This window comes from Schistocerca americana, chromosome 5 (assembly GCF_021461395.2).
Source record: "Schistocerca americana isolate TAMUIC-IGC-003095 chromosome 5, iqSchAmer2.1, whole genome shotgun sequence".
NCBI lineage: Eukaryota > Metazoa > Arthropoda > Insecta > Orthoptera > Acrididae > Schistocerca > Schistocerca americana.
The window spans coordinates 675,461,489-675,533,577 of record NC_060123.1 but is presented as its reverse complement, the minus strand read 5'-3'; positions in this window follow the sequence as shown (position 1 = coordinate 675,533,577).

Here is a 72,089-nt window from a genome sequence, read left to right as displayed (position 1 = left end):
TTGGTTCCTGTAATTCAGACGCTCTTGCTAACGTTTCGAAACATGCATTTCTATCCTAAATTTGTTCCTCAAGTCACCCTCAACAACTCCTCGAAGTCTGTCGGTATCGTCTTCTTGCGTCGTCTTTAGTGCGAACCTTCTATAATACATTCATCTCAGAGAATTATATTAGCAACTTTTTTAAGTTGCTACTAATTTAGTAACCAATAAATGTTTTTACACATTAATAGATCGTATTTCAATACAGAACCTCTGAAAGCAACTATATTATATCAGCACACGAGAGTAACGAAGTCAACGGCTGCAAAATATCCGGAAAACCAATATGTAATGTGCCATTTTCCAGTGTTAAGCTGTACGTTGCTCAAAAACATGAACTCAATTTATGTAAAAACCAATAAATAAAAATAAATTTTTATTACCCCTGCATTCACCGAAATTGCCCAGAAACAATAAAAAGGAATTCCATTTGTAAGTGATAAAATGTCATGTCTGCGATAACGCTATTTGATTCATACTACGGGCGCTTTTTACTGAAATTACAAATAATTTTGTTTGTTGCAATACCACTGCACTAAATAGTAATGTATTGTTGTTTTGCTGTTGAGAGAAGAAATAATGGAAACCTGTTTATTATTTTTCAACTTGTTTCATATGAAAGAACCGAACAATTGAGTTCGTACAAATTGCAACAGAGCCACATTAACTGTCATACAACGTTCTGAGACATTTAGTTGTCGGTACGTAGTGTTCATTCATGTCAATGAAAATGTAAAATATTTATGCGTACATCTTCACAACTTAAAGTTCGGATAGATAGTTATTCCCATAAAACTCATACCGTATTTACTAACAGACTTAAGTGCTGTCTGCGTGTACTGTTGCCACGTTGCACAATAGAAATGTTTACGGATGATCCTGCACTGCGTGTGTGGCTCTTTTATGCAGCAGGAGAAAGCTAAGACGGGCCCCTACAAATACGCTCGTGTACAAAACCTAAAGTTTCGAGTGATGTTTCGTTACTAAGCAACACAACCTGATGAAACATGGACCGTACGTAGAAAGAACTGCAATAGTATAGTATAGTATAGTATAGTACAGTACAGTACAATACAGAACGTAACTGAAAGAAAGATGTAAAGAGACGAACAGGAATGAGACTTTTATTCAAACTCACTAGTGACACCGAAGCCATCGCGAATCGTGATGGTCTCTAGGACATTAGAAATGCGAGACATGGTTCTGAAAGGAGTGTGTGCTCACCACGAACGGAGATGCTCTCCAACGTGGTCTATTGCTAGTCACAATATTGCTATGGAGTTATTGTGATAGAGCTACGGTTGCCATCCGTCACCGTTACGGACCTTCGTGTCCAGACACGCCGAAAAGACCCATTTTTGTCCCGATTTTGCAAAATACTATTACGAGCTTAGCTCAAAAGCTGAAATAGTGCCATCTAAAAGCGAAACTTGTAAATACAGCCTCAGTTAGTTTTATTTATGTCTTAAAGTTTATCTTGACGAGGTCGTCTCACGCATGGCGTTGTATGTTGCGTATCCTGTATTGCCGATGCAAGCAAATTATAGATTTAGTGCTATCATTCGACAAAATACCAGACTTCTCCAGCAAAAATGGCTCTGAGCACTATGGGACTCAACTTCTGAGGTCTTTAGTCCCCTAGAACTTAGAACTAGTTAAACCTAACTAACCTAAGAACATCACACACACCCATGCCCGAGGCAGGATTCGAACCTGCGACCGTAGCGGTCTCGCGGTTCCAGACTGCAGCGCCAAGAACCGCACGGCCACTTCGGCCGGCACTTCTCCAGCAGGACGGGTCTGCAACTATTTAAGCAGTGCCACGCTGAAGAATCAGGTAAGTCTGATTTGAATAGCAATTTGATACGACGACGCTTTCTAAAGCACAATAAGAACAAAGAGTGCGAATTAGTAATGTTTGAAGTGTTTACTGCGGACATGTAGAGAGCAAAGTATGTAACGAAGCGTATTTCGATGACTAAACTGGTATTGTCGACGGTTTTCTGTCTAATTAACTTAGCTGATCACAGCTTGCGAAAATACTTCAGTATGGAAAAAGAAAGCGTAAAAAAAGAGTGGTCTTTCGACGGGAAAGGACTTACGGGTCAGGAAGCGTAGTGTGAAGTTTGTAGCTGTTTCATCTCAGTAATTCACTGAGGAAGGCAGACGTGCGACATCACATTTCCACGAAGAATCAAACAGATTCGCGGTAGCACTGACATCAAAGTCTGTTTATACATTCATGATTAAAGAAGATGCGAAGTAACAATTGCTCGTTGCTGCTGCAGAACTAACAACAGTTTATCAATTCGTCAAGCATCATCAGTCCTTCAGTTCTCTTGACTGTAGCCTAAAACGGAATTCCGCAATGTATCCTGAGTGCAAACCCGCCGCAAAGCAGTCTACAGCCAGGACCAAAGCTAATTAATTGTTAAAAATATTATCGCATCACACTCAATGTCCGAAAGCATAAAACAATCGCAAGAAGTTTCGTTTTACGGCATAGGCATCAACGCTTCGAACCACAAGTTTGATTCACTGAATAAAAAAGCATCAGAGACAACTGCAAAGTTTTGTCTAGACCCTTTAAGAGAACTGCAAATTCCATTAAATAATTTATACGCTTTTTATGGAGACTATACCAATACCAACTTCGGAGGGCTTCATCGACGCGGCCAACGAAATGTGTTTCACCAAACTGAAGAAGAACTAGGGTAAAATGTAGAAGGAATTGGACGCCCTGCCCATATTCTCCACAATACTGTATCAAACGCTGCTGTAGACATTGAAATAATCGTCGTGAAAATACTTAATTATTATATACACTGTAACGACAGAAAAGAAGAAAGAGTTCTGTTTATGTTGATGTCAAACATCAGACTTTTCTCTCTCACTCAAAAGCAAGATAGCTGTCGTTAATACCCGCACTTGAGAGAATTCTTAAACTTTATATCCCGTGAAAACAAGTTTTGACGCTGAAGACAGGCCACCTAAAATAATGTCATATTTTTTCACTAGTGCGATCAGCGAAATTTACTTCATGTTTCTGCAGTCAAACTTGGGTCTGTTTGAAAAATATACAGGGTGTTAAAAATAACTATCCAATATTTCAGGGGATGTGAAACGTCCCCTTAGAAAAATTTGTGAATTACTGTGCTGATAAACCTCTTACATTATTTGCTTTTCAAATAGCTGAGCAAAACTAAATGTCCTCAGACATTACTCTCTTTACTTATCCTAATCAACACTAAACTGACACACAAAATTTTTAGCGCAACGCAATCAGACTTTTAATAATCCCTACACAAGACCGCGCGACCGCTACGGTCGCAGGTTCGAATCCTGCCTCGGAAATGTATGTGTGTGACGTCCTTAGGTTAGTTAGGTTTAAGTAGTTCTAAGTTCTAGGGGACTGATGACCTTAGAAGTTAAGTCCCATAGTGCTCAGAGCCATTTGAACCATCTGAACCTACACAAGACTGGCCCTGACTAACAATGACCTATACCTTTCATGAATCACTTACCTCACAAAAATCTTCGTTACTCAAACTACTACAATACTGCGAGCACCAATACTGCCAGTTAAATAAAAGATTCTAACTACTGAAGTCACTAACTACTGATAGGCATAGTTAGCAAATGTTCAAAAGTCATTATATATATATATATATATATATATATATATATATATATATATATATATATATATATATCAGTTCATTACATCCAATCTTACAAATTTACTGTCTCTGATGGACACACGTCCAGATCATCCGCTCTCAAAACTCCGCCATCTCTCTCCCCACATCCACCACTGCTGGTGGCTCACCTCCAACTGCGCAACGCTAAGCGCTGTTCACATCCAACTGCCCAACACTACAATAGCGAATATTACAACAACGCTAACCAGCCAGAGACTGCACAGAGCACAGCCAGTGATTTTCATTCAGAGCGCTACGTGGCGTTACCAATATAAAAACCTAAACAGCCTACTTACAGATGACTGTACACATCAAACCAAAAGAAAAAAAATTTCTCATAACAATGGGTCCTACAAATCGTATATTATTACATCTGTCCTGTTTTACAGAGGATGTGCTCAACATGATGTCCATTCATCATCTCAACGCACAACTCTGTCATTGGGTGTAAGGTCTCACGCACTATTTGAAAACGCCCTGCTTGGTTCCTAATGTGCTGGGATGCACGGAAGACATGATTGTGTAGTATCTGCACATCGTTTATTGGAGTGGCATAGACCAGTTCCTTCATGTGTCTCCATAAGCAGAAGTCTAGTGAATTTAAATTCGGGGAACGAGTAGGCCAAGGTATTGGACTTCCTCGGCCAATTCGCCGAAATACCCTTGTCAGGTGCCGAGGCACAATGCAGTGAAAATGTGCTCGTGCGCCATCATGAATGAATCACATCTGTAGTCCGTCCCGACATTACACATCCTCCAACAAGATAAGCAATAAGTTTTTCAGAAAGCGGTGATTATGGGCCCCAGTTAATCTCTATGGTAACGCAGATGGCCATAATAATCTATCGCCAAGAGCGCCTACCCATACATTGGTTGACAATCGATCCTGATGCCTTGTTTCTTGAACAACATGGAGATTTTCAGCGGCCCATAGATGCTGATTATGGAATTTTATGATGCCATCTCGTGTAAACCCTGCTTCATCAGTAAAAAAAATTCGGAATGGCAAAATGTGGATCTGTACCACACTGCCGCGAGAACCACTGGCAGGACTGCACTCTGGCCCCTGAGGGCATGGGCTACCTGAACATGGCTCGGATATTATAATTACTCATGAAGTGCTGCCCAGACCAAAGGATAACTAACACCTTCAGCTGCTGCTATTCGTCTCACACTGGTTCCAGGGTTGCCGTCCACTGCATCTAGAACACGCTCCTCTATTTCAGGAGTGCGAACTGAACGAGCCTTTTACTTTCTGCTTTATTGATTGCTACGGAGCCTGTTTCCCAAAGACGCTGGAACAATCGGCTGAACAGCTTCACAGATGGTACCCTGCATCCTGGAAACCGTTCAGTGTACGTTCAGTTACGGTCTCTCAGGCTAACTCTATCGGCTAAACCATAGCAGTAAATCATGTCTGCCATTTCCTTTGTGGAATAAAAGACCTCCATTGCTAGGTTTTGTCAGAGTATCCGCAAGAGAGAAAACACGTTGTACTGCACCACAAACATGCCAATTACATGTAGTTGAAACGTGACCTGGAAGTAGGTCAAACATCACGATACGCACCCAGATTTAGGACAAATGTACGCGAACGTAAGCAGATGTAACAGATCCACAGCACAATCACACAATGTAAAAGGAACAACTCACCGCAGACCACTGAGCCAGCTAATGTTTACATCGATACTGCACGGCACTGTCCCACCACACTGTTGGCTCTGGTATGACACGGAGCGCCAATCCAACAATGTTGCTTATATTCGCAGTCACATGTTTGCGGTACCTTCCTTGCTCCACACCAAGAGCTGCAATTTACATTAATTATCGTATAGTCCACCTGGAAAAAGAATTCAAGAATGTAAAATGGTGCAAGATGTTCGAAATTCTGAAAAAATAGGGGTAAGCTATAGGAAGAGACTGGTAATATGTAACATGAACAAGAGGTAAGATGAAATAATAAGAGTGGACGACCAAGAACGAAGTGCTCGGATTAAGAAGGCCGTAAGACAGGGATATAGCCTTCCTCCCGTAGTGGTCAATCTGTACATCGAAGAAGCAATTATGGAAACAAAAGGAAGGTTCAGGAGTGGGATTAAAATTCAAGGTGAAGGCGTATCATTGATACGATTCGTTGATGACATTGCTATCGTGAGTGATGGTGAAGAAGAATTACCTGACCTGCTGAATGGAGTGAACAATCTAATGAGTACAAAATGGACTGAGAGTTAATCGAAGAAAGACGAAAGCAATGAGAAGTAGCAGAAATGAGAAAAGCAAGAAACGTAACATCAGGATTGATGGTCACGAAGTGGATGAAGTTCAGGAAGTCTACTACCAAGTTTGTAAAATAACCAATGACGGATGGAGCAAGGAGAACATCGAAAGCAGACTAGCAATGGCAAAAAAGGGCATACCTTGCCAAAAGAAGTCTACTAGTATCAACCATAGGCCTTGATTTGAGGAAGAAATTTCTGAGAATGTACGCCTGGAGTACAGCATTGTATGGTAGTGAAACATGGACTGTGGGAAAACGGAACAGATGCGAATCGAAGCATTTAAGATACTGTGCTACAAACGAAAATTAGATGGACTGATAAGGAGAGTAAAGGAGTATATGGAAAACACTGATAGGGAGAAGGGGCTGGATGATAGGACATCTGTTAAGACATGAGAGAATGACTTTCATGGTACTAAAGGGAGCAGTAGAGGGCAAAAACTGTAGAGGAAGACAGAGATTGGAATAAATCCATCAAATAATTGAGGACGTAGGTTTCAAGTGCTACTCTGAGATGAAGAAGTTGGCACAGGGTAATACTGATGACCCCCCCCCCCCCAAAAAAAAAGTCGTCTGTAGTAGGATGCATTGCTATGGATGCCATCACAAGAGCACGTCCTATAAACACGTGTTCATACGTCACATGCCAGAACGTATGCTTTGTAGGACACATGACCATGTGTCTTTTTTGTCTTGTTTTGATGCATACTATCATGCCCAGAAATACTGGATAGTTATTTTTAACATCCTGTATAAAAAGCGTGGAGAAGAATAAAGTGTCGACAGTTAAAATTAGAAATATATTGATTGGTACTGAAAATGTGTGAATAAAAGGAAGACAGACTGATTTATTGGCATGAAAACCAAGATGAATGTCAAAAAATTAAAGAATGCGAACCCCACCCAAGAAATAATTAATTTGATTTTGAAATCTGAGGAAGAGACTGTGGCTTTCTACACCAGAGCATTCTATTAATTAGAAAAATAGGATATTTCTTTTAGCAAATATCAAGTATTGGGCGACGCTATCTGAAATCCCAGTTTGGGTGGAGATTGAAAACACTATTATATACCTGACTAAAACTAGTGTGAAGATTTCATCTGACAATCGCTTTCAGGAATATATGTAACTAAATAGCTTTTTAGAAAGTAAGCTTGACTCGAAAGAATGGAAGTATAAAATTGGAGAAAGAAAGGTGGATTTACTTTTTTAAGAAAACAGAGAATTCTGAACGCAAATACTAGCTGCTAAAATTATGCAAGCATTTGTTTTCTATTTCCAAACAGAACGCCACTTGAAAAGACTACTTTCGTCGATGTCGGCCCAGTTGACTGACGAAAGAAATCGACTGCTTCCAGGGACTGAGGTATCAGTGTTAAATTGCCAGTTTAACTTCAAACTGACTTGCAAGGAGTTATATAAACAGATAAAAAGGGAAAAAAAAGACTTACTGAAAAAGCTGTAATCTTCTGGAAAATACGGTGTACCAACTACTTCTCCAGCAACAAGTTCCATGGAATTATATTTGAAATATAAAGTAATTACATCAAATAAAATTTTTACCCAATTTCTACATCCCCCATCTCAGGGTGTTCCAGCGAGATCCGTGCTAGATGTGGCAATCCGCGGTAGACCGTTCCTTCCCCCACCACCACTGTCTCACTTAGCAGATGATGTTTTTCCGATTTCCCTGTATGCAGTGTAAATCTTCGTTATAGTGCCTCTTGAAACCCCAAACACTTCGTCTATCTTGTGTATTGAATACGTGCATTCCCTTCACGTGTTTAAACCAAGTATTACGCACATTTATGCTATCGGGAATGCTCGGTAGCAGCCTGCTATATTTACATTTGACAATTAACCATCAGCAAGCAGCATTAGTAATGAAATCATAGGAGCCAAAGTTGTGCAACCTTAGTAGGGACAAGATACGACTATTCGGGAGTAGGATCTTACAATCTGAGACAGTGTTCCGAGACAAATTTCGGTCACAATGTCCGCCAACGTGACGTCAGATCCGCCTGGCAACAGCGATCTAAACGCCCATTGGCATATATATATATATATATATATATATATATATATATATATATATATATATATATATGTGTGTGTGTGTGTGTGTGTGTGTGTGTGTGTGTGTGTGTGTGAGTGTGTGTGTGTGCGTGCGTGTGTGTGTGCGTGTGCGTGTGCGTGTGTGGGAAACGAGTGAAGTGTCCTTATCGGCTGGGGGAGAAAGGTGGGGTCTCTCTTCTCCTTCTGGAAGACAGGGCGAGTTGGTAGCGAGGCGCCACTGAAAACGCACGGCCGAGTAAACGGGGGCGGCACCAAAAGAATGGTCGCGAGTAGATATTCCAGCTGTTAAACATGAGATATAAAGTGGAGGCTAATTATCAGTGAAAGCCACGTGTCGTAGGCAATATACAGGGTGTCCCAGCTATCTTGTCCACCCAAAATATCTCTGGAACAATAACAGCTATTGGAAAACGACTTTCACCGGTATCAATGTAGGGCTGGGGCCCATGAATGTACATATTTGGAAACATTCTAAAACGAAAGCGTATGTGTTTTTTAACACAAACGTATGTTTTTTTTTTTTTTTTTTTTAAATGGACCTCCTATATTTTTTCTTCAGCAATCCATAGCATGACAAAGCACATACACAATGGCGTTGATTGCATCGCAATATTCCCATTACATCCCGAGATATTAAGACGCGAAGTTGAAGCTTGAAACACCCGACATGCGCTGCTAGCGCACGTCCTGAGGCTCAGTCGTGAACCCCATGCTGCCCGTAATCGCGATGTGATTGACATGCGTAATCACACTTCCATACTTTTCAAGAGGTCCGAAACGAATAATACGGTCTGATGCCATCCTGCATTAACGTCGTACATTCCAGCAGGTATTTATCCCATAGGCTAGGGGTGATGCGGTTCTGTAACATATCTGTGTACCGCAACGTTAGTCACAAAGTTAACTTCGCTTATCGTTAATCCGTTACTAAAAAGGTAATGCCGTTCAACGTTAAAACTTTACTTTACTGTAGATCTAGCACAAGTGACAGTTAATCACTCACTCATAATAGTAAAATTCATGTTGATGGTTTTAGTGAAACGAGCAAGTAGACTAAAGGTTTTACCGTTGTTTAGGTAAAAATGTTTTGATTTGGGAAGTTCAGTAGGACATAGAAGATGAATGTAAACATGTTTAACCAATTAGTTTTATTATCGCATAATTATCAATGTTATGTTTATCTAATGCATTAAATGACAAATTGTTGCAAACAAATGTTTCTTAACATCACTGGATAAAATGACCCTTTGTAGAAACTTCCACTGTGATACCAGCACTACATATTAAACATAGCGTTCACATCTCATGCTCAAAGTGATGCCCATTGGCTTGCATACATAGGGTCACTCTGCGGATGAAGGATGCCCTACTTCGTGCTACTGTTTCCTCTTTGATGGCTGTACAAGCATCAATAATGCGTTGCTTCATGTCCTCTGGTGTTGTTGGTTCATGTTGGTAAACAGTATCATTCACTGCTCCCCAAAGGAAATAATCCAGCGGTATAAGGTCCGGAGATCGGGCAGGCCACCTAACTGGGCCACCTCATCCAATCCACCTACCAGGGAACTTACGGTTCAGAAGTCGTCATGCTCGTAAGGCGTTATGTGCAGGGCATCCGTCATGCTGATACCTCATGACCTTTCTCCGGTTTAGAGGTACGGTGTCCAAGAGAACAGGAAGATTGTGTCGTATAAATCTGGAGTATTGTCTGCCATTTTGGATGCCATTTATAAAGAAAGGTCCGACAATGGTATCTCCAATAATCCCACACCAAACATTAACTTTCCACGGACGTTGATGCTCTACCTGACGGAGCCATTTTGGATTGTCTGCGGAACAATAATGCATATTCCTCATATTGACAATTCCTTTGTTGGAGAATGATACCTCGTCGGTAAAGAGAACATCTGCAAAAAAATTTGGATTAGATGTTTTTGCTGAGCCTACCGACAAAATGTTACCCTATTGCGGAAGTCATTTCCATGAAGATCCTGGTGTAAATGAACATGGTAATGATGAAATTTATGACGTTTAAGAATACGCTGTGCACTTGATTGCGACACACAAACTTCACGTTCAATTTGACGTGTGCTGATTTGAGGATTCACAGCTATGGTAGCGAGCACAGCAACTTCAGCACGTTCATCTATGCGTGTTCTAGGACGATGTCGAGGTCTTGGATTTAAGCTTCCCGTTTCACGTAGACGAGATGTGAGACGACCAAACATCCGGCGCGAAGGCGATGGCTTGTCAGGGAATCGTCTTCTGTACAGTCGTTCTGCCTGAACAGCATTTCGTCCACCTACAACAGGGTACAGTACAGGTATGTAGAGTAGGGTAGAAAACAGACATATTAACTTAATATTCATAATGTTCGCTAACAGTACTATCAACAAACAAGCAATCTCATAACGTATTTCCCGTCAACGCACATTCTCCATAGATCAGCAGCATTTCTACCATATCTTCATGTGTCTACATTATACTGTACAGTATAAGTCCCACAACACAACGTTTATTCACAATGTGTACTACCTCCGTGCCGTCACTAGATTACTCTGATGCACGACTACACTGGCAAGCGGTGTACGGCACGCGAAAGCAACAACAAATGGGATGCTCGGAAGGTGGCGGAGTACAGGAGTTTGCATGGGTCGCAAATCATAAACAAAGTGAAGTGGTCACTGTGACAGTAGTGGGGACTACGTTGGACACTTGACTAGGTAGAGCCAGGCCCTGCGCGACAGGCACAATGGGTCATATAACGCATTAGATAAACGTTATTTTGGGTGTGCATGATAAATAGGGCAACCTGACGAGTGTACAGCGATCGGTACTGGTTCATATTGTGTACGTAGATACGTAAAACGTGCTAGAGGGAAACCATTATGTGCTTGTAAGATTTGATGGCAGCAGACCGTATTATTCGTTTCGGACCTCTTGATAAGTATGGAGGTGTGATTACACATGTCAATCACATCGCGATTACGGGCAGCATGGGGTTCACGCCTGAGCCTCAGGATGTGCGCTAGCAGCGCATGTCGGGTGTTTCAAGCGTCAACTTCGCGTCTCAGTATCTCGGGATGTGATGGAAATATTGCGACGCAATCAACGCCATTGTGTATGTGCTTTGTCATGCTATGGATTGCTGAAGAAAAAATATAGGAGGTCCATTTAAAAAAACATAAGTTTGTGTTAAAAAACACATATGCTTTCGTTTTAGAATGTTTCCAAATATGTACATTCATGGGCCCCAGCCCTACATTGATACCGGTGAACGTCGTTTTCCAATAGCTGTTATTGTTCCAGAGATATTTTGGGTGGACAAGATAGCTGGGACACCTTGTATATCACGAGTATGCGAAGTGAGAAATGTGTTAATGTGTTGTAAAGGGTTGAATAACGGCGTAGCCAAGAGCCGCCATATTGGAAATTCCGTGAAGTGTGTTTCAAAGTATTTTCTTTATTAAAACGAGTATAGTACAAAACGTTGTTGACATTTAACAACTGGCATCCCGAAACGCTCCCCTTCCACAAGATCACAACCTACATGGAATCTGGCGCCTGAGCGCTACTACTGTGCGACGAGGGACCACCGAAGCAGCAAGACACCAGGTTAGTGATAAAGCGACCAGACTAGTACTTCCTTGTCGCTGCAATGCCACTGAGGACATTGTACTTGGTTATGGAAGAATCCGTCATATGAGCAGCAACAGACTGCCCAGCTTCGAATTCGTTTAGCTCAGACATGACGCACTCACAAGCACAAAGACACTGTTCTGACCACGACAGACACTTGTCATGTATTGAGGTCGTTGCACAAGTTCTGTTTGTGGTCAAACATAACGGCACAACCTTCAAGCTTGACTAGTGTCTGCATTTATGTTCAAGCATGCATTTCTCACAGTGTTTCCATATTCTTGTGCAGCCCTCGTACGTCATGGCTGATATGCTTTGGATGTAGAACCTAAGATGATACAAGAGTGTGCAAACCGTGCCTAGCAATAAGAACGACACGGTATGTCAACTGCTGTGGCTTACCAACAAAAGTACAAGGATAGCGTACCAATAGGGACAAGAAAGGAGGCATGAAGGGCGCCAAAAACAGAAATAACCATCATCCCTTTTATTGCACCATTACACACGCACATCATGATATATGAGACATTATAATTGCCATACTCAAATCTATTATGACAAACAATATGTATCACGAAGGGCATAAACAATGGAGTTTAAGAAATTACAATGGCACATCAACTCTGCTATGACAAACAGTGTGCATAATGAAGGCCGCACAATTTTACCAATGTAAGAAATTAAAATAATACTGTCATAAAATTAACTAAAATGCCTTGAAGGAAATGTTTATGAGAAGAACACAACGGGGCCGCAAGGGAGGAGTCAACACAATACTCAACTCAGGTGCACCAAAACAAACAACGGACACCAGGCCGCGCCAACAACGGACACGTAAGGCACGCAGCTACTTTCTCCGTCGCGGTTCCGCGCGTTCCACCCAAGTAATAGCTACCTGAAACATTTTAATACTTGGAACAGTACACCAGTGATCAGCAAATTAAAAAAAAACCAATAACATAACATAAAAATACAATAACTTAAGAAAATCACATCATATGACTATGAGCTTAAGGTCTTTCGGTAATTAACAGATTACGAAACAGGTAAAGGGCATGTGCCACTATTAAACCTTCCGTAATTACACTACTAAATTTCTCAGTACCCAAGTTGCAATTAACGCAACAAGAATTAAATCATTCAAGTGATAATGTTACTTTAAAATGATAATAAAATCATTTCATACAGCAGAGGACCAAGAATTGCCCGATCAGTACTCCCCAGTGAAGTAGTTCACACGAATGGTACTCCACGGCTCCGAGCACACAGCCCCATACAAAATGCAACACAACCACAGCGACCCGGCGTACTAGCAGAACCACCAGGCAGTAAACCAAAATCGTACTAAACCAAAACAAGGACTGACTTTTAAATTAACGAGACCTAGCCCGGGCTGGACAACAGACCAGGAAATCCATAAGAAACCTTAGCTAACTTAATACCAGTTGTGTACATAGTTCCGCATAGTCAGCCCATACACAACTTCCCCACTAAGCATAACAGCGCAGGCGCAGCACTCGTCCGTCTCCGCACTACTAGATGGCGCTGCCATAGAGACGGACCAAATTCTGCTTCCGCCGATGCACGTATTAATATGTAACGCAGCGAATGAGATTGCTGCTAACGTAGAACTTTTTCTCCTCGCGGATCACACTCCCGCAGTGATACATGACCGCGCGAGATATTATAACGAGTGTACAGACCTCCGATTAGTCAGTCTGCATTTGTCTGCACCAGTCTGTACCAGTCTGCATTAGTCTGTACCAGTCTGTACGAGTTCTACATTTGTATGTACCAGACTATAGTCAAGTTTCAGTCTGCGCCTAATAAGATTACCATATTCCTGTACATAGCCATTAAGATAAACGTATAGACACTTTTGTCAAGTATCAGAGATATATGTGAGAATAAGATTAACGTACCAATACCACAGGACTTCAGATTGTCAATTGTAAATAGCATCCAGAACCAAGTTAAGTAATTTTTATGCTTGTTATTATTTTAATAAATGTGTGTGAAAATTAATCAAGTTCTGTTTAAAGTTGGTCACCGTCAATCTGTTACTCTAAGCGTGCAAGTCGCACTTCTATAGTCTGACCTAACGGCAGAAGATAAACACGCCACTATAAGACCACGAGACGTATTGCCTACCTCGTTAGAGCGTCAAGTCAAAGAATCTGATGGTGTGTGTACTGAAGGTCTTACAGTACGCTCACCACAATACCAAAACAACAATTTATGAACAATATGCAAAACACAAGACCTCTCAGTCCAAAGGCTTCCGTTTAGTCCCGAAGGTGGCTCCGACCCGCCTGCTGAGGTGCCAAGCGTCGTACGGAGACAGGAGGACGAAATGGCATCCCGCCGCACATAGAAGGTATTTGGAACTCAGGTTCGACAAACTCCAACAGACGAGATTTTGCTCCCCTTGCGAATCAAGTTAAACGGCACACCACCCCGCTGTCCACACTATTAACCATAATATCACGGTCCGGTCTTCCCATCGGGCCCCACTCGGCGTCCAGACGCAAACAACCCCAGCCGAGCCGAACTGTCTCCACGCCGAGGCAGCCCTCTTTCCTCCTCACACGCCTCCAGCTAAGCACACGGAAACAACCGCCTAACGCCAAAGCGCCGTCTGAGTGAGAACTCGGCACTAAGGTCGATACGGACTTGGAAGTAAACGAGCACCGTAACACCGACCTCTTTTGCTCGGGTTGCGTGTAAAGAAAAGTATAACGCACAGAACAACATCTCTTATAAGGTGGTATGGCACGTTTCCTTTAACGGAAGGGAGACGGGAGCTGGTACACAGTGAAATTCACGTTGCTTATATTTTATTTGGGGACGGGAGTGCCGGCGAGCAGCGACACTTAGCCGGAGGCTGCCCGCGCCGCGCTGCTATGCTCGCTGGTCACGTCCCAGTCGGGGCGCTGTCGGGAATAAAACAGGCGAGCGCCGGCCTCAGACACTGTGCGGGGACGTAGCTGCAGCTGCGGCAGCAGTGGCAGGCGTAGCCAGCAGCTGAGGGCGCCGCTTACTGACACTCTGAGAGGCCATCCGACTACCGCCAGTCCGCATTCACAGGGCTCAGTACGTAAACTGAGGGGACCAAAGTCATAGGATAGCGACATGCACATATACAGACAGCGGTAGTATAATGTACACTCAAGATTCAAGGAAACTGGTAAACCTGCCTAATATCGTGTAGGGCCACGGCGAGCACGCAGAAGTGCCCCAACACGACGTGGTATGGACTCGACTGATGGCTGAAGTAGTGCTGGAGGGAAGTAACTCGAAGAATCCTGTAGGGGCTGTCCGTAAATCCGTAACAGTACGAGCGGGTGGAGATCTCTTCTGAACAGCACGCTGCAAGGCATCCCAGATGTGGTCAATAACGTTCATGTCTGAGGAGTCTGGTGGTCAGCGGAAGTATTTAAACTCAGAAGAGTGTTCCTGGAGCCACTCTGTAGCAATTCCGGACGTGTGGGTTGTTGTATTGTCCTGCTGGAATTGCTCAAGTCCGTCGGAATGCATGATGGACAGAAATGGATGCAGGTGATCAGACAGGATACTTACGTACATGTCACCTGTCAGACCCGTATCTAGATGTATCAGGGGTCATATATCACGCCAGCTCCACACACTCCACACCATTACACAGTCTCCACCAACTTGAACTGTCCCCTGATGACATGCAGGTTCCATGTATTCATAGGGTTATCACCATACCCATTCACGACCATCCGCGCGATACAAGTTCAAACGAGACTCATCCGACCAGTCAATGTGTTAGCAGTCATCAACAGTCCAATATAAAGGCGTAAAGATTTGTGGTGTACAGCCATCAAGGGTACACGAGAGGGCCTTCGTCTCCGAAAGCCCATCCGCAGCTCGTGGTCGTGCGGCAGCGTTCTCGCTTCCCACGCCCGGGTTCCCGGGTTCGAATCCTGGCGGGGTCAGGGATTTTCTCTGCCTTGTGATGCCTGAGTGTTGTGTGATGTCCTTAGTTAGGTTTAAGTAGTTCTAGGGGACTGATGACCATCGATGTTAAGTCCCATAGTGCTCAGAGCCATTTGAACCGAAAGCCCATATCGATGATGATTCGTTGAATGTAAATAATAGATTTCAGCTATCACTCGTTTTTTTAAATTTTATTGGCAGATCCAGATTTCAGCTCGAAACTAGCCATTCTCAATGCACTATCATTTTTGATCAATGCATGTAATGCCTGATCCATAACAATCAGTACGCCGGGAAAGCTTTAAACATGTAATGCCTGTTGGCCGGGCTTCATCCACAGTTCCTTGAATACTGTGAATGAACTGTGGGTGAAGTACGACCAACAGGCATTACATGCATTGATCAGAAATGATAGTGCATTGAGAATGGCTAGTTTCGAGCTGAAATCTGGATCTGCCCATAAAAATAAAAAGGGTGACTGCTAGCTGAAATCTATTATTAACAAGTCAGTATAACAGTCACTGAGTGCAACAGCCTTATGAATGGAAGGTAACCTGATTTCGTTGAATGGTCCGCACGTTGACACTTGCTGATGGCGAAACATTGAAATATGAGCCAATTAGCGGAATGGTTGCACTTCTGTCACGTTAATCGATTCTATTCAGTCATCGTTCGTCCCGTTCTCTCAGGGTCTTTTTCCGGCCCCAGCGATATCGGAAATTTTTGATGTTTTACCAGATTCCTGATATTCGCGGTACATGGTGAAATGGTCGTATGGGTAAATACCCACTTCATGGCTACCTCGGAGATTCTGTGTACCATCGCTCGTGCGCCGGCTATAACACCACGTTCAAACTCACTTAAATCTTGACAACCTGTCATTGTAGCAGCAGTAACCGATCAATCAACTGTGCCAGACACTTTGTGTCTTACATAGGCGTTGCCCAGCGCAGTGCCGTATTCTGCCTGTTTACATATCTCTCTATTTGTATATGTGTGCCTATACCAGTTTTATTTGGCGCTTCACTGTGTATGAGTCCATATTTGGTGCTGTTTTTAGTATTCGGGTGATTCATGTGAAAAGGTTTCCTACGTGATAATTGCCGCACGACTGGAACAGACTTTGAACGCGGAATAGCAGTTAGAACTAGACGCATGGGGCATATAATTTGTGTAATAATTAAGGAATTCAATATTCCGAGATCCACAGTGTCAAGAGTGAGCCGAACACACCCACTTCAAAGCCTTACCTCTTACCACGATAAGGAACTGCTTGAAATAACCGAAGAAATCAATGTGCGTCGTACGAAGAACATATCTGTTAGACAGTGCGGTGAAATATAGCATCAATGAGGTATGGCGGCAGACGGCCGACACACGTGCCCTTGCTAACAGCACGACAGCGTCTGCAGCGTCTCTGCTGGGCTCGTGACCATATCGATTCCACCTTACACGACTAGACCACAGTGGACTAGCCAGATGAGCCCCGATTTCACTTGGTAAGAGCCGATGGTAGGTCTCGAGTATGGTGCTTGTCAACAAGGCACTGTGCAAACTGTTGGTGGCTCCATAATGGTGTGGGCTATGTTTATGTGGACTGGATTGAGTCCTCGGTTATGTTTGGCTACTTGGAGTCCATTAGCAGCCATTCAGGGACTTCATGTTCCCAAAAACGATCAAATTTTTATGGATGGCAATGTTCCATGTCACCGGGCCATAATTGTTCGCCATTTGTTTCAAGAACATTCTGGACGATTCGAGCGAATGATTTGGCCACCAGATTGTCCGACATAAATCCGATTGAACAGTGAAGAAGCATAATCAAGAGGTCAGTTAATGCACAAAATCTTGCACCGGCAACACTTCCTCAATTATGGGCGCCGATAGAGGCAACACGGCGCAGTATTTCTGCAGGGATTGTCAGGAGGTATCCCATGACTTTTGAGCTTCAGTGTAAACTCACCTCCATACTTCGTGCGCAGACAGGAAAATTGTGTAGTTTGTACCTACAGTAGGACCAAGTTTAACCGAACTTTATGCCTGCAAATAAATTTACGAAGGTCTGTCAGAAAAGGATGCCCACTGCCTGCAATATTATAGTGGTTCAAATGGCTCTCAGCACTATGGGACTTAACATCTGAGGTCATCAGTCCCCTGGAACTTAGAACTACTTAAACCTAACCAACCTAAGGACATCACACACATGCATGCCCGAGGCAGGATTCGAACCTGTGACCGTAGCGGTCGCGCGGTTCCAGAATGAAGCGCCTAGAACCGCTCGGCCACTGCGGCCGCCTGCAATATTATATCTTTATTGTATTTTTACCAGTATAATTTTTAGAATGTTAAATACTATGAATATGCCTATCCAGATAACATATGCGTATTGGTAGATAACCAACAGAATTGAAACTTCTAAGTGAAATCACTAGAGATTACGAAATGGATAATGAGACAAAACTTCATTTAGGCAAATCTGTAATCATGTCTTTCCGAGCAACGACTACGAGATCAACTTGATCAACCTGTGCTGGATAGCTCGGAAAACGGAAAGAATTGGTCTCATAATCTAAACCAAATTTGATGTACTTAACGAATTTGAGAAAGAGAACAAGTTCATTCCGAAAAGTAGTGAAATCGAACAGAAAAAGGCCCTTGTAAAACAATCGGGTGACCCACTTTGTTACTCCCTACACGATTTGTCCTCTAATGATAGAGGAAATTGCCCCCTAAAGTAGATCCCTGGTCATCAGGCTTTGCAGTCTTCTTAACCTTAGTGATGTGGTGTCACCGCCAGACACCACACTTGCTAGGTGGTAGCCTTTAAATCGGCCGCGGTCCGTTAGTATACGTCGGACCCGCGTGTCGCCACTATCAGTGATTGCAGACCGAGCGCTGCCACACGGCAGGTCTAGAGAGACTTCCTAGCACTCGCCCCAGTTGTACAACCGACTATGCTAGCGATGGTTCACTGACAAAATACGTTCTCATTTGCCGAGACGATAGTTTAGCATAGCCTTCAGCTACGTCATTTGCTACGATCTAGCAAGGCGCCATTATCAGTTACTATTGATATTGTGAAACATGTACTGTCAAAACCGACGTTCGTCATTAATGGATTGAAGTTAAGTATTCCACCAGCTACGTCCGTTATTCTAAATTCTAATTTCCTTGTCCTGTTCCAGACCTCACGCCAGCCTGCATGAGCTAAAACGCGTGCCTTTCGGCCTCCTCTAGTAACACGGTGTTGGCTCTCCTGCCAACCACAACATTGGCGACGAGGATGGTATCGCGTTCTTATCGATATTGCCCTGATTTACTTGTGTAATGGGTTCGCCACAATCTCCAGATGTACTGTCCGAATTTTATCGCTTACAGAATCAGCAGACGCAGGTATTACTGGATGCCCTTTGACAGCTCGTCCAGGGTCAACGTGCAATGTAAAACGATGCGCCAGCCGCTGCTCCACCGCTAACGCAGCCACAACACGCTGTTGCATCAACTTTTCGACGTTTTGATGCTGCACTGTATAGCTAGCCGGAGTGGTCACGCCAATTTGGATTCCATCTCGCCGCCTACAGATTTCAAGGTAACGAGCGGCAGCCGTATCTCTTATCATCGGTCGGCGTACAAACTTACCGTGCGATAGTCAAATTATTTCCCCGACGCGACGTAGCAACTCTGTCCTACAAAGAAATTTTGTCTGCATTTGATGCATATTTCAAAGAATCAGTCAATGTAGTTGCGAAAAGGTATACCTTCTTTCGTACAAAACGTACGGCAGGTCAGACTAATCGGAAGTGGGTTGCAACCTTGCAAGGCCTTACTAGGGATTGTGCTTTTGAGTGTCAATGTGGACTCCCTTATTCAGATACTATGGCACATGATGCAATTGCACAGAACGTTTCTGATGTTCGTATAAGGGAACAGATTTTGAAACTAGTCAGTCCCTCCCTTCAACAAGTGATGGACATATTGGATCGCCTGGACACACTTGACTTTGCTCAGGAATCATTTGAAACTTCGCCACCTGTGTGACAGGTTAACTGGCACGCCGGGCGAGCTGCACGGAACAGTAAGCAGTCCTTGCACCCGTCCGCGCCGCTGCCGCCAGGCTCTCAGCCACGTGTGCCACGCCGGCAAGCAAATGCAGTGCTAAAATCGTGCCCGCGGTGCGCTACTAGACATTCGCGTGAGAACTGCCCAACACGCCAAGCTATTTGCTTTTTCTGTAATAAAAAAGGACATGTTCAGAGTGTTTGCCAGAAAAAGCTCAGATTGGAAACTCACAACCATTCCAGGCCCTTTGCTTCGCGCCAGATTCGAACCAAGGATACTCAGGCTCGTAAAACTTCGCCTATGGAAATTCTTGTGGTTCATTCCACTCCTCTCAGTGCCACTCACTCTAATAGTGACTGTGTTCGTCTCACATATAGTGTTCGTCAACATCGCCGGAAATCCCATCAAGTCGCAAGTGATTATGTACCAGTGTCTGTTCACGTTGCACGAGACAGTCGCTCTTGTCGTCAGCAGGACAATAAACTTTTTGTGGACTTGGACATTAATGGCAAAGGGATACCATTCCAGCTCGATACCGGGGCTGCAGTTTCACTGATCAATCAAGACACTTACAAACAGTTGGGCACACCTCCGTTGCGTGCCGCAAATGTTAAGTTAACTACTTATTCAGGTAAAGATATCCCTGTATTAGGACAGTGCAGCCTTCTTGCAACATACAAAGGACAAACAAAACTTGTGTCGTTTTACGTCCTTCGTTCTTCTTCTGCAGTGATCTTGTTTGGTTTCGATTTATTTCAGTTGTTTAACTTGACTATTGTAAATCAGGTCCTATCAGTGAACCAGACTGTGCCTTCCGACTGTGTTTCTCGTCTATGTGAAGAATTTGCAGACATTTTTGCACTGGGCCTCGGTTGCGCTAAGAACTATAAAGCACATTTGGAACTGAAAGTAAACGCGCAACCGAAATTTTTCAGAGCGCACAATGTTCCCCTCGCATTGCGTGATGAGGTCGCAAAAACATTACATGATTTGGAATCACAAGGTGTAATTGAACGTGTGCAGGCTTCTCTCTGGGCATCACCCTTAGTAATTTTGCCAAAACCTTTGGGAAAATTGAGACTTTGTGTGGACTTCAAGGCAACAGTGAATCCACAACTGGTGATTGCAACTTTTCCCCTTATCCCGCCCGGAAGATCTTTTTGACAAACTGTGCCCTGGTAAATATTTTTCGAAGTTGGACCTCGAAGATGCGTACTTGCAAATATCGGTGGACGAAGAATCCCAGCGCGTTTTGGTGGCTAACACGCATCTTGGTTTGTATCGATTCAAACGACTGCCATTCGGGTGTGCATCCGCCCCTGCATTGTTTCAGCAATATCTACAAACTATTTGTGCGTCGGTCCCTACTGTAGCAAACTATCTGGACGATATTGTGATCTCTGGAAAGACAGAAGAAGTAGATTTGGCCAATCTCAGAACATTATTTCAGGTCTTGCGACAAAATGGTCTTCGCTTGCGGAAGGACAAATGTGTGTTTTTTGCTCGTGATTTTCCATACCTGGGACATGTACTCAATGTCCAAGCCATACATCCCAGTCCCACGCACCTTCGTGCCATACAAGAAGAATTTGAAGCAGCTACAGAGTGTGCTGGGAAAAATCTACTACTATCACCGATATGTTCCACACGCCTCTTCCATTTCAGCTCCGCTTCATCGCTTACGCCGTAAAGATGTTCCGTTCGTCTGGACGACGGAATGCGAACGGGCCTTTCGCCAGTTGAAATCGGCGTTGCTTTCCAATACATGCCTTACGCCATTTGATCCCCAGAAGCCCCTTTTGTTGATGGTGGATGCATCGGATTTCGGGGTCGGTGCTGTGCTTGCGCACACAGATGGATCGCACGATCGCCCTATTGCCTTTGCGTCCAAATTGCTCCCGTCTGCGCCGAGAAATTATTCACAGATCGATATAGAAGCATTGGCTCTCGTATTTGGTGTTACAAAGTTTCATGATTTTTTGTATGGTCGTCACTTTACCATCATCACGGACTACAAACCTTTGACATCGCTTTTTCATCCGAACAAGCCTGTACCTCCACGTACAGCGCAGAAATTCATTCGCTGGTCTATTTTCCTCTCGCAGTACCGCTACTATATATTGTATCGGCCCACTGCTAAGCACGGAAACGCCGATGCGTTGTCCCACTTGCCTGTTGCTGAGGATAGGGCATTCGATTCCTCCGAACTTGCTTGCATGTTCATTGATGCGAAAACCGATGACGTGGTCGAATCGTTTCCGATTGATTTTCGTCGTGTACCTACAGCCACAGCTGCCGACCCTGTCCTTGCTACCGCTCTGCGTTTTGTTGCTACGCAATGGCCCTTGTCCAAGTCACGGATCGGGGACCCGTTGGTTCGCCGATTTTTTGCTCGCAGGGAGAGACTTTTCGTTCGACGTGGTGTTTTGCTGATACGTCCTGATAATGATCAGTCCAGGGTCGTGGTCTCACGTTCGTTACAGTCCTCTGTCTTACAGCTTCTCCACCAAGGACATTGGGGTATAGTGAGAACGAAACAACTTGCTCGTCAGCATTGTACTTGGTTCGGAATCGATGCCGCGATTACGAATATGTGCTCCTCTTGCATGGTGTGTGCCGAACAACAATGAGCACCACTGCGAAAATTCTTTGCGTGGCCAAAAGCCACTTCCCCTAGGCAACGCGCACACATCGATTTTGCTGGTCCATTCTGGAATGCTCGATGGTTGGTTGTGGTAGATTCATTCAGTAATTTTCCTTTTGTTGTCCAGATGTCTTCCACGACGTCATCTGCCACCATCCAAGCGTTATCTGCTATGTTTTGCATTGAAGGTCTTCCACAGGCTATTGTTTCCGACAATGGCCCACAATCCATGTACGCAGAATTTCAGTCATTCTGCAAGGCCAGTGTTATTCAACATCTGACGACCGCGCCGTCTTCGCCACAGTCAAACGGTGCCGCTGAACGATTGGTCAGGACTTTCAAGTCCCAGCTGTTGAAGTTAAAAGAGTCGCATTCTCGGGAGGACGCGTTATTGCTCTTTTTGTCCTCGTATCGCTCTCAGCCCCGAGATGGTCGCTCGCCGGCTGAGTTGCTCCACGGTCGTCATCATCGAACCTTTATGTCTTTGCTACATTCACCGCATCAGGTTCCTGTGCAGCGGCAGACACCTGCTTTTGTTCCAGGCGACGTTGTCTACTACCACCACTACCGAGGTTCATGGCGTTGGCTCGAAGGGCGCATTCTTCGCTGCCTCGGCCGTGCTATGTATCTGGTTTTGGGGGCCTCTGGTGAGGTGCGTCGGCATCTCAATCAGCTGCGTCTCTGTAGTCGCACGGGTTCTGCCGCTCCCCGTCTGCTTTCAGCGACGGTGCCGTCCGGTCAGCGCCCTGGGGACCCATCTACTGGCTCGCCTCAGCCCCAGGTGTTACCGACGCTGCCTTCCATTTTGCCCCGTAGCTACGCGCCGCCGACGCCGCCTGTTCTCCCGCCGGTGACGCCCGCAGTGGACGCTTCGCTGCAGCCGGTGGGCGCCTCCCTTGGTCACGCGCCGCCGATCGCTTCCCGGGACCAGCTGTAATCCGACATGGAACTCTTGCCCGCTCCGGACCATGTGTCGTCTTCGCCCGTCGGGTGCCCCGGCCCGATGGAGGTGGACCCTTTGGCCCCTCCTATCTCTCTACGGGCGCATACACCGCATGTTGGTGTGCACCCTGGAGCAGGTTTTCAGGCGTTTCCTAGCTCCCCGCGGTCCGAATGACAGAGTGCGGGTGGCACAGCCTCGCCTGTTGTTAGGCTCCCACCTCCTCGCATACGTCAACATGGGGTCCTCCCCACGCCGGGCGGAAGCCTTATACCACAACCGTACGCCGATTTGCGGGGGAGGAACGTGGTGTCACCGCCAGACGCCACACTTGCTAGGTGGTAGCCTTTAAATCGGCCGCGGTCCGTTAGTATACGTCGGACCCGCGTGTCGCCACTATCAGTGATTGCAGACCGAGCGCCGCCACAAGGCAGGTCTAGAGAGACTTCCTAGCACTCGCCCCAGTTGTACAGCCGACTTTGCTAGCGATGGTTCACTGACAAATTACACTCTCAATTGCCGAGACGATAGTTAGCATAGCCTTCAGCTACGTCATTTGCTACGACCTAGCAAGGCGCCATTATCAATTGCTATTTATCTTGTGATGCATGTACCGTCAGACCAATGTTCACCAATTATGGATTAAAGTTAAGTATTCCAACAGCTACGTGCTATTTTTGCTACTATAAAGACCTTGTCCTGTTCCAGACCTCACGCCATCCTGCGTGAGCTTAAAAGCGTGCCCTTCGGCCTCCCGTCCTAGTGGATTGGCTGCCTTGCCAGTCCACAAAAGTATCCTCTAGGTTAATTTTCATGATTAATCAGTTTCATTCAGATATTCGATAAAAAATTATTCTGCTAGCAAAATGAGGACATTCGTAACGTTCAGTTGCTTATACCAGACACCTCAACTTTCTTGTTTAGTCTTCAGTTATTAGTACGTTCTCTTATTCTCTTGGAATTACTTTCCAGATTCTAAGACGGTAACGGTTAATGTTGATCGAAGAAAGTGGAGCCCATCTAAATTACTGAAGATGCTGATGCACTTTAGAAAAGGAAGTTCGATTGGAAAGAGGCCAGTAAACAGCTTACTGTTTTAAAACCAACAGACATGAAGTTGTCCACTGTGAAGTACATTAAACCCGAGGAATCCGAAAAAATAAATAGAGGCAGACCTACGGTTTTTGGAAGAGATCTTGAAGAAGAGCGCGTTTAGTATGGTCTCTCTGTAAAGCTATTTTCTTTGGGCTTACTTGTAGTAGTGACTAGTGAATAAAGGCCGTATAATCGAGAGAAAGAAATAACAAAGGACACCCGTTCAAAAACTAGATTTCTGGAAAATGTAGGTAAGTCTTTTTCTTAAATGCCACCAAACCAAACTATCTGAAATACAGCCTGCTGAGACATCCTACAGCAGCGTTCTTGGAATCAACAAGATAACAAAGAAAAATTATGTGAACTTTTGAAAAATGATTTTTTACAGGTACACAGTTGATTACGTTTCTTCTTTTCTAATTATGTTTAGTGTTATTTTATAATTTTTACAAATGGTCCGATTTTGGCAACTATTTTCCAAACTCGCTAAGTGCAAGGTTTTCGAAAATAATGGTTTTTATGATATATTTTCGTTATATTATCTAAGAGTATAATGTAAGCGGTGCTTAACATCGTAAAATAAATGGTACATGCTTTTAAAATATAATTGTTTACAATTTTCCATTTTTTTAAAATAAAAAACTAAACTGGGGAGGGGGGGGGGGGGGAGCAGTTTAGGGCCGTTTCCTGTATGCTTAGAGATATTTGTGCAACGATAACGTGCCAAATATGGAACGGAAATATCTTCAAGGGGTGCCCTTCGAAAATACTGTGACATTATTAATAAGGATCTAGCAACACAGCTGCACGTTATAATGCAGATTCGTGCGTAAAACTAGCAAGAGTCGAACAGGAGATACAAAATTACTGTTCATAACGCTGCACCCAGTAAGTCTGAAGACTCCAGTGGACATATTGAGTATCGTTACGAGGTTCGGTTACGCATGCTAGTATATATAATAACTTTTGGAAAGAGTGCTTAAAGCTATCTGCTACAGACATCTATAACGATGTCATAGTGAGGGCGCCAGTAAATCATCAGAGCTTCAAACACTCGAATAAAAATTAGGAGCAAGTACGGTAGAACATCCAAAGTCGAGTACTCCCCAAGAACAAACGAATCAGTTGGTGAAAGGCAAAATACGCTCACAGGAAAAAGTTTTAACATGAATTTGGCCTATTCTTCGTTGAATGAATAAACTGACGTCATAGCATCAAGGGAGTATTTATTCCTTTATCACGTGAAATACCACATTTCGAAATGAACGAGGAAAATTTGGCTCTTATAGAACGGTCTGCATGCGTGTCTACAACATTCGAAACAGTTCCGATCCCACAATGAAAATTCTTCCCAACAAAGAAAAATAATGGTTACACATGGATTCCTGAACACTTCATGTGTTGGGCTTTACAAGCCATTTCTACAGTCGTTAGAGAACTGAGGGTATACTTTAGTTACCAGCATCGGATAGTGCACAATAGGACAGGAATCAGTTTTAAGAAACACTTTCAAAGATTTATTAGAGGGATGCTTGAGCCTTAGTATATCCGAAGAATAATTCTTAGTTTCGTCTTCCTCCAAAGAAATTTTTCAAAGACGAGAAAATAGTGTTGCTCAGAACAAAGCTCAGTTGTTTTTAACTGGAGTCATGAGTTAAGTTGTTTTGCAGCATAACAAAGAACTGTCAGGAAATATGAAGCCCCGTAAGAGGAAGCAAGAGAGGTGGAGAGAGGAAGAAAGAGAGAGAGAAAGAGAGAGAGAGGGAGAGAGAGAGACGGAATCGCTAACGCACACCCGCTCAATTCCTGGGCGTGCAAGAAATTCTCTTTAAAACTCTTTCGCCAGTCTGGGAGATGGATGATGTGAAGTTTCTGACACCGGTCTTTACGCAGATGTCCTATCGCGCATTTCAAATCTCTCCATAGTGACTCATGGAGTGAGAGCATGTGGCGTTGTTAATGATGAACTGGCCGTCGAATGGATCGGCGGCCCTCTTGGTGCTATTCGAGTGGAGTAAGCAGAAAGAAACGGAAAGTACAATTGTTATTTTTACGGACGGCATGAAGTCCTACTGTGTTGCTTGATGATGATAGTACAGTCTCGAATAAAACATTGTAGAGGTAAAATAGTGTCCCATAAGAATCTCAGGAGAGGGACTACTCTGGATGCTGTCATTGGGAAGCTGTTGTTCTATGGGTTAGAGTGTGGGTTGTTAAATCCCTTAATTGGGTAGGCAGATTATGTTATTTAGAACGAGAACTGGATAAGTAGGAATTAGTGAGAATCTGTGGAATGTGATGGTAGGATTAACAGGGCTTCTGATCAGATGAGTGCAGGGTTATAAATACAAAATCAAATACGGGTAATACAGTAATATGTGTAACAACGAACAAGTGAGCAGGAGATCATGTAAGCTACTGCTAACAACGTAGTGAACGCATTTCGTTGTCAAGATGGACACAAAGCCAGCACCCACCGCAGTAGTACAAATTTGCAAGCCACCTAACCTCCGCAGGTGTTACTAAGTTCCTTGAGGAAATCAACCATGATAAATGTATTCCACATGGTATGCCAGGTATATGAGACAGTTAAAATACCTTAAACTTCAAGAAGAATGTAATAATTCCAGTTCGAAGAATGACACGTGCTGTATTCTATGATACTCAGTCTGTATACTTAGAAAGCAGCAAAACCAAGCTGAAATGTGGAAAAGACTCTAAAGTTTGAGAAGCAGAAATAAAATCTTTGAAGTTTCCTGACGATTTTATAATTCCGTCACAGATGGTGAAAGGGTTCGGAGAACAACTGAAGGCAATGGATAGTGTCCTGAAAGCAAGTTGTCAGAAGAACATCTACCAAAATAAAGCAAAACTAATGGTATATAGTTGAATTAAATCAGGAGATGCTGAGAAAGTTAGATTAGGAAATGAGACACTAAATATTTTGCTATTGAGGCAGTTAAATAACTTTTACGGTTGAAGTAAAGAGGATTAAAAACTGATACCTGTAATAGCAAGAAAAGTATTTAAGAAAAACAGAGAATTATTGACATCATATACACATTTAAATGTTACGATGTCTCTGCTGAAAGTATTTGTCTATTTGTCTAGAGTGCATCCACGTAAGGAAGTGAAATGTGGTGGACAGGCAATTCACACAGCTAGAAAATAGCACGTTTTCAAACTCAGTGCTACAGAAAATGTTAAAGATTAGATGTGTAGATCGAATAACTTATAACAAATTACTGAAACGAATTGGGGGAAAATAGAAATTTGTGGCGCATCTTGATAGATGCATGACATATCTGGAGGCGTCAAGGAAGCATTAAATTGGTAATGCTGGGGATTGTTTGTATTTATGTGTGTGGGTTGGAGGGGGGAGGAGGAAGTGGAAAAATTATAGAGGTAGACCAGGGCTAGAATACAGTAAGCGGGTTCCAATGTATATAGGCTGCAACAGTTATGTGGAGTTAAAGAGTCTTGCAGAAGGTAGCCTCACATCAAGAGCTGCACCAGATCAGTCTTCGGACTGAAGACCGCAAGACAGCGCATGTGCTGGCTCTGGGTTTGACCATCTCTCATCTATCGTCACTGACACATTCACCTGTACTCCACAGACACACCTATGACTCTCATACACCGCGTGGAAAGGGGACATGTTGTGTGGAAGATGCAAACATTTTTCCATTAGGTGCGTGGATAACCCCTCGCGGTGTCATTCCAGACAGACGCAATACATTATTTTGTGCATACAGAAACGTACGCTGACATTTGTGAACAATGTGACACCCAGAAAACGTGGCCAAACGGAGCTTAGCGCGGAGAATATGTAGAACCTTGTAGCAGCAATAAGAAGAAATTGCAGTTATACCTATCGCCAACGGCGTCTCCCTTGTGTGTGACCAGGAAGGCCGGTGGGACCCCAAATTCAACCACGTGAAACCGTCAAGCAAGGTGGAAACACGTCACAATTAATCAAATGTTCCGGTCTATTATACCGTGGTCGAATGGATTTCACCCTAAAACCCAACGTTTCGTCCCCATCTGCGGCAGAAATTTTCAAGGGGGATCGCAGCTTTTTATAATGTCCGATTCACTCCCTGGCATGCTACTGACTACAGCAAAATTCCGTTTCCGTGAGCTTCCGCGCAGTGGCGTGACGTCACATGTTTCGAACACGCGAGCGCAACTGGCCGTTGTCGACTGCGTCGTCATCTGTTGCTATCGTCCCATGGTGGAAGACTGGTACAAATCTTCTTCAGCTCCGGAATCCAAATATCATTCAGTTTCACGCCCTACTCCTTCCTAATGAAATTCCTGTCGTGTTTTAGAATCTCTATGGCCTCTCTGTATAGCCTTTCATGGTATACTTTTGTGACTGCCACACTACAACTAAACGGAATCCTATAAATTCCAGCTCTTTCCAGCGGTTGGCGAGCATCCTTGGACTATTTTAGGCAATCTTGTATCTTCCGTGTGGGTGAGTAGATTACTTCCAAATTCCGCTTTTTCAAAATTTTTGCTATGCCGTCAGTCACAGCCTTAATTAATGGCACGAAAACTTTAGATTTCACCGGTGCTTCAGCATCGTTATGACTTATACGCGGTGCTCTTAACACCCTTTCTTCCTCAGTGAACGAATAACCGTTCTTGAGTAATGCGTTAGTTAGATGTTTTAACTCTGCGTCAAGCAGCTCTGATTCGCAAATTTTCCGACTGACCGCACAGGAAAAATCTTGAAAAAGCGGAACATCACGGTAATCTACACACCCACAAATAAGATACAAAATCATCTAAAATCTGACAACGATGCGCGCCAACTTCTGGAAAGAGCTGAAATTTATAGGATTCCGTGTAGTTGTGGGGGGGGTGTACGTCAGTCCTAGGAAAAGAACTGTCATAAAACGACTAGAAGAGCACCAGGGCCATTGCAGAAGAGGGGTGATTGAAAAATCAGCTCTTACGGAACGTGCTTTACAGCCAGGAGACCACTACATTCATTTTGATAGGACTCAAGTACTGGCAGCCACAAGCGGATACCATGAAAGGCTATACAGAGAGGCCACAGAGACTGCAAAACACCCCAGGAATTTCGATAGGAAGGTGGAGGGCGTGAAATTGAATAACATTTGTACTTCGGTGCTGAAGAAGATGTGTGCGAGTCTTCCACCGCGGGATGATAGTAACAGCGGACGGCGGCAATCGACCGCGGCCAATTGCGCTCGCGTATTCAAAACATGGGATGTCAAGCCACTGTTTGGAAGCGTAATTTTGCTGTAGTCAGTAGCGAGCCAGGGAGTGAATCGGACATTCAAAAAGCTACGTTCCTTCTTGGAAATATTCTCCGCAGAGGGGACGAAACGATGAGTTTTAAGGTCAAATCCATTCGACCACGGCATAATGGGCCGCAACATTTGATTAGTTGTGACATTTCCGGGCGTGAAAGCTTACATTTTGCAACGGCAACACGTCAGCCGGTACAACCCTTTTTTCTGCCGTGGAAACGCTCAGGTAAACATCCATCCATACGTGATGAAAACAGACTAATACTTCCGTATTTTTTTAAATATAATGATGTCATTTGATCCTAAATTGAAATACATTTAAAAACTGTATAAGCCAATCAGTGGATTACAATTATTCGTCTTTAAAACATAGACACCTCATCTCGTGTAAATCCTCAACTGATTAATAACTGCAAGAAAACATACGAAGCACCAGCACACATTTTAGGACACACAGCACAGCACGATATACAGGGTGATCCAAAATTCCGCTAGCATTTGAAAATTCAATACTTCACGCAATAATGCTGGGAGGTAGGTAAAAATTAACATACATATTTGAAATGACATGGGGTTTTGTTGAAACCGAAACAAGTGCGCAAAATAATAAACAGATGGCGCTTCATATATGCAAAAGCAATACGTAGCATAACAGTTGGTTTTTAGCGAAGAAAATGTTCTGTATGACAAATGCCCAGCATGTCAGCAGGCATTCGTCCACAATAGCTGTAATCGACGGACAACGTTGTAAACATCACAGAGCAGCTTAATTGTAGGTAAGGTGAGAAATTACCGTCCAGAGTTGTCTTATACAATCCCTAATGAGATCAGACGACCGCGGTGGACTTGCGACTTCACGTAACCATACCACCAATAATCGCACGGACTGAGGCTTTGGAGACCTGGCAGGCCAAGCGTGACGGAAGTGGCGACTCAGCACGTGACCATCACCAGCCTATGAGCGCAAGGGAAGAGTTACACGTGTAGGAGTATTAGGGTGGAGCGCCATACCGCATAAAATTAGTATATACACTGCTGGCCACCGTAAATGCAACACCCTGAAGGAAGCATCCGAATCAAGTGAAATTTACACCATGGGTTTGCAGCGATGAGATATGCAACTGATTAGAATTTCAGCGCAGACGCACATCACGCGCGCCTGTGGCGCCAACTCATAGCGCCATTTAAGGCTTGGCGATTTCGACGAGTGTACGTTCGGCACGTGTGTTTACCTTGTGGTTGTTTCACAAGACGATCAGTTATGCCTCGTAGACAACAGCGAACATCGTTTGATCAAGTATTCGAGTTCGACAGAGGAAGGATAGTGGCTTACCGAGATTGTGGATTATCATACAGAGAAATCGCTTGTCGGGTTGGACGAAACCAAACAACTGTAACGCGGATATGTGACCGTTGGATGCAGGAGGGTACGACGGACCGACGTGGTCGATCGCATTCACCTCGGTGCACCACTGCACGTGCTGATAGGCAAATTGTGCGCATGGCAGTGACGGATCGCTCAGTGACATCCCGAACCATAGCACAGCACATTGCGTCTGTAACGCATCATCCAGTGTCAGCGCGTACCATTCGACGCCGTTTACAGCAGAGTGGTCTGTCCGCAAGACGTCCATTGCTTCATCTACCATTGACGCAGAACCACAGACGTCTCCGTCGCCAATGGTGTGATGACAGACGGATGTGGACGGCAGAATGGAATGACGTTGTCTTTACTGACGAGGCACGCTTCTGTCTGCAGCACCACGATGGTCGAATTCGAGTGTGGAGACATCGTGGAGATAGGATGCTGGACAGCTGCATTATGCAGCGTCACACTGGTCTTGCACCGGGTATTATAGAATGGGGCGGTATTCGATATTACTCTCGCACGCCTCTAGTACGCATTGCCGGTACTTAAAATAGCCGGCGCTACATATCCGAGGTGCTGGAGCCAGTTGTCCTTCCTTACCTTCAGGGCTCGGCCACAGCCATATTTCAACAGGATAATGCGCGACCACACGTGGCACGCATTGTTTAAAGGTTCTTCGACAATAACCAGATTGAAGTGCTTCCCTGGCCGGCTCGCTCTCCGGATCTTTCGCCGATAGAAAACATGTGGTCCATGGTTGCTCAACGAGTGATCCAGATTACATCCCCAGCTGCCACACCAGATGATCTTTGGCAACGTGTGGAAGCTGCTTGGGCTGCTGTACCCCAGGAACACATCCAACGTCTCTTTGACTCAATGCCGAGACGTGTGGCAGCGGTGATCTCCAACAATGGCGGCTACTCTGGCTACTGATTCTGGCAGGAACCACATGTCACAGACGTCTGTAAACGTAATCATTTGATACTTGGTCAACATGTTATCTATGAAATAAATTTTGTTGTGCTACCTCTTGTCGTTCTTGGTGTTGCATTTACGGTGGCCAGCAGTGTATATATTTATATTTTTTTTTTTGCTTTATTGAATTTCGATTCCCCCCGAAGGGGGCGGGCTGGCAGCAGCTTAGTACGCTGCTCTGCAGCCTATAGACTTTTTAAAAACGTAAGAAGAAAAGAGACAATAAAAGCAGGCGATAAAACGGTGACGTAAATTGTAACGGCGGAAAATTGTGGAAAGTTAAAACATAAAGCAAAGGGTTTGGCAATGCTAGTAAAATACACAGGAATCAGACAAGTAACATAGTAGACACACAATTAAAAAAAAAACATGGCGACAGTCTGCTTTCTGTTAGCAAGAGATAAAAAATCACACCCAGTGACAGTATGATGTCCGTTCGCAACACTTCCCAATACACACACAACACTGAACACTCACTGTAAAACACTGCACGAAAGTGTCGGCACGAAGATGACACTCCCTAGCCAAGGGCAGATGGGGGTGGGGGGCGGGGGGAAATTAGTACCTTGTAGCAAGCTATTATCAGTCAGACTAGGGACGACGAGATTCTGTAACATATAGGCGTACCTCACACCCGTCTCGCCGACATTTTGAAAAGCAGCAACCCGCTGCTGCGATCACACTAATGTGGTAAAGTGATTTTCTCGTCATGCAGTAGGGTTTCCACGACAGTCCAAGGATTTTGGGTAGCCCTTTTGAAGTTTCGAACGTTCTCATTTGGTTTCACTCTCATTTTACTGTCCAGCGGCATCTGTTGGCCGGTTTTTGCACCCGTTTTTGGTTTCAATAAAACCCTGTGTCATTTCAGGTATGTGCGTCAAGTTTTTCCTCTCTACCTGCATTATTCCGCGAATTACTGCATTTTCAAGTGTTAAGGGACTTTTGCGCGTACTATGCATTCGAGTAATGCATTTCCAAATTGAAGGGACTGATATATTCCACATGGCGGAACGTCGAAACACTAGTATTTCGAAACAAAGTATACGTTTCTATGCAGTAGTCGGTGGAACACGATGGTGTCAATTAGCAACATGATGGACAAATGGGCTACAAAGAGAATCCCACGCAACCCATGCAGTAGCAAACATTTTTGTCTTACTTTTTATATTAGTTGGTTTCAGGTTGCCCAACACCATTTTCCTGTTTAGCGCTTTGATAAGAACAAGCCACCGGTGATAACTGAAGTGATAATAATAGGAACAGGCTTAGAGCAGATCGTGGGCGACGGTGAGAACTGTGTGCTCAGTGGCAGATCGCCCCATCAGCAGATGTGTCCATCTAGAGTAGTGCATTCCCCCACTCCTCCCCCGTCCACTACCCCCACCACTCTGGAGTAATAGCCTAATCGCAGCGGGTGCTCTAGAGCAGCCATTGTCCCACGGTGTCTCCTGCGTACACACGGCTTCACTGAGACGAGGCGGCGCTAATCTTATTACAGCAAGCTGCTGAATTTAAATTCGGAAGATTTAGACGGACCGAATCAAAACTTTGTCGGAGGGAGCCTCAGCTGGAGATTATACACCAACCATCCTCGGATCCGTTCCCCTTCTCTTCCCCTCCGGCCTGTATCTGTTCACTGCCATCGCTTTGACATCAGTGCAGCGCCAGGACGCTTGCTGTCGGTTCTCAGCCCTCCAGGTGTTAGACATCTGCTACCTGAATTATCAGAAATTTGCAGTTGAATCACGATTACCCCCGAAACGAAGTGAGGAATAAGCACTGCCAGTATCACTACATTTAATTATTGCTATCCCTTGACCTGACGAAAGGAGAGAAGATAAAAAAGAGCAAAGGGAAACGGCAGTAACTGTAGACGAGAAGGAAAAAGCTATTCTGCGAGAAAATTTGACAGATCACTGACAGACTTAATTCGAAAAAAAGCGTCTGGAACAGACTACATTCCCTCAGAAGTATTAACATTCGTGGAATAGTATACGATGACAAAACTATTCCACTGGCGTGCAAGATATTTCCGACAGGAGAAACACCCTAATGCTTCAAGAACATAGGTCAACGGCCTTGCCGCAGTTGCAGCACCAGTTCCTGTCAGATCACAGAAGTTAAGCTCTATCGGGACGGGCTAGCACTTGGATGGGTGACCATCCGGTTTGCCGAGCGCTGTTGGCAAGTGGGCTGCACTCAGCCATTATGAGGTAAACTGAGGAGCTACTTGATTGAGAAGTAGCGGCTCCGGTCTCGTAAACTGATATACGCCCGGGAGAGCGGTGTGCTGACCACATGCCCCTCCATATCCGCATCCAATAACGCCTGTGGGCTGAGGATAACACGGCGGCCGGTAGGTACCTTAGAGCCTTCCAAGGCCTGTTCGGACGGAGATTAGTTTAGTTCAAGAGCTTAGGAACTGACAGATGTGAATATAACTGGATCATCTCTTTAATGAACCGTGGCTGCAAAGAGTGACCCGAATTACAGAAGAATGGCAAAATGGTAGAAGGCGATCTCGAATAAGATCCGTTCGGTTTCTGGAATCATGTAGCAGCCCACGAGGCAGCAGTGACCTTACGAGTGTTCATGAAAACTCCCTTGAAAAAAGACAGAAGCTACGTTCGTTGTGGTGTCTGCTCTTTCGGACATGAACGAAAGGACAGACACATTTTGATACTGCAGCCATTACTAATCAAAAAATAAAGGAATTAAGTATATTAGCTGCTAGTGAGCACTGAATAAATCAATTGGGAGAGTTGAAAATTTGTGTCAGCAAGATTCGAACCCGGGTCTAATGATTACTATTCAGATGCGCTGATCACTGCGCCACCCGGAAACAGCGGCCACCGCAACTGCATTGATTACCTCAGCACATCTGTCGTTAGTGAGATAAGTTGAGAATTTGGGTCTGACAGGAGGCGTGCTAGGGTAGCCTCTGCAGTTGCGATGACCAGTGTGTCAGGATAGCGCTGTGATCGGCGCAGCTGCAGAGTTAGCAGGGGACTAGGTTCGAATCTTGGGCTGGCACAAATTACCAAGTTTCCCCACGGATTAAAATCAGTGCCCAGTAGCAGCTAATGATTAATTCCTTGGTGACTTGAAACCCAAGTTTACAGATTTATAAATTTGGAGAAAACTTTTGGCAGTGATCTGGAACACACTATTTCAAATTCTGAAGCTAGCGGATATAAAGCTTACCTACAACGCACAGAAAATATACTGCAGTCGAAGGACATGAAAGGGAAGCAGTACTTGAGAAGAGAGTGAGGAATGCTCGTGATTCCCCATGGCGTTCAGTCCATGAACTGAACAAGCAGTAAAAGTAAACTACGGTGACGTGTAGAAAGAAAGCTAAAGTTCAGGGAGAAGAAGTAAAAATTTTGAAGTAGGCTGATTACATTGTAATTCTATCAGAGACGGCAAAAGACTATTAAGACTAGTTTAAAGGAGTCGATATTGTCTTCAATGAAATTTGAAGATGATTATCAGTCCCAAAGAAGACGCAAAAAGTAGTAGAGTGTGCTATTTGAGCAGCATAAATAGTGACGACCGCCGAAATACAGGGCATATGAAATGCAGACTGACAATAAAGAGATAAGCTTTCCTAAGAAAGAAGAGTTTGTTAACGATGAACATGAAATTGTGTTAGGAAGTCTTTTCTGAAGGTATTAATCAATGTTGTAGCTTTGTAAGGAAGTGAAACATGGGAGATAAACAAAGAAAGAGCATAGGAATTTGAAGTGCTGTGGCACAAGAGGATGCTGAAGATCAGATGAATGGGTTGGATAACTAGTGAAAAGGGTAGCAAGTCGAATTAGGAAAAATTGAAAATTATGCCACAACTTAACTAAAAGAAAGGATTGGTTGATAGGACGCATCCTGAGGTATCGGAGTATCGTAAATGTTATTATGGAAGTGTGTAGCGAGAGACCAATGCTTGAGTACAGTACGCAGGTTCAGATCGATGCAGATTGCAGTAGCCATACTGAGATGAGGAGAGTGGCAAAGAATACAAGCTAAACGTTATGGGGTACCTCCCAGTACCGTTTCGGCACTCCTTGTTCCCGGGTTAGTGACACAGCTCGACTCAGCATGGACTAAACAAGTCGTTGGAAGCCCCTGCAGAAATATTGAGCCATGCTGCCCCTATAGCCATCCATAACTGCAAAAGTGTTGCCGATGTAGGAGTTTGTGCACGAGCTAACTTCTCAAATATGTGCTATAAATGACCGATGGTATTCGTGTGGGGCGATCTGAGTGGCCAAATCATTTGCTCGTATTGTCCAAAATGTTCTTCAAACCAGTATCGAAAAATAGTGTGTGTGTGTGAAATCTTATGGGACTTAACTGCTGAGGTCATCAGTCCCTAAGCTTACACACTACTTAACCTAAATTATCCTAAGGACAAACACACACACCCATGCCTGAGAGAGGACTCGAACCTCCGCCGGGACCAGCCGCACAGTCGAAGCACGGCGCATTATCATACGTAAGAATGAAGCCCATGAATCGCTGCAAATCGGTTGCAAGTAGCCAAGCATAACCACTTCCAGTCAATGATCGGTTTAGTTGGATCAGATGATCCAGTCCATTCCATACAAACGCAGCCCATACCATTAAGGAGCCACCAACAGCTGCACAGAGCCTTGTTGACAACTCGGTTCCACGGCTTCATGGGGTCTGCGCCGCACTCGAACGCTCCCATCAGCTCTTACCAACTGAAATCGGCACTCATCTGACGAGGCCACGGTTTTCCAGTCGTCTACGGTCCAATTGATATGGTCACGAATCCAGTAGAGGTGCTGCAGGCGATGACACGCTGTTAGCATAGGCACTCATGTCTGACTTCTGCTGCCATAGCCCATTAACGCCAAATTTCGCAGCACTGTGCTAACAGATACGTTTGTAGTACGTTATACATTGATTTCTGCGCTTATTTCATGCAGTATTGCTTGTCTGTCAGCACTGACAACTCTACGCATACGCCGCTGTTGTCGGTTGTTAGGTTGGACACTACCTTGTGAGAGCTAATGCCTGAAATTTTATATTCCTGGCACACTCTTGACACTGTAGATTTGATAATACTGAATTCCGTAACAATTTCCGAGATGGAAGGCGACATGTGTCTAGCTCCAATTGCCACTCCACGTTCAAAATACGTTACTTCCCGGCCACAATCACATCAGAAACCTTTTCACATGAATCACCCATTTACAAACGACAGCTCCGGCAATGTACTGCCGTTTCATACCTTATATACGCGATACTACCGCCATGTGCACATCGCTATCCCACGAGCTATGTCACCTCAGTGTAGGTTAGCATGGGGAGCTAAAGCGAACCAATCTTCTGACTGATGACTACAAAAGGAACGACAACGAACTTGCGGCCTGTATGTCTGATGCTTCAAGTCTTATAATGCACATAGGGAATGATGACAGATATTTGATGTATTGAGGACACCAATGGCGTAAAAACAAATGCAGAAAACACGGCTTGCGAGAATCTGATAAGATCTACATTAACTGAACATGGAAAGGACAAACGTGTTTAAACCACTGACAGGTACACATACCTTGTAACAGTAATATCTCATATTTTCCGTACGTTGCTTATAATTTTGTATAACTAATGTTTTACCTGTGTATTGTGCATATTTCTTCACTATTTACGTTTTTTATCATTTTGTACTGCAAGTCAAAATTTTATATATTTGTATGTTACTTAAAAAATACAGGGATACTGTAAGTGATTCATTTGTTTGCATGGTTCAACATTTTCCAACGTATTGCACGTACAAACATGATTGATCTATGAACAGGACTGTAAAGTGGCCAAGTACGAGTGCAGTGCCTTGACAAAGGAAGATACGAGGTTTTGTGTGTTGGAATATACGAAAGCTTATTTGTTACAACAGTGCATCGTGCATTAAAAAAGAATTAAGGGGGAAAAACACCATGCGAATGTGGATCTTTGGAATTGATATCGGCAGTTTAGGAACACTTGTTGTCTACGTAAACAGCAAAGTAACGGTCGGTCAAATATGCCAGATGCAACCATGGAGAGGGTGAGGGGAATTTCTGTACGCAATCAAAAATTTAAAAAAATCAACGGTCCGCACGAGCCATCAATTTGCCATACCGCAGAAAACAGTGAGGTAGATTTTATGACGGCGGTTACATTTCATACCGTACCGTCTGAAGCTCGGGTAGCAATTAAAGCCGGGAGATTACGGCGGTCGTCTTTAATTTTGCATCACAATCTAGCAAGCGCCTGAAGATGTACATTTAGCCTCCAAGCTAACATTCTGTGACGAAGCTACCATCCGTTTATATGGACAAGCTATTTGGCATAACGTGAGTGTGTAGGGTCACATGAACTTGTCGCACATGAACGAGATTCGCTGAAGGTTAGTGTTTTCTCTGCAGTGTTATGGACAAATCTGTATACTCCATTTCTTTTTTGTGGGAAGACTCTGAAGGGTGCCTCTTAGCTAGACATGGTGCAGTTTTGGTTGTTTCCACAAAGTGAATGCTAATTCCGACAATTTCATCTTCCTACAGGACGGGGCAACTTCCACATTGGAGCATTGATGTTCATCGCTACCTAAACACGAACCTCTGGATCGGTGGAGTGGGCGAAGTGGTAAAGATGTTGTAGCTCTGTTCACTCAGCCCCTTCAGGTCACCTAACACCTTACGACTTTTTCCTTTGGGGGTACATTAGGGACAGTGGTCACGTACCCGCCCTGCGAAGAACACTGCAACAGCACAGAGAACGCATCAATGCTACCGTGATGACCATTGACAGAATGCTGATACACAGGCTATGGAGAGACCTGAATGCCACTTGGACGTGAGTCGCTTGACCAGAGGGGCAATCATAGAACTTTTGTAGAGTGAAAAATGCAAACTCGGTGAGTTTACGACCACAGTGAAGCGTCGGTCATATTTGTACATGTGGCACTTTGGAAAATATAGAGCTTTGGAAACTGATGCATCATTTATAGTAGGCCACTGCTATATTGTTCACTGATGCATGTACAGGCTCGATAGTTACCGTTTAACGACAGGATGGGAAATGCCGGAGGGAAGTCCCTCTGTGTTACGAAGGCAAAGGCGCAGTGGTAAATGCAAAAGGTGGAGGGGGTGAGGAGAGTGCTCCAGCTGAGGGAAAACGTACGAGTCAGTTAACAGCCAGCCATCAGACTGTGCACATCGCGCTGGCGATGTCTACAGTTCCACGGACTTAGAGCATTAAGTGTACGTTACTTGCGTTTGTAATGACGCCGAATGATTATTTAGTGTGCGAAGAGTTGGAAATTAGAAAAACAGTCATGTGTGAGATACGAAAATGGTGAGGGGGCGTTCATGAAATAATCGTCCACATTGACCAGCGTCTCTCATCATCGTCTCCAGTTCATGCCCTGTTTCCTTCAGCATTGTAAAAACCCATGGGACAGTATTTATCTCGTGTGTTCTTTTGTTGCCGGCCTCGTGATGACTGGGTGTTGTGTGATGTCCTTAGGTTAGTTAGGTTTAAGTAGTTCTAAGTTCTAGGGGACTGATGACCATAGATGTTAAGTCCCGTAGTGCTCAGAGCCATTTGAACCATTTTTTGTTGCCGGCCGCGGTGGCCGAGTGGTTCTAGGCGCTTCAGTCCGGAACCGCGCGACTGCTACGGTCGCAGGTTCGCATCCTGCCTCGGGCATGGGTGTGTGTGATGTCCTTAGGTTGGTTACGTTTAAGTAGTTCAAGTTCTAGGGGACTGATGATCTCAGCTGTTAAGTCCCATAGTGCTCAGAGCCATTTGAACCATTTGTTCTTTTGTCAGTATTATGGAACGTTCAGTTGAAATGTATATCCAGGATGAAATTGACCGAAGTCGTGTTATCTGTGATAGGTCCCTGGTCCGACCCCTAAAACATACCTTAGCGTCATGGTTATACTGAAAAACTGTCACAATTTCTTAACAAAGAGCGTCAGAATCTTTTTATCCTGAAAAAGAACTTGTGACCTGAGTCTAGCTAAGAAAAAAAAAAGGTTCTAGACTAAACTGTTGAGCAATGTTGAAGCATAATTTGAATTTCATGAAAATCTCACTATTAGTCTTAAAAATCGTACTCTGAGGTAATATCCAACAAACATTCGAGGTATACGATAAAATTTTATTTAGTAATTCGTTGTTTCAAAAATGTTGTAAACGCATCTTCATTAATGTGTTCAGTTTGTGGAACGTCTATGCAAAGAGAGTGGGTCCGCAGTGAAACCTCCATTATTACTTTACATGTAGCTTTACTCAGAACCATCAAGATTGTTTTTGTAATTGATAATGTCAGGGAGTGATTATCTCGTTTGCTAGTGTTTGAAAGTTAAGCGCATAATCAGTATTATAGATAAAACTTCATTCATTAGATTTCACATAAAAAAATTACTAAAGAGAGATTCTTACTCTCTGAAATTTTGGATTTAAATACTACAGTTTTCTTATTTACTATAATTTGAGTTCGATTTGGACTGGCGTCCTTGATTTTACTTTGCTACGAATCGTAACAATAGTTTTGTGTGACCTAATAAAAATGTTTTACAGTCTTCATGTTTTTACATTTTGTTTGTAATGTATTTCGGAGACAAGTAAACAACTTCGAGTCAGATGGCCAAAACTGCCCATTAGTAATACGTTCGCCGTAAATTTTAATAAAATAACAGCACGCCACTTTGGGTAGACATCTGAGTTGGTGTAACAACCTCTTACGGAGGCTTTCATGGATAGCTCGAGTCCTCTAGATTTTTCACCATTTTTGTGCAGTATTAAAATACATGACAGTAACAAAGATTCGACAGGACTAAAGACTTGCCAGACGTAACGACTTAAAGGAAACAGTTGCACGCTTTATGGATATCTCTGCCTCACTTCGTCTTGCAGTTTAAATACTACATGAAATTAGGTGTGTCGTCCCCTGAGTAACCGACTCGAAAGACAACAGTGCTTTTATTGGCGACTGGCTTTAAATCGTGTCTTAAACCATAAACGGCCACAGACAGAGGTGGAGGCTTGCCCGCTCTGCAAAGCAGCGCAGGCGGCGATCTGGCGCAGATCTGACGTCACAGTGGATTGATGGTGCAGGCACACGTGTTCAAGTTCACACCGTTTAGGGCACGTCGATAAATGTGAGACTCCACAGCACATGACCCAAAACTGTTCCACTGTTGATCCAGATAGATAGATAATTAAACCTTTGAGGCCTAACACAATGCAAAAAAATATAATTTTAAAATAGTTCTCATTATTTTATTGTCATAGTAAGCAACGAATACAAGAACAAATTGGCAAAAGTAAACAATCAGTTGTTTTAAGGAGGTGGTTGCACTTTGTAATATAAATGTACAGCTCATCACGAAATTAAACTTTATCATAGTAAGCAACGAATGTAACATAACATCGACAAACAAGTGGTAAACAATCAATTGCATTAAGGAGGTAGTTTCACTTCGCAACCACTGAGACATACTGTTTTCAAACACCATTCATGCGATATCCTTGAAAGCAAATTGGCAATTTTCCAGGACAATATGCCACATCTCGAAACATTCGTGAACAAATATCGCCCAAAACAAACTACAGCCCTAGGTAAGAAGCAAAAGTGCGCATACAGTTTAATAAATCTTATTTCACGACTAGATAGTGTCCCAGTTGTTTCATTTCCATAATGCTCATAAAATGAGTAGTGCAAACTTAAATTTACGTTACAATAATTTAAATGTAGTTGCTTACACTGTCAGCGATCTCCTCTATAGGGCTAGTATAGAAAAACCGCATTTTGGAACCTCCAACAATGAAATAGCAGAATCTCCGCGCCAACTGTTGCTTTCATACCTGTGACTGTTACAATCGACTACATTCCCAGGATTACCACAGTCTCAGTCTTGCAACAGCATCAGATGTTTCATGTGACTGACACTGGTGCTTTAAAAAAACAACCTACGTCTAAATCTACGTAATTACTCTCCAATTGACAATTAAGTGCCTGGCAGAGGTTTCATCGAACCACCTTCAAGCTATTTCTCTATCGTTGAACTCTCGGACGGCGGGGAGAAAAACGATCACTTAAATCGTTCTGTGTGACCTCTGATCTCTCTTATTTTATTATGATCATTTCTCGCTATGTAGTTGGGCGTCAAAAATATATATTTTTCCAATCGGAGGAAAATTTTACTAGAAAACGCCTTTGTTTTACTGACTGCTAACCCAATTCACGTACCGTCTCCGTTGCACTGTCTCCTCTGTCTCGCAATAGTACGAAACTAGCTGCCAATTCTTGAACTTCTTCGAAGTCCTTCGTCAGGTCCATCTGATGCGGACGCCTGCGCATGCACAGATATATTACAGAAGAGGGCGGACAGGCGTGGTGGAAGCAGTCTCTTTAGTGGGGTGGTTTCAGGCAGAAACCACAGGGACTCAAACTGTTTATATTGAAATGGGCGTAGGATCATGCAGCCTGGATCGTGGATCAATGGAAACCTGTCGCCTGGTGAGGTGCATCATATTTCTTGTCACATCAGATCAATGGCCAAGTATGGATACGTTGTGATCCTGGCGAACGGCTATTGGGGACTGTATGATGCTAAGCGGATCATTCTTCTGGGTTACCAGAGGGCTATTGGCCGTAATCGAAAGCACCGCGGCAGTTGTGAAAGTGTGTGAATTTACTTGAAGGCCCTTAGCATCCCTTGATGCTTGATGTCTTCCCCTACGATGATAGCGTCTTCCAGCACGATAACGACCCGTGGTACGAAGCGAGAACCGTGCTACAGTGTATTAAGGAGCATAACAGTGAGCTTAAGGAGTAAACCAGTGAACTCGCGTTGATTTCTCGACCACTAGATTTGCCTGACCGGCGGAACACCATTCGACTCCTCATCCACAAACCAGTGTTCCGTAATTTACAGAAATTGCATCACCTGTACACGGACATCTGGTGCCACATATCTCCGCGAATCTATCAATAACTTGCCGAATCCACGCCATATAGAATCGTTTCTGTACTGCTTTACAAAGTCGCACTAGCTCCCTATTAAGCAAATGGTGATAATGTTTCGCCTCATCGCAGTACAGTGAGGTGGCGAATTTCGTGGGATACCTCCTAATATTGTGTTGGACCTAATTTTTCCCAGCGTAGTACAGCAAATCGACGTGGTTTGGGGGTCCCGTGTACGTATACTGAGCTACGCTGCCTCTAAATCCGTCCATAATTGCCAGTCTGGGGGTTTGTGGACGAACTGACCTCTCGATTAGGTCCCACAAATGTCCGATGGGATGCATGTCGGGCGATCTGGATGGGCAAATTTTGTCGGATTACCCAGAATGTTCTTCAAACCAATTGCGAACGATTGTGACCCAGTGACATGGTGCATCGTCGGTCATAAAAATACCATCTTTGTTTGGGAACATGCAACTTTATGAATGGATGCAAATGGTCCCCAAGTCTGCAGTCAGTAATCGATTCAGTGGGACCGTGGAGCCCAGTTAATTCCATGTCAACACAGCCCACACCATAATGGAACCACTACAAGCTTACACAGCGCCTTATTGACAGCTTGGATCCATGGCTTACTGGGGTCTGCGGCACGCTCGAACCCTACCATCAGCTCTTACCAACTGAAGTAGGGACTCATCTGACCAGACCACGCATTTGAGGTCGTCCAGGATGAAACCAATATAGTCAAGATTGGAGGAGGGGGAGGGGGGTTGGGCTGGTCGTGATGTTAACAAAGGCATTCGTGTCGCTCATCAGCTGCCCTAGCACATTAACGCCGAATTTTGTTGCACTGTCCTAACGGATACGTTAGTCGTACGACCCACATTGATTTCTGTTGTTATATCACACAGCGTTGCTTGTCTGTTAGCACTGACAACTCTACGCAAACGTCCCTGCTCTCGTTCGTTAAATGAAGACTGCCGGCCGCTGCGTTGTCCATGGTGAGAGGTAATGCCTTAAATTTGGTACTAACGTCACACTCCTGACACTGTGGATCTCAGAATACCGAATTCCCAAACGGTTTCTGTGGTGTCACCGCCAGACACCACACTTGGTAGGTGGTAGCCTTTAAATCGGCCGCGGTCCGTTAGTATACGTCGGACCCGCGTGTCGCCACTATCAGTGATTGCAGACCGAGCGCCGCCACACGGCAGGTCTAGTCTAGAGAGACTCCCTAGCACTCGCCCCAGTTGTACAGCCGACTTTGCTAGCGATGGTTCACTGTCAACATACGCTCTCATTTGCAGAGACGACAGTTTATCATAGCCTTCAGCTCCGTCATTTGCTACGACCTAGCAAGGCGCCATATTCAGTTCCTATAATTACTTCAAGAATGTCTTCGGAACAGATAATATTGTGAATCATGTACCGTCAAGAGCGACGTTCATCATTAATGGATTAAAGTTAAGTATCAAACTAATTACGTCCGCTTTCTGAATTCTCATTCCTTGTCATGTTCCAGACCTCTCGCCAGCCTGCGTGAGCCAAAACGCGTGTATTTCGGCCTTCACTCGTAACACGGTGTTGGCTCTTCTGATAACACAAAAGTTTTCGAAATGGAATGTCCCATGCGCCTAGTGCCAACTACCATTCCGGGTACAAATTTTGTTAAATCCTGTCGCGCGGCCAAAATCACGTCGGAAAACTTTTCACATTGGTCATCTCAGTACAAAAGATAGCTGCACAACGCACTGCCATTTTATACCTTGTGTACGTGACACCACTGCCACCTGTATATGTTCATATCTCTATCGCAAGAGTTTTGTCAACTCAGTGTAAGAGCGTTAATTCTTGAATCGTGTGGTGTCGTAAGCACAGCACGCGTCATTAGGCAGCACCACAGGCGTCGATAGACCGACAATCCATTCCCGAGACAGCGTATAGCCCAGCGATGGCTGCACCAAGAACTTGCAGCGGTGGAGTGATGTGCGCCGGCACCGCGGCAGAGCGGGCTGTTCCGGGTCATCTCGACTGCCGAAGAGACAGACTTGTACTTGAGTACTTGTGCCCCGCATCGTTTGCTTGTAGCAATTCCACTCCAGCCCTTCTTCAGTGTAGATCTAGTAGGGACAAGAACTGTTTACTATCCAACCTTAGCTTCTGGATCTTCTGCCTGAGCAGGTTTGTATAAAGTTGAATATCCGTCAATAAACGCGTGTTTTCTTATCGTTAATCATTATCATTGTTTCAGTGTTCTCTTCGTTCTCCTGTCAGCGCACTATAGTCTAAATATTTGAGGGGGTCATGACCCTACTAACATTAACGAAAGGCAAACCTACGTTCCTAGCATTTGTAGACTTAGAGAAAGCGTTTGACAATGTTGACTGGAATACTCTCTTTCAAACACTGAAGGTGGCAGGGGTAAAATACAGGCAGCGACAGGCTATTTACAATTTGTACAGGAAGCAGATGGCAGTTATAAGAGCCGAGGGACGTGAAAGGGAAGCAGTGGTTGGGAAGGGAGTGAGACAGGGTTGTAGCCTCTCCCCGATGCTATTCAATCTGTATATTGAGCAAGCAGTAAAGGAAACAAAAGAAAAATTCGGAGTAGGTATTAAAATCCACGGACAAGAAATAAAAACTTTGAGGATTGCCGATGACATTGTAATTCTGTCAGAGACAGCAAAGGACTTCGGAGAGCAGTTGAACGGAATGGACAGTGCCTTGAAAGAAGGGTATAAGATGAACATCAACAAAAGCAAAACAAGGATAATGGAATGTAGTCGAATTAAGTCGGGTGTTGCTGAGGGAATTAGATTAGGAAATGAGACACTTAAAGTAGTAAAGGAGTTTTTCTATTTGGGGAGCAAAATAACTGATGATGGTCGAAGTAGAAAAGACATAAAATGTAGACTGGCAATGGCAAGGAAAGCGTTTCTGAAGAAGAGAAATTTGTTAACATCGAGTATTGATTTAAGTGTTCAAAAAATGGTTCAAATAGCTCTGAGAACTATGGGACTTAACATCTATGGTCATCAGTCCCCTAGAACTCAGAACTACTTAAACCTAACTAACCTAAGGACATCACACAACACCCAGTCATCACGAGGCAGGATTTGTCAGGAAGTCGTTTCTGAAAGTATTTGTATGGAGTGTAGCCATATATGGAAGTGAAACATGGACGATAAATAGCTTAGACAAGAAGAGAATAGAAGCTTTCGAAATGTGGTGCAACAGAAGAATGCTGAAGATTAGATAGGTAGATCACATTACTAATGAGCAGGTATTGAATAGAATTGGGGAGAAGAGGAGCTTGTGGCACAACTTGACTAGAAGAAGGGGTCAGTTGGTAGGACATGTTCTGAGGCATCAAGGGATCACCAATTTGGTACTGGAGGGCAGTGTGTAGGGAAAAAATCGTAGAGGGAGACCAAGAGATGAATTCACTAAGCAGATTCAGAAGGATGTAGGCTGCAGTAGGTACTGGGAGATGAAGAAGCTTGCACAGGATAGAGTAGCATGGAGAGCTGCATCAAACCAGTCTCAGGACTGAAGACCACAACAACAACAATGAGTAAAATGTCCTTCTGTGGTTGTATCAAAAGTACGGTCATCAGTTCCGACTTGGGGCTGCTCCAATTTCACGTTAGATCTCCTCGGCCAACTTTCCCATTTGCTTACTGGTATTCGAAACGTCATCCGTCACATCACGCTCATGTTTCCTGCATTCCAATAACAGCCCCCACCTTTCAGCAGGAATCGTTTCTTACTTTTTTGCCATCGTTTAACGCCCCTAGACGCCAAGTCTCTCCTCGTACGTCCGCAGCTGTGGCCGCCGCAGTCGCAGACTGCTGTCTGCTGCTAGACCGCTGTTGCCGGCGGCGAGGGGCGGACGACCTTGGAGTTACTGGGGCGCGTCGCCACTTGTTGCTAACAAGGGGGGCGGCGCAAAGTTAGCGCGACCTCGACCGACTCCCGCGCTGCCGCCGCTACGCCACGGTCCGTAGACCGCCCGAGCAATGACCCTGCTGCCATTTACGTCTGAACGCGCCACCTCGACGGCGTCGATCGAAGTTACTTATTACTTACTGTCAGTGTCGGCTCAAGGCCCAAACGGCACAAGCGGCCCTTTTTGGCGTCAGAGAGGGGTGTTAGAGGAACCCAAGTTGCATTTGGGTGCGTCATGGAAATGGAAATGAGCGTTTGGCGTCATTGGCCGGGAGGCCCCTTGCGGGGCAGGTCCGGCCGTCTTGGTACAGGTCTTATTACACTCGACGCCACATTGGGCGACCTGCGCACCGGATGGGATGAAATGGTGATGAAGACAACACAACACCCAGTCCCTCAGCGGAGAAAATCCCCGACCCGAACAGAACCCGGGCCCGTAGCTCGGCAATCCGTCACGCTGACCACTCAGCTATCGGGGCAGACGGGGTGTGTCATAACCAATAACGAAAACCGACACGGGTAAAACTATACGATGACAACATGTACCATTGTACGTAGCTGCGAAAAACAAGCAGTTTCAGAGATAATTGTGAATGTTAGATGTGAGATGCCACTGACTTCAGAATCTAGTGATATTCTAATTCAGAGGTGTGGAATATCTTAGCGTACCTGGGCAGCATTGGAAGAAGATGGGTTTTTATGGGCCTCCATAACGTATTCTACACTACCAGTAACCGTTAAGACAAAAGTATATTTACGTAACTTTATTACTTTATGATTATTTATTCTAAAAAAGCAAGGTGGAATTAATTTGACATTTTACGTATCAGATTTCATTAACAATTTTATATATAAGTAATTACAAATCATAATGTGACATAACACATCGAATCTGTGAAACTAATGTATCAATATCGGCTTCGACTGAAGTGGCTGAAATTCTCAGGGCGTTTTCAAGGTGTTCTATTTTTACTCTTTGTGTACTTTACTCTCGAAAATACTTCTTCACAAACGTACCTGCTTCCAAAGAAACATGCCATATACACTGAATCGCCAAAGAAACTCGTACAGACATGTGCATTCAAATAAAGGGATATTTAAACAGGCAGAATAAGGCGCTGCGGTCGGCAACGCCTATATAAGACAACAAGAGTCTGGCGCAGTTGTTAGATCAGTCACTACTGCTACAATGACAGGTTACCAAGATTTAAGTGAGATTGAACGTCGCGTTATAGGCGGCGCACGATCGATGGGACACAGCGATTTCGAAGGCAGCCTTCAGGTTGGGATTTTCCAGTGCGACCATCAAATCTCTGACATCCCAGCGGCCGGAAAAATATTCTGCAAGAACGGGACCAACGACGACTGAAGAGAATCGTTGAATGTGACAGAAGTAAAACTCTTTCAAAAATTGACGCAGATTTCAATGCTGTACCATCAACAAGTGTCAGCGTGCGAACCATTCAACGAAACATTATCGATATGGACTTTCGAAACCGAAGGTCCAATCATGTATCCTTGATGACTGCACGACATAAAACTTCACTAAATTAGAATTACATATTAATACCTTCAGCTGCTGACGGGCGTTGGCATATATCAATGGGGACAGGTGAAAATGACTCGAACTCGGGATCTCCTGCCTACAAGGCAGGCGCTCTATCCATCTGAGCCACCGGAGACACAGAGGATTGTGCGAGTGCAGGGACTATCTCGCGGACACTTCCCACGAGACCCACATTCTCAACTTATATGTCCACACACGACATTCGTAGTGTCCCTACCCAACACACTCATTTACTCATGGAAGACATTCTTACCGAGTCCCGTAAGAGTTCGGGTAATATGTGTGCCCGGTATTGCCAGAACTATATACTTATATGAACATGGTGTCTGTTCTTTAGGACATGTCCGAAAGAACAGACACCATTGATAACCTGCAGCCGTGTAGAGCGAAATTAGGATTATGTATTAATACCTTCAGCTGCTGACGGGCGTTGATAAACACTCATGCTCATAAATTAAGGATAACTGCAGAATGTGGCGTTAATAACATAGACATATAGGGAACACACACGACGCAGATCAGTAAGTCCACGGTATTGGTGATAAGTTGAGAAAACCGTTCCGAAACACATGTGCTACTAAACTCCACTGTACCCCGACATCAATATATAATATGATCATCATACTCAAGAACAAAGGCCGCGCCGGCCGAAGTGGCCGTGCGGTTAAAGGCGCTGCAGTCTGGAACCCCAAGACCGCTACGGTCGCAGGTTCGAATCCTGCCTCGGGCATGGATGTTTGTGATGTCCTTAGGTTAGTTAGGTTTAACTAGTTCTAAGTTCTAGGGGACTAATGACCTCAGCAGTTGAGTCCCATAGTGCTCAGAGCCATTTTTTGAACAAAGGCCGCACAACGGGTTGGCAGTGTTCCAAGCGGTGTACCAGCGGAATTTTCTACCTTGTGGCCGTTCGTGTTCCGGTTACCTGCCCTGGCCACTAACGTAATCTGTGGCAGCGCCCTTTCCTCGCCTGTTGTCGCTGTCCAACATGGTGTGTAGTTTTGACAGCTTAATATATATTTCATTGTGAATAATCGTGTCCATAACAGATTGGTCCTTGAATTTTTACGTACCGATTGGTGGCAAGCAAGTCGTTTGGTCGCTCCGTGACTGTCTCTTGGTTGGGTTAACGACGGATCAAGTGTAGTGGCCTCACCGCCTGAGTGGGGCACAACACATGCCTCACTAAAGTGAACCTTAATGTTTCGAGGGCAGCCCCCCCCCTCCCCCCACCCTGGAGGTGTCTGAGTGCCGTTGTCTCTACTGTCATTTTCATGTGTGTTTAATGATATGTTGGTAATCTATTATAGCCAATGCCTTAAAAGAAAAAAATGCGTTTTATGTAAATCAATTTACGTAAATCAATTGTGGGTCTTCAGCCGCTTAAAACTTTATTCTTGAATTTAGTTATTGTCATTGCGTTGCTTTTTCATTTAGTGTGCGTTCGGCCATTGAAAACTTAAAGGTTAAGGTATTTTAAAAATTTTGGAAAAATCAGCTGTGGGCCTTCACCCGTTTAAAGCCTTATTCTCAAATATCCCCTCAAGCGAAAGCAGTGCGCCCTTCTGCCTTAAAAGATTGTGGTAATATGTTTTAAAATTTTGAAATTTAATTGTGGCCTCCAGCCATTTGAATTGTACCTCGTATGTGTGTGTTCTATCTACTTTTGCCTTGAGGCTTTCCGCCTACCTGTGATTTGCAATTTTATCTACATGTCTTCAGTTACTTGAAATTTATATGGTTTCTTAGTTTCTTTTTAAGATTTCTTGTTTGGAGGCCTTCAGCCGTGAAGCAATTGGATTTTGAAACTCGTAGCTGTAAAGGTTAGGCTATGTGCCGTTTTGGTTTCAAGGTGTTGTTAAATTATAATAAATTTCAGTTTCGAAGTGAAACTGACCGACACATTATGTGGCCCTTTCCACAAACCTGCCGGCCGAAGTGGCCGTGCGGTTAAAGGCGCTGCAGTCTGGAACCGCAAGACCGCTGCGGTCGCAGGTTTGAATCCTGCCTCGGGCATGGATGTTTGTGATGTCCTTAGGTTAGTTAGGTTTAACTAGTTATAAGTTCTAGGGGACTAATGATCTCAGTAGTTGAGTCCCATAGTGCTCAGAGCCATTTGAACCATTTTCCACAAACCTAATCACGTGTTCCGCCCAGCGGGATTAGCGGGCGTCTCATTATGATCTGAGGCTATATCTGCTCTTAGGTACACTACACAACCCAGTATCTGACTTGGGGATCTCTGTCTGACGTTGATGTAATCTGGTTGGAGTGTTTCCGCGTCTCTTTTTCAGATATAACTCCTCCTGTCATTCTTGAAAAGAGCATCCGCTATTACTATCTGAAATGTATCGGAAAATTCAAGAAGTCTTTATCCTCTCTCATTCTTGCTACCTAAGCCGTATTATGCCATTAACCTTTCTTCTATTCCTTCCCTTCCCACTGCGTTCCAGTACCCCATAGTAATTTAATTTTCATCACCCTTTGCATACTGAATTATCCGTTCAGTATCTTCATATACCTTCTCTATCTCTTCATCTTCGGCTTGCTACATCAACACGTTTACCTAAACGCCCTTTGTTGGCATTTGTTTGCTGCCGAAACTGTTGAGAACAAGTCTGTCACTGAAATGTTCACAGTAGCTAATTCTCTGCCCTATTTTCCTATTCACAGCAACTCCTTTCCCCTTACACCATTTTCCGCTGTTTTCAGATCTCTCACCGCTCATGGAACCATACTCATTAAACCGTGCCCAACGGAATTAATAAATGCAAAATTTCGGCCTGCCAAGTGATCAATGGGGTGTTGCCATCACACACATGGATGACTAATTACAAAATAATATTGAGGGATACGATAAATTCCTGAGTTTATTAGCACAAGTTGAATTCGTTTAAAATGTTGTAGTTCAGTAGAAGTTACTTCAGATGCAGCGAAAATAATGGTGTACACAAAACAAGATAAAACTGAAGTGAGTTAAGGCAGGCAAAATTCAAGAAATGGGAAGCACATTATGATAATTTCAGTTCTCTAATATACAAAATTTTAACTGTCTGGGATCCACGGCTCGGCACCAGTGATTTCATTCACCCTTTAAGTGCAGTTGTTGCCCAACTTCAAAAATGGTTCAAAGGGCTCTGAGCACTGTGGGACTCAACTTCTGAGGTCATTAGTCCCGTAGAACTTGGAACTAGTTAAACCTAACTAACCTAAGGACATCACACACATCCATACCCGAGGCAGGATTCTAATCTGCGACCGTAGCGGTCTCGCGGTTCCAGACTGCAGCGCCTAGAACCGCACGGCCACTTCGGCCGGCTGTTGCCCAACTGTGCCATCCCCAGTGGCCTGGTAGAATCTTAGTGTGCAATTATTGACTGTTATGAAATTCATCGTGACCTATGCCGCCGGTGCTGCCCGTAAATCTCACCCTCGGTGGAGTGTGAATGCGTTAGCTGAGGGCGGTGTCATTGGCTCCATTCGCGCAGCTGTGTGCGCGCCACTGCTGCGCCGTCCTCGGACGATGTCTGGCGCAGAAATGTGCTGGCGAAGTCTCCACCTGGAACGCCGTGACCGCAAAGCGTCCCAGCTGCCTCTGGAACACGAAGAGCCTCAACCGAGTGTAGGAAGCGAAGTGACTCTGCTGCAAACAGAGGCTGAAGTGTCCGCTCTGCAACCAAAAGTCGAAGTCGCTCCCTCAGACCAAAATCTAAAGTTAAAAGCTCAGAGCGCGTCATCTCTGCGGACGTTTTCCGCGTCACAAACAGCAACTGCCAATCAGAGAAGTAATATTTTGGCTCCACCAATGAGAAAATTAAGCGGACGCTGCTGAACTTCCACCGCTGTAGGAAAAATGCGGCCTTCCAATCAAGTGTACAGAAACATCTCTTCAGGGAATGTGCGTGTAGAAATTTTACGTCACGTTGCTCCGGCCTATCTATGTCAGATCTGGCACATTTTGCGCGTAGTTTTCTAGTGTGGGAACACAACAAGAGAAAAAAACGGAAAAGGGAAAAAAATGTAGTACTAGAAGCCGGACTGGTGGTCAAAGAAAGTGACCGTCATTTCCAAGGACTGTCCTTGTCTTCTAGAAAGCTCTGTAGATCAGCATTTCTCCTTGAAAACTGTTTCTTAATTACTGTGATTGGCGAAACCATTCGCCTTACGATGAGCTGGAAATAGTGATGGGAATGAAAGGCACATCTTGCCAGCAAATAGAGTATAAACACAAAAATATCTTGACACATACCAGTGGGGACCACCACCATAATCACACTATAGCTGACCATTCCGTAGGAGACGGGTAAATAGATGTTACTTTTAACGTGCAGCATGTTAATTAATTGTAAACAACATCAAAGGGCAAGTGGCTATGATAAAAATTCGGTTCAACTCGGCGAAAACGAAAGAAATATTATTTTTAATTTGGGTAAGAGTATACATTTATGTATTATTATTAACTGATCACTCATCCCGCTACTGATGGTGGCTCCAACAGCAACGACCTAACATGGAATAAAAACTGACCTAAGGTCAAGACATACATAACACTCAAATCAGTCAACAATACATGAGAAAGGAAAATGTGAGAACTTGTCAGCTAACGACAAATGAGTTTGAAACACGAAACAGTGTCAGTACATTTTGACACTTATGAGCGCATATTGGTACATCATAATGATGTTACAGTATATACCATTTGCGCAGGATATAAAACGCAACAATTACAAAAAAATGAAAACTAACAAAATATTAACACAAAAAAATTAGGTGTAGCCTTTCGTTTATCTGACTCAAGGCGACAAACAAAACATAGAATACAGCAAAATTTGATGCACAGACCGTAAATGCATGTGTGTCTGTTTGCATTGTACACAGTGTACATGTTTACAACAAATAAAAATATCTGCTCAGTTAAAGATGTGTACTCGTCAACTGTGAATGCTGCACTTGATGCTTTGTGTTGTTCATAAGTGTGCTGCTAGACCGTTAATGACCACTAAAAATAGAGACACACTCAATACGGAGCCCTGCAGTACTCCATTCTCCTGGATGTGGGGGGGACTGTGGGAAGCACCATCTTGGGCATGGAAAGTACGCAGGAACAGGAAGTTTTGGATAAAAATCTGGAGCGGATCCCACTTATGTAATGTGGCAGGGATATGATGTCACCAAGTTGTGTCTTAAGCTTTCCTTAAATCAAAAAAGACGGCAACCAGGTGTTGGCGTCCGGAAAAGGCTGTTTCGATGGCAGATTTGAGGGACACAAGATTACCAGTAGTAGAGCGACATTGGTGGAAACAGCTCTGGCATGAAGCCAGTAGGCCCCCTGAATCCAGGAGCCAACACAACTGCCGACTTACCACACATTCTAACAGCTTACAGAGAACGTTGGTGAGGCTGATGGGCCGATAGCTATCCACACCACGTGGGTTTTTACCGGGTTTAAGCACTGGAATGATGGTGCTCTCCCGCCATTCCGACGGGAATAGGCCATCGCACCAGATTCGGTTGAAGATGACGAGGAGATGTCGCTGGTAGTCCGACGAGAGATGTTTAATCATCTGACGGTGGATCCGATCTGGCCCAGGAGCTGTGTTGGGGCAATGTGCAAGGGCGCTGAGGAGCTCCCACTCAACAAATGGAGCGTTATAGGGTTCACTGTGACATGCAGTGAACGAGAGGGGTTTCTTTTCCGTCCGTCGTTTGAGGGTTCAAAAGGCTGGGGAGTAATTCACCGACGCAGTGGCTCTAGCATAGTACGCAGCAAAGTGGTTGGCGATTGCGTTTGCGTCGGTAGATAACACTCCATTGATATTAAGTCCAGGGACACCTGTCGGAGTCTGATACCCAAAGACACGTCTGATCCACGTCCAGACATGTGAAGGCGACATATGGTACCCAGTAGTCTAGCCGTACCTCTCCATCACTCCTGTTTCCGTCTTTTTATAAGCTGGCGAACGTGGGCACAGAGCCGTTTAAAAGGTATTTGATCCTCCAGGGAAGAGTGCCGCTTATGTCGCTGTGGAGCCTGTCTGCGCTCTTTAATGGCCTCAGCAATTTCTGGCGACCATCAAGGTATTATCTTTCGATGGGGACACCCTAAGGAACAAGGAATCGCGGTTTCCGTTGCAGAAACAATCGTTCTGGTGACCATATCAACCGCCACATCGTTGATGGCAGAGATGAAAGCTTTCCAGTCTCCGTTGTTTAAAGCCAATCTGGGTAGGCGTCTAGGAAAATGACGCTGTGACAGAAAGATTGGGAAGTGGTCACTACCACACAAGTTCAAAAATGGTTCAAATGGCTCTGAGCACTGTGGGACTTAACTTCTAAGGTCATCAGTGCCCTAGAACTTAGAACTACTTACACCTAACTAACCTAAGGACATCACACACATCCATGCCCAATGTAGGATTCGAACCTGCGACCATAGCGGTCGCGCGGTTCCAGACTGAAGCGCGTAGAACCGCTCGGCCACCCCGGCCGGCATGACACAAGTCATTGTGGGCTGTCCAGTGGACAGATGGGAGAAGTCCTGGGCTGCAAAGTGATAAATCAATGGCTGAGTAAGTACCATGAACCACAGTGTAATGTGGGGACCCCAGTATTTAAGAGGCAGAGATCGAGTTGAAACAGTAAATTTTCGACATCTCTACCGCGGCCAGTAACCATGGTGCCAACCCACAAGGGGTAGGAAAGTTTTAGGGAGTTGATTAATCAGTGCAGCGAATATGTTCAGGGGCACTGCACCATCTGGATGAAGATATACGTTGCAGACAGTTATTTCCTGTGTCGTTCCTGTCCTGACAGCCACTGCTTTAAGAGGAGTTTGAAGGGGAACAGGTTCACTACATAGATGCAAACTGCACTGGGCATTCTATTATACTCGCTACGGTTCTTGTAATATCCCCTATAGCTGTGGAGGGCAGGGGTTGCACTGCTGGGAACCAGGTTTCCTGGGAACCAGGTTTACTGCATGGCAATGCAGAAAGCAGATGTAAGGTTCAAATGGCTCTGAGCACTATGGGACTCAACTGCTGAGGTCATTAGTCCGCTAGAACTTAGAACTAGTTAAACCTAACTAACCTAAGGACATCACAAACATCCATGCCCGAGGCAGGATTCGAACCTGCGACCGTAGCGGTCTTGCGGTTCCAGGCTGCAGCGCCTTTAACCGCACGGCCACTTCGGCCGGCACAGATGTAAGGCTTAACAGTTGTCATAGCTCAGCCAGGTGGTGGAAAAAAAAACCATCGAAATTCCACTGGAGGATGACGTCATCGTGAGGCTGGGAAGGCATGAAGCAACGAAGGAGGCAGTTTACGCCTCATGGTAACCTGCTGCCACCTACTGAGTACCTGAGCAGTCTATATCCATTTGTCTGAGGGACCAGCGAGATCTAGGCCCTCAGCGGACGCCAGAATCTCCACCTCATCATCAGGTGCAGAGCTTGTAGGCAGCAGTGGTGTGGGTACCACTTCAATTTCCTTGTTCTTGGTGGTCTTCTTTTTAGACTTCTCTCACTGTTCCTTGGGTTTCCCTGGCTGGGAGGGCTCCGCTGATTCAGTCTCCAGGACTGAGGAGGATCGTGAAGCCTTTTTGGCGCTTCAGCCACTGCTGGGTGCCCTCTTTCCTATTGGTAGCAACCTAGGAAGGGACCCATTCCTAGCGAGAGGAGCTGAAGGAGACTGACGCTTCTCCAGCTGATAACTTAAGACTAATGTCCCTGATGGTTGGGGGGGGGGGGGGTCATTGATCCCGAAGTAGGTGGTGTGGGAGCAACAGGTATAGAAGTGCCCCCACCACCAAGGGGGCGGGTGCAGTCTTGCGGCACTGAGGGCCAACTGTAAGTGGCGGAACAGATGGGGCTGGAATCGTTGTTGTAGCGGTGGCATGAGACTATGTCATGTGCACAGGATGGAGTCGTTCAAATTTCTTCTTAACCTCAGTTTAGGTCAGTCGGTCCAGGGTCTTGTATTCCTTAATTTTCCGTTCTTTCTGTAGAATCCTGGAGTTCAGTGAGCAAGGGGAATGAGGCTCGCTGCAGTTGACACAGATGAGAGGCGGGACACATGAAGTATTGGAATGTGATGGACGTCCATAGTCGCGACATACGACGCTGGAAGTACACCTTGACCTTCTCTCGTAATGTATCACCCTTGAAGGCCAAGATGAAGGTACCAGTGGCCACTTGATTATCCTTTGGACCCCTATGGACGCACCGGATGAAACGAACACCTCGTCGCTCTAAGTTGATGCACAGCTCGTCATCTGCATGCAAAAGAAGGTCCATGCGGAATATAATTCCCTGGACTATATTTAAGCTGTTATGGGTGTGATGGAAACAGAAACATCCCCCACCCCCACCGTCTTTGTGAAAATCACCCCTAAAGACTATGATGAACAATAGACTCGAAATTGGCGGGATCAATAGATAATTGTATATAGAGCATTTTTCATCATCAGGTATGGTGTCCGCAAACGCATACTTTTACAGAAATCGAGGAAAGAAATTTTTACAACTGCGCTTATGTACCCACATGGCCGATTGCGCGCCGGCGAAGGTAGCTGCCTGGGAAACGAAGAACCGGGTTCGAATCTCGACGAAACTGTATGGTTTTCATTTTCTTAAATTGTACTTTTCCGTATCAAAATCAGTAGGGGTAGGAGGGTTAATCAGGTACGCAACTCGCCACGGAATAATAATAATAATAATAATAATAATAATAATAATAGTAATAATAATGTAGCAAACTAATTTCTCAAACGACGTGAATTAGTAAAGAATTAAACTTTTCAGCTTTGGCACATGAAAACAACTCCGAGAAAGAGTGCTGCGAATTCCTCACAAGGGACCGCAATTGCCAACCACGCGACGCTTGTTTACAGCGAGGCACGGATCAAGAATGTACGCGGGGAGAGTAATGTTGTCTGCTCGTTATATGATAGTGTGAATCTGTGTGACGATGTCCAGCGCGAACCTTACAGAACTCAATCGGAAAGAGTTGTTTCTCGTCACTGTGGTGCGGCGAAACTCTAGGATACAAGTAATGGTTTCTCATAGTTAATCCGCCGAGTAAAATTTGTTTTGTGAAAGAATACAGTGATCTTTCTTCAGTAAAATACGTCTTGTGCTGTGTGTAGTTTGCAGTAATTAGCTTTTCTGCTTGTGCCGTAGTAATTAAGTATTGTCTTTTGTGTGGACTCACAAGGTAAGGAATGAGGAGATTCTTCGCTGAATCGGAGAGGGGCCGAATATGTGGAAAACGTTGAGAAGAAGACAGGATTGTGTGCTAAGACACCAGGTAATAACTTCCACGACAATAGAGAATGCTGCAGAACTGTAAGGGAAGTCAGAGATTGGAATACATTCAGTAAGTAATGGATGTCGTAATCAGTACAGGCGGAGGAAACTGTAGGATTAGTTGTAGTAATGGTAGCGTTGGTACGGAAAGGAACGTGACTGATGTGGAAGATCAGACAGAATCTCTTTATTGGTTTGTTTATTTGTTTTGCAAATAATTAGAACCGTACATAATTCAGGGTTTATCCATTGAGTATTTTATATCCTTACAGGATATAAATTGCATTTTATGTGTAATAAAAGTTAGTTGATTGCGGAAGTTCTGCACTTTTATACAACCAAAGGAATGAATTTTGGTCGAAGTACAGTTTACATGTACAAATATATAAAAATATATGTATTTACTTTTGTTCATTTCTACTTGATAGCCGGCCGGAGTGGCCGTGCGGTTCTAGGCGCTACAGTCTGGAACCGAGCGACCGCTAAGGTCGCAGGTTCGAATCCTGCCTCGGGCATGGATATGTGTGATGTCCTTAGGTTGGTTAGGTTTAAGTAGTTCTAAGTTCTAGGCGACTTATGACCTCAGAAGTTAAGTCGCATAGTGCTCAGAGCCATTTGAACCATCTACTTAAAATAACGTTCTTGATCGTGATCAAACCCAAGAGTTTCCTGTTTTTATGATAAATACAGTGTTATTAATGAATAACTGAAACATGTTTTAAATAAGTTCGACGAAGTACTGAAGTGATGTTTTGTATTGCATTTTGTTTTTCAGTTGTACCTTTTTTCGAGGAAATTGCGTTTGCTAGTGCTTTGCGATAAATCGGTATTGTTTTTTATTGCTATTTTTACTATGCCATTTCTCTGCATCACTCCACTAATGAACTACTTTCGAATAAAACGAGAATTAAACATTGAAAATTTCAATTTTCCTGTAAAAACTGTTTATTTTTAAGTAACAGACAGGAATATAACTATGTACAATATAAATTTTCGGAGGTTATGCGGCCTCTTACATACCAAATGGTTCAGCTCACCTTCTAGGGTAATCTACACTGAATAGCCAAAGAAAGTGGTATAGCCATGCAAATTCGAATACAGAGATGTAAACAGCCAGAATACGGGGCTGCGGTTGGCAAAAATGGTTCACATGGCTCTGAGCACTATGGGACTCAACTTCTGTGGTCATCAGTCCCCTAGAACTTAGAACTACTTAAACCTAGCTAACCTAAGGAGATCACACACATCCATGCCCGAGGCGGGATGCGAACCTGCGACTGTAGTGGTCGCGCGCTTCCAGACTGTAGCGCCTAGAACCGCTCGGCCACTCCGGCCGGCTGCGATTGGCAACGCCTATATGAGATAACAAGTGTCTGCTGCAATTGTTAGATCGATTACTGCTACACTCTCCGAGGCAGCGATGAAGTGGAGATTTTCCCGTACGACTATTTCCCGAGTGTACAGTGAATATCAGGAATCCATAAAACATCAAATCTCCGACATCACTGCAGCCCGAAATAGATCCTGCAAGAATGCTATCAACGACCACTGAAGAGAATCGTTCTATATCTACATCCAAACTCCGCAAGCCACCTGACGGTGTGTGACGGAGGGTACCTTGAGTACTTCTATCGGTTCTCCCTCCTATTCCAGTCTCGTATTGTTCGTGGAAAGAAAGATTGTCGGTATGCCTCTGTGTGGGCTCTAATCTCTCTGATTTTATCCTCATGGTCTCTTTGCCAGATATACATAGGAGGGAGCAATATACTGCTTGACTCGTCGGTGAAGGTATGTTCTCGAAACTTCAACAAAAGCCCGTACCGAGCTACTGAGCGTCTCTCTTGCAGAGTCTTCCACTGGAGTTTATCTATCATCTTCGTAACGCTTTCGCGATTACTAAAGGATCCTGTTACGAAGCGCGCTGCTCTCCGTTGGATCTTCTCTATCTCTTCTATCAACCCTATATGGTACGGATCCCACACCGGTGAGCAGTATTCCAGCAGTGGGCGAACAATTGTACTGTAAACTACTCCCTTTGTTTTCGGGCAGAATTTCCTTAGGATTCTGCCAATGAATAAGTATGAAACACACCTAACGTTCAGGTAAGCCGGGTACGACGTTAACTGACCAAGGCTACTAGGAAAACTACCGTAGTCTACGCTTAATTGTGACAGTATACGGTAGCCTACGGTAGTTTTACAACTCCAATAATCAGTAATAGTGCAACTAAAACAATGCGGACGGAGGAAGGTTACAGTGACGTTGTGGAGTTGCTGGCGGTGTTCGGCTGGTTGCAGCTCGCTGCCCGCCGTGCAGCCTGCTAAGGGCGAGGCGTTTGGGGCCTCACAGCTAACGAGCGGCGCAAAGCCGACCGGCTCACGGAGCGGCGGCACTCCACAAGCCTTTTGTTCCGCGGCTGTCGTCTCGCGAAGACAGAGCGTGCAGCACAGTAACAGCCTAGCACAGGGCCGCGCCTCTGCCACAGACGGCTTCTGGAGGACTGCTGTTGCACAAACCGTCTTCAGCTGAACAAGCGTTACAGGCACTCTGTAGTTCTTAATCTGTATGTGTGATCTTGGAGACTATCCCAGCAGCGTTCTTAAACAGTTTGCAAATGATGCTCCCTTTTACCATCTATTACAGACATCAAAAGGTCAAAATTAATTACAAAACGTAGTAGACAAGCTACTGCATGGTGCAGGAAGAGGTAATTAACCCTAAACACAAACAGTGACGCTTTCCACATCGTGTCGACTGCACATACAGACTATTGGTGCCCTTAACATGCGCTATTTGAGGGTGCCATTCAGGCCAGAGATGGGTTACATTATTTTGGGGGCATTTCTCTTTCCGTAACTTGGGATCAGACATCTGGGTTACTGTGGTCATGAAACAATATTTATTCTATCGTTCTCAGAGATCTGTGTTGTCCATTCCTCTACGTGTTCATAATGAGTGTACTTTGGGCACTCGGAGTCGCTTGTTAAACACGTACGTGTCTGGTTCTGGATCGCTACAGAACCTTGACTGCCTTCATAAACCATCGGGTTTTACTACCATTAAAAATGTCTGGGACTGCACTGCCTGACAAACAAAATGAAGCACCCAGGAGAGGAGGAGGAACGAAATGAAACGTCACGGGTTGTGATACTATTTTATTCATTACAAAATCGAGCAAAATTTACAAAGAACTAGGCAGTAAGAGCTTACTAATCAGTATGCACCGCATGTGGGGTGGATGCACGATGGTTGCAACTTTAGTAGTGGCAACTATTTATTTACGGCTTGTACAAAATAGACAGGTCTTTCAAAGTTTTACTGACCTTCAAAGTAGTCACCAGCATTGTGTATAACCCGTTGTCAGCGATGTGGAAGTCGTAGAATACTCTTAGCAGTGCCAGTTGTGTTGACAGTTCGAGCGGCGCGGTCTATTGCCCAACGAATTAGTAGCAGTTCTGAAGCGAATGCCGTGAAGTGTTGCCTTCAGTTTACAAATCGAATTGATCTCACGAGGGCTTAAGTCAGAGGAGTGCAGTAGGTGGTATAGCACATAGCATCCCCATCAGTCAAACAAATCGGTAATAGCTGCCACTGTACGTGCTTGAGCACTGTCCTGCAAAATGATGTTCAGGTACTGCATAAAGTCTCATCATTTCTGTCTCTAAGCTGGTCGTAGGTTGTGTTCCAAAAATGAACAGCACTTCTACATGGCTGGCAACGGGTTATACACAATGCTGGTGACAACTTTGAATGTCAGTAAAACTTTGAAACACGTATCTATTTTGTACGAGCTGAAAATAAATAGTTGCCACTATTAAAGTTCCAACCATCGTATGTACTGATTCGGTTGAGAGGTTTCATAGAGAAGTTGTATTCTTTCCTGGGGCAAGGTGGTCCACAACTATTGTAACTGGTCCTTGATATCCTGGACTGGAGAGTCCCACATGTGTTCGCTCGGGGACAAATCTGGAAATCTTGCTGGCCAACTAGTACATCAACATGAGGCAAGCAATTCATAGAGACACATGCCATGTGCTGATGAGCATTGTCTTGCTGAAAAAGGCGTCACTTTATGGTCGCGGGGGAGATAACACATGAGGACGCAGGATGCACGTGACATACTGCTGCGCTGTCTCATTTCCTTCATTACCAGCCGTGCTGAAAAAAAAAAAAAAAGTTGAAATGGCTCTGTGCACTATGGGACTTAACTTCTGAGGTCATCAGTCCCCTAGAACTTAGAAATACTTAAACCTAACTAACCTAAGGACATCACACACATCCATGCCCGAGGTAGGATTCGAACATGCGACCGTAGAGGTCGCGCGGTTCCAGACTGAAGCGCCTAGAGCCTCTTCGCCACTCCGGCGTGCCGTAAAATCATGGCTCCCCATACCATGACGCCTGAGTAACACCGTTGTGTCTAAAACATTGGAAGATCAGGACCTGCCCCCAGGTGACCACCATTTTGCCGACAATGATCATCCGTGAGTAATGCAGAAGCGCGATTCACTGGTGGTCACAGTCCAATGCCAATCGTCAGCAGCCGACTCGTCTCGGTCACGGCACCATTCTAAAACACGCCGTTCTTTATGTGGTGTTAACAGCAGTCTACAAATGGTACCGTAATTCCCTCGAGTGCTGCAGAATGACACAAAATTTTTCAGGAAATCCATTACTTGTTATCGAATGATAGGCGCGGTTGTGAAGAGGTTGGAATGTTCCAAGAATGCCTGTTCTCCTTTGCCAGGAGAGCTTCTGTGGAGTTTGGAAAGTAGGAGACGAGGTCCTGGAGGAAGTAGAGCTATGAGAACGGGTCGTGAGGCGTGCTTGGGTAGCTCATTTGGTAGAGCACTTGCCTGAGAAGGTAAAGGTCCGTTCGTGTCTCGGTCCGGCACACAGTTTTAATCCGCCAGGAAGATTCAGGTTGGAATATGTTTGGTGCACTATACGTCCATACTCCTCCAAGGGGATCAGGTGTTGCCCACCTAGCCGGCCGTTGTGGATGAGCGGTTCTAGGCGCTACAGTCTGGATCCACGCGATTGCTATGGTCGCAGGTTCGTATCCAGCCTCGGGCATGAATGTGTGTGATTTCTTTTGGTTAGTTATGTTTAAGTAGTTCTACGTTCTAGGGGACAGCTGACCTCAGACGTTAAGTCCCATAGTGCTCAGAACCATTTGAACCATTTTGTGGACCACCTAAATCTCGACGATGAATGTGCCATCCCTTAAGTTCCCAATGATGCCCCTCTCAAACTCTGTTGATTGTTTATAACGCTGTCTCACAGGACTACGTGGCATGTCTGTGTCCTTCACAGCCATCACTCAATATTTGACGCATTTCACGCCCCTTGCACATGCTACCAGGCCTCGTAATAACATTAGGTCTATATACAAACAAGGCTAATGCACTCTGGTAGCCTTCTACCTGTTACGGGTAAATGCAACTCTTATCATTTACGTAGCGACTAATGGTGTATAATTGTAGGAATTTACATTGATATACGAGAATGTCTTCTAGGTGCGTCACTTCTTTTGTCAGGAAATGTATTTCTAACAGAAGGAGAAACGTAGTAATCGATACACACACTGTTTGGTATCTTTACGGCATCTAATCCCGAATGATTCCAGCTGGGTATGCTATGAACTGATGCCGTTATGAAGGCTTGAGGTTGTGTCAGGTGGTAACAGCTCGATGTTTCCTGGTGGTGATTAATATTTGACCGTTGTGCTTAACAGTAGTGTCAGTCCCCTATACCTCTGCTTCAGTGTCATACGTAACTGTTGACAAGTGAGTACTCGTCTGAGGTCTCACTTTATGGGTCGGAGTGTTGGCCAACGAGAACGAAGGATTAGCAGGCTCTCCACGTGATAGAAATGCATATGCTCCGATGGTCCCTTGGGCTCACCCATTTGAGCATGGAACAAACGTCGACGTTCGACGGTGACTTGGAGTTTCACCCATATCAGACAAACTACGGGAAAGTAGACAGAGATGGTACGGACACACCATGTGCAGCAAAGCAGACTCGATGGCAAGAACAGCTGTGCACCTGGACATTGCCGGCCGCGGTGCCCGTGCGGTTCTAGGCGCTTCAGTCCGGAACCGCGAGACTGCTACGGCCGCAGGTTCCAATCCTGCCTCGGGCACGGATGTGTGTGATGTCCTTAGGTTAGTTAGGTTTAAGTAGTTTTAAGCTCTAGGGGACTGATGACCTCAGATGTTAAGTCCCATAGAGCTCAGAGCCATTTTGAACTTGGACATAAATGACCGATGACCTCGTGCCAGACCCAAGACACGATGGATGGATCGTATCAAGAAGGATATGGAATTCGTCAGTGCTATGTATGAAGATACCCTTGACAGACCCAAATGGAGGCAGATGTGTCAACAAGCGGACCCTGTTGACGCGGGATAAACGCTAAGACGAAGGTACTGGGCTGAGGTATGTGCTATTCCTGGCCATACCTGTATGTTGACTGATCTCACTCCACTAATCAGATCCCGTTACATTCTTTCGTATGTTTCTCGCACTGGCGAGCAGTTTATCTGGGTTACTCGCGGCTGTTGTGTGGACTGATAAGAACTGCCGACGCAGTAATGCAGCCCGCCGCCTAAATTGACTGCGCCGCCAGCACCTGTTAGCCTAATCCGGGGCTCTAAACAACTCCCAGTCTTGTTTATGGCGCGCCTTAGTCGCCTCATTTGCATTTTTATCTCCGGCTCGTCGCACAGTTTGTCATGGCCGGCGTTCCGAGTCTCCCGGGCTCGCGATGTCTTCAGGCTAAGTCCCCAACGCCCATTTATTTACTCCATCTTATCTGGACGCTGTCTGGCCTAATGTTAGATTCACTGTCTGAAGGATTCGGATGAGTACAGCACATCATTTTACGCATCTGTCATTTAGGCTACGAAAATGTGACATGCAACTAATGCCTTCGGCATAAAATTAAAAAGGATCTATATACCGGGTGATCAGAAAGTCAGTATAAATTTGAAAACTTAATAAACCACGGAATAATGTAGATAGAGACTTAAAAATTCACACACACGCTTGGAATGACATGGGGTTTTATTAGAACAAAAAAGCCATATTGCTAGACGCGTGAAAGATCCCATGCGCGCGTCGTTTGGTGATGATCGTGTGCTCAGCTGCCACTTTCGTCGTGCTTGGCCTCCCTGGTCCCCAGACCTCAGTCCGTCCGATTATTGGCTTTGGGGTTACCTGAAGTCGCAAGTGTATCGTGATCTACCGACATCTCTAGGGAGACTGAAAGACAACATCCGACGCCAATGCCTCACCATAACTTCGGACATGCTTTACAGTGATGTTCACAACATTATTCCTCGACTACAGCTATTGTCGAGGAATGATGGTGGACATATTGAGCATTTCCTGTAAAGAACATCATCTTTGCTTTGTCTTACTTTGTTATGATAATTATTGCTATTCTGATTAGATGAAGCGCCATCTATCAGACATTTTTTGAACGTTTATATATTTTTGGTTCTAATAAAACCCCATGTCATTCCAAGCATGTGTGTCAATTTGTACCTCTCTGTCTGTATTATTCCGTGATTTATTCTGTTTTCAAATTTATACTGACTTTTTGATTACCTGGTACATTTGTAGAACTAGAAAAAGCTGTTGACAATATTATCAGGAATACTATGTTTAAACATGTCAGGTTATCATAAATGAAACACAATTAAGGGAAAGTTATCTACAGATTGTGCGCGAAGGAGACTGAAGCTAAAAACAGTGGAATGACAGTACTTCAGAAGAGAGTGACGCATGATTGTAGACAATCCCCGAAGTTGTTCAGTCTGAGCATAGAGCAAGTACAAAAGGAAACTAGGAATTAATTTTGGGAAAAAAGACCTGTATATGAATATATAACTATTTCCAGCTTTTGATTACGCCATTACACAGCATTTTGACCGAGCGAGGTGACGCAGTGGTAGCACACTGGACTCGCATTCGGGAGGACGACGGTTCAATCCCGTCTCCAGCCATCCTGATTTAGGTTTTCCGTGATTTCCCTAACTCGTTTCAGGCAAATGCTGGGATGGTTCCTTTGAAAGGGCACGGCCGATTTCCTTCCCAATCCTTCCCTAACCCGAGCTTGCGCTCCGTCTCTAATGACCTCGTTGTCGACGGGACGTTAAACACTAACCTAACCTAACCTAACACAGCATTTTGTTATCAATGGAGAGACGTCTACAGATGTTAAAGTAACCTCTGGCGTGCCACAGGGGAGTGTTATGGGACCATTGCTTTTCACAATATATATAAATGACCTAGTAGAGAGTGTCGGAAGTTCCATGCGGCTTTTCGCGGATGATGCTGTAGTATACAGAGAAGTTGCAGCATTAGAAAATTGTAGCGAAATGCAGGAAGATCTGCAGCGGATAGGCACTTGGTGCAGGGAGTGGCAACTGTCCCTTAACATAGACAAATGTAATGTATTGCGAATACATAGAAAGAAGGATCCTTTATTGTATGGTTATATGATAGCGGAACAAACACTGGTAGCAGTTACTTCTGTAAAATATCTGGGAGTATGCGTGCGGAACGATTTGAAGTGGAATCATCACATAAAATTAATTGTTGGTAAGGCGGGTACCAGGTTGAGATTCATTGGGAGAGTGCTTAGAAAATGTAGTCCATCAACAAAGGAGGTGGCTTACAAAACTCTCGTTCGACCTATACTTGAGTATTGCTCATCAGTGTGGGATCCGTACCAGATCGGTTTGACGGAGGAGATAGAGAAGATCCAAAGAAGAGCGGCGCGTTTCGTCACAGGGTTATTTGGTAACCGTGATAGCGTTACGGAGATGTTTAATAAACTCAAGTGGCAGACTCTGCAAGAGAGGTGCTCTGCATCGCGGTGTAGCTTCCTCGCCAGGTTTCGAGGGGGTGCGTTTCTGGATGAGGTATCGAATATATTGCTTCCCCCTACTTATACGTCCCGAGGAGATCACGAATGTAAAATTAGAGAGATTAGAGCGCGCACGGAGGCTTTCAGACAGTCGTTCTTTCCGCGAACCATACGCGACTGGAACAGGTAAGGGAGGTAATGACAGTGGCACGTAAAGTGCCCTCCGCCACACACCGTTGGGTGGCTTGCGGAGTATAAATGTAGATGTAGATGTAGATTGTAGTTCTGACAAATGGCTTGGATGGTCATGTGTGGAGGAAAGGTTATAAGATGGATACCAATAAATGTAAAAGAAGGGTCGTGGAATACAACTGAACTGAAGCAGGTGGTGATGAGGGAATTACAGTAAGAAATTAAACACTATAAATAGTGGATTAGTTTCCTTATTTCTGAAGCAAAATAATTCAAAACTCTGGAAATAGAGAGTATATGAAAAGTAGACCGATTGTAGACTGATGATAGAAATAAAAGCGTTTTGGAAAAAGATAATTATGATAACACAGAATATAGACTTCAGTCTACCAGGTGATTATATTTTAAGTGGAGCTATTCGCGGAAGTCCACTGTTGGCTGCAATTATCACATGGCAACGAAACGTGGTAGATATGCTAATGCATTAATGCGGAACCGAATTACTTTGGAAAAAAATTGTTCCAAATTCGGCCACCTGATGCCAATATGGCGCTGTGGATGCAAGCAAGCCGGATAGAAATATTTCCGTATGTAATGGGTCATGAACGGGACGTGAGCAGAAAAGGTGAGACCAGTGGAAAAGCATAATGTTGATTCTATTATTAACTGCCGCTTATATAATTTGTTCAGTATTAGCAATTGGAGACTTGGACGAGATGCCGCATCCATAAAATGACATGATCAACAGTCGCTCGCAGCATTTCCGGTGGAATCTGAGCAACGTGTATACTGGCCTTCAGATCGGGTAGAAACCGAAGGCGTCCCTCGTAAACGCGTTCTTTTAGATATCCCCAGAATCAAAAGTCACATGCTTTCAGATCAGATGATATTGCAGGCCATGTGTCTAGAAAAAATCTGGAGATAACACGTTCGAGGAAGGTTGCATAAGCAGACCTGTGACTGGACGAGTGACATGAGGCGTTGCCCCATCATGCATGGAAACAGTGGTTTCCAAAGCACGAATCACAGCTGCGCTCTTCCAAAGCAGGAATCACGTGGAGGTCTCGATAACAAGCAGAGAGGACCTCTGATGTATTCTCTTCAAAGAAGAACGGACCGAGAAGAAAGGTGCTCCTGAAACCATTTAATGACGTCGGCCCTCTCAGTGCAGTACTGCAATTGCTGCTGTTAGGATAAAAGTTACGGCTATTCTTCTCGATAACAATACTGCCCACTCAGTTTGTGGCTTGTTAAATGAGAGGTTGGATGCCATACCGTCACACGAACAGTGTACAGGTCCGATACTGCAGCTGGTGGCCAAAACTGGATCTAATTTTTTCCAGCTTAGATCAATTCCACATTAAAACATTAGCGTAACTATCAAGTTTCGCTGCCATCCAATAATTACAGCCCACGATGGACCTTCTGGAACAGCTGTACTTTAACTATAACCACTTGGTATTTTTTCGGGTTGCACCGACAGCTCTTAAACGATAAAACAAAACAAAACTCATAGCTCAACCCCAGGAATGGTCACGTATGTTGTTGGAACCAAACTGTAATATAGAACGAAGACTAACAGTGTCTGGTAAATTTTATTCTTGGCGACGTAATATGTTTTATTACTTGACAACAGTGACGTGTTATGGATTTTATGCTATTTAACCCAACAGGTTTTATATTGTCATGCGAGTTGTTTCAAATATCATAAAATAGCTGATCATGCTCTGAGGCCTGAAACAAGTTGTAATAAAAAATTATTGATCAGCTGTTGGCCGTGAGCTACGACGTTTTTGAATGCAAATTAAATGACACGAAGTATATTCTGAAACTATTTGTCTGAAATGTAGCTGTACACGGAAGTGATACATCGTCGACAAAAAATAAGACAGGAAGGCATTTTTTTAATTGTAGAGGAATAACAACACTGAGCAGCGTCCTGATCCCCAGCACCTGCCACTAAGAGACTCTTGTTTTGAGATGATTCAGATTTAGCAACCAGGTGAATGTGTTACCAAAGATGAGAGTCAGAATCATCACTTGAGTCCTTGAAGATAAGAAGAGTGTTCCCTAATTGTACGATTAAAAATGGCCGGACATGGTGGCCGACCGGTTCTAGGCGTTTCAGTGTGGAACCGCGCGACTGCTACGGTCGGGGGTTCGAATTCTGCCTAGGGCATGGATGTGTGTGATGTCCTTGGGTTTAATTAGCTCTAAGTTCTAGGGGACGGATGACCTCAGATGTTAAGTCCCATAGTGCTTAGAGCCATTTGAACCATTTGATTAAAAATGACGTACAGATTTTGTTCGGGAAAAATTTGAAGCCGATGATTTTATGCCTTGATTGTAGCCTTCAAATATTAATCAAAGTTGTCGAGTAGTCGTCAAGACTGGAAGACGAGTCAGTGCTAAAAACAATCATCCACGAAAGAGGAGCATCGGACAGGACTCCTGTATTGTTTACGGCCATAGCGGAAAGGGTGACGCTTGAGACTATCCCATGAGTAACACCATTGACCTGAACTCGCAGTTCACAGTGCATCTTTAACTCTGAACGTAAAATGCTGTCCAGAATGCAAAGTCGCACTACACTGCCAGAAGCCGATCCGTACAGTTGTTGGATGATATTGCATGAATACAAGTGCTACCTAACCAAAAAAACCTCTTTTATCGCTGCTTCGAGGTGTATTAGAGTGTCTAGTGTAGGATTACACTTACTCAAGCCACACTGAATACCACTAGAAGGGTTCTGCTTTAGAAAGTCCATATTAATCAGCTGTTGATCATTCGTTTCAATGTCTTTTCTATTCAAATGGTTAGTACTACATTGCGATAACTACTTGCAGTGGTGAGATCCTTACCAGGTTTCAGGAAATGTAGCATCATTGCTTCCCTCTAAGAATCAGTGTAGTGTCTCGCACACCAGCTATCTCATACCAGATTGTAGGAAAAAAAGTGAGAAGTCTACTTTCGCAAAATGTAATAGTTACCTTTTTCTGTCCAATATGTTTTACTGCGACCCACAAACAACGTGTGCTGTAGCTCCTCTATACGAGAGACACGGTTGAACACTTTGTGGTTTCTGGAGCTGAAGTCCAACTTTGTCCTCTCTGCTAATTCCAGTCGGCGTTGGAATGTGGAACCTGAAGTGGCACTACATGTTATTTGTTGCTAGTATTTCGTCAATATCTGTACTCCGGCTTCCGGTATAATGCTTAGACCATCACAGTGCACCTGATGCCTATGCCATCGGCCCTTCTCATCGGCTACCATAGCTCTGCTAATGGTGTTCAAAGATTAACGGATTATTAGAATTCTTGCCATGACTGTTTTTCGATCTCTGATAATGGGCCCAACCTTCTAGCGAACAACGCGATGCGCCTCAACATTGTCAGGAAAAGCCCTGTGATGGAAATTTCACAGTGCCTTACAGCTATCACTGGTAGCTACTTTCCTAGCGTCATTTTATGGGACTGACCCTCTGTCAGGTCTCATGTGTGACGTTTATGGCTGTAGTGACATGTTCTACCACGTCCCGCATTCTGGACTGATGTTCGAATACAGCTAGGTTGCTCTAAAGGTGGCTGTAGAGATGGCTCCGTGCAACAATCATTTACAATTTGTTTAGTAATATCGTGGTCGGATTAATCAGTAGAAAAATGTGTTTCTCAAGAAACTAAACCACATAAATATATCACATATGAACAAATGAAAAATGCTATTATAATTAATAATACTTTCACCCGCAGCGTCGATAATTGCATGGCATCTCCGAGGCATGCTTGAAACCAGGTTTCCTGCGTATTCAAATGGAAGAGACATTCAAGCGCGTCGAATCTGCATTGACAGCAGTTACAAAGTGAAGATCTTTTTTCCTTGGAACATTTTGTTACGTGACACATATTCAATATGATTAGCGTCAGGCGACTGTGAGGTCCAATCCAGTACCTCCTGCATGCCTTTCTCCCTTTTCCAGTCGCTGCAAAGCCTGCTGTGGTGCGTCGGATCATTCTCCTGCTGCGGTATCCAGTCTTCGTTCTCGTATGTCAACCAATGTTTGGCAATCAGCACGAAATATCTGTGATGAACACGACGCGTGAACTGCGTTCATATCTTTTCTTGCGTACATCAGCCAAGCATTGAAACTAACGCTTTGTGGGCATTGCTGCGCTGTGAAAGGACTAAGACGATGTCTTTTAGCATCGGTGTGTTATGCCGACCACGCTCACCAGGATGTATGCAGAGAGGGCTTACTTATATGACAGGTGAATCCAAATGGGAATGTTGCCACAACAGTTCAAGGTATCTGATACTTCTCAGAGTAGTGTGTCAGCTAGCGTAGGAGATCAGAATGACAGGTCAGTAGCTGAGAATGCTCCGTTTGCAATACTGAAGAGCGTAGCTTTCCTTGTATTGTCCTGACGGTTTCGTAATGGATTTATTTGTATTTTTATTAAAAATTAAGATTTGTTACTAAGATTTGTTATTAAAAAAAAGATTTTTTTTTACTAAAAAAATCTTAAGTACAGTTGGAGGAATTTCATTTTTAATAAAAATTATAGACCCTACCAACTGTGTCCCACCTTCATCCAGTTTAAATATGGATGTACGAAGATTATTTGTATTTAGTTGGTTTTTAAGCCCCGATTGGGCCTTGTATTATAATGTAAGTAGTTTAGAATGATTATCAGTCTTTTTGGTTACTGAACATTAAAAAAGTTGTCGCTAAGACGAAGCAACATAAATATTTTTTTTTTTTCGGTTCCAGGAGACCAGTTGTGGTGGCTATGTTGAAACAAGTCCAGTGTCTTGATTGATAAGTTGGATGGGTGGTTTTCAGTTGTGTTGTGATAGTAGGATAGTGGTGGAGTAAGGGGGGTTGGGGGAGGGGGAAGCCGTGGTGAGGGGGGGGGAGGAGGGGGGCAGAGGCGAGGCCTTTCTGGTGGTTGCTCTGGACTGAAACTACACGGAGGGGATTCACCCTCCATGCCCATACTCTATACAAGCGTAAAAACAGAGGGACTTTCAGTTTAGCCGGCCGCAGTGGCCGAGCGGTTCTAGGCGCTGCATTCCGGAACCGCGGGACTGCTAGGTCGCAGGTTCGAATCCGGTCATGGATGTGTGTGATGTCCTTAGCTTAGTTAGGTTT